At 39.1% G+C, this 71886-nt stretch overlaps 4 protein-coding genes, 1 long non-coding RNA gene and 1 other non-coding gene across 7 annotated transcripts; 4 read left to right on the top strand and 2 right to left on the bottom strand.

Annotated features, from left to right (window-relative positions):
* The first annotated feature begins 6859 nt into the window (after window positions 1-6859).
* On the top strand, window positions 6860-10665 carry LOC131303325 (uncharacterized). The gene is made up of 3 exons (XR_009191946.1): window positions 6860-6987; window positions 8274-8337; window positions 10116-10665. It is a non-coding gene; the product is annotated as an uncharacterized LOC131303325 (long non-coding RNA).
* Window positions 10666-28205: 17540 nt separating this feature from the next.
* On the bottom strand, window positions 28206-28312 carry LOC131305772 (small nucleolar RNA R71). The gene has a single exon (XR_009193331.1). It is a non-coding gene; the product is annotated as a small nucleolar RNA R71 (small nucleolar RNA).
* Window positions 28313-30245: 1933 nt separating this feature from the next.
* LOC131302868 (receptor-like protein EIX2) lies at window positions 30246-34109 on the top strand. The gene is made up of 2 exons (XM_058329661.1): window positions 30246-33161; window positions 33323-34109. The coding sequence occupies exon 1, from the start codon at window positions 30246-30248 to the stop codon at window positions 33150-33152; it is 2907 nt and encodes a 968-aa protein (XP_058185644.1). The 3' UTR covers window positions 33153-33161; window positions 33323-34109.
* LOC131302867 (receptor-like protein EIX2) lies at window positions 33729-42167 on the top strand. The gene is made up of 6 exons (XM_058329660.1): window positions 33729-33895; window positions 36022-36074; window positions 39036-39216; window positions 39266-39692; window positions 41043-41130; window positions 41821-42167. The coding sequence occupies exons 1-6, from the start codon at window positions 33729-33731 to the stop codon at window positions 42165-42167; spliced, it is 1263 nt and encodes a 420-aa protein (XP_058185643.1).
* Window positions 42168-47502: 5335 nt separating this feature from the next.
* LOC131303322 (uncharacterized) lies at window positions 47503-51572 on the top strand. 2 transcript variants are annotated; one of them, XM_058330135.1, is made up of 3 exons: window positions 47503-47639; window positions 48937-49057; window positions 50947-51572. In XM_058330135.1, exons 2-3 carry the CDS (start codon window positions 49005-49007, stop codon window positions 51179-51181), a joined length of 288 nt encoding a protein of 95 aa, XP_058186118.1. In that variant the 5' UTR covers window positions 47503-47639; window positions 48937-49004; the 3' UTR covers window positions 51182-51572. The 2 variants fall into 2 exon arrangements, with proteins under 2 accessions (XP_058186118.1, XP_058186117.1); XM_058330134.1 differs by lacking the exon at window positions 47503-47639 and adding an exon at window positions 48733-48858.
* Window positions 51573-56329: 4757 nt separating this feature from the next.
* Window positions 56330-56949, bottom strand: LOC131302866 (uncharacterized). The gene is made up of 2 exons (XM_058329659.1): window positions 56607-56949; window positions 56330-56512 (listed from the first exon to the last, which is right to left on the bottom strand). Exons 1-2 carry the CDS (start codon window positions 56907-56909, stop codon window positions 56330-56332), a joined length of 486 nt encoding a protein of 161 aa, XP_058185642.1. The 5' UTR covers window positions 56910-56949.
* Between the last annotated feature and the right edge of the window lie 14937 nt (window positions 56950-71886).

The following is a 71886-nucleotide window of genomic DNA, read 5'->3' as shown; positions in this document are numbered from 1 at the left end:
TTGTAAGAGATACAACACCCTCTGCAATAACTAGAACTAAGGTACCATTTGCAGTGGACACATATTTTTGGGCAGATGATTTTAAGGATGGGACCTATAATCAAATGTTATATAGTATGTGACTCCTGAATCAATTATCTATGTATTATTCAAAACAGGTGCTGAAATCACTACTATAATAATCATAAAAGATGATAGTTTAAAAGTGTCATTAAATGTGAAAGATGAAAATTTTAAAATTGTCATTTATAGAGCTGTCATTAAAAGTCTGAATCTTAAAATGACGGTTTGAAACTGTCATTAATGACTATAAAGATGACGCTTTATAAACGTAATTGAAAGTAAAAGATGACGGTTGTGAAATGTCATTAAAGTACTTTAAAGCTATCATCTTTTGTAACGACCCGCTCCTACCCTGTATAATATTGTCCGATTTGAATACCAAACCCTATCAAACCTCCCAACGGTGAGGCTTGTTTGGAATATGTGTATCCTTTGTCATTCAATAGATTTCTTATATGTTGTAATGTCATTAGCATGCTCCATGACCAGGGACGGATTTAAGAATGTTGTTTAGTGGGGGCACCTTGTTAATAATAGTGGCAAAAATTTAGTTTTTAAGTTAACCACAATAAGAACGTATACAATTAAGACATGCACACATTACAAACTACCACTACTACAATAATAGATATGCGTCACGCTAAGGAGATTCACAAAGATCATGGTTTTCAGTGAAAGCGTGATAAAAAGTGGTGCTTAAATTTTTTTTTATCTCAATTTTAGTTCAAAGTTGAGATAAAAAGTGAGTTTTAGCACGAAATAAAAGACCTCGCTCTTGTGGTGAGATAAAAGAAAAACAACCTCACTCTTACAGCGTGATAAAAGATTTTAGGGCGGAAAAAAATGAGAGAAAATATCTCGCTCTTGTGGCGAGATAAAAAAGAAAAGACCTCACCCTTGTGGCGTGATAAAAAAGAGAAAAGATCTCACCCTTGTGGCGTGATAAAAGATTTTAGGATGGAAAAGAATGAGATAAAAGATCTCATTCTTGTGGCGAGATAAAAGAGAAATGACCTCACCCTTGTAGCGTGATAAAAAACTTTAGCGCGAAAAAAAGTGAGATAAATGATCTCACTCTTGCAGTGAGATAAAAAGCCTACCTATTTAGGCGCACAGTCTGAATTTTCACGTGGGCGGGCTAGTACTCATTTAGGCAGACGTTGAAAAGTTATGTGAGAAAACGATGTCATTTAAGAACTTTGAAAAGTTTTTTTTTTACAAAAGGTAATAAGATAAGCCCTAATTACACTCATCCCAAAAAATCTTTACGTTTTATCCATCTTCACGCCCAAAGAGAGATAGAGAGAGAGTGAGAGAGAAGACAAATCCCACAACTAGGTTCCACCAGTGCCTAGTTGTTTCTTCGATGATGGGCAGACTATTCTACTAGTGCCCGATTTTCACCTGGGCGAGCCGTGATCTTTATGGTTTATTGTAATAGTGAAATTTAGTTATTTTGGATGTCTTCCAAGTATACGTTTGACACATTAGGAAAACTTTTTTTTCCCCCCAAGAAAATTATTTGGTGACCAACAATTAATTTTGATTGGCAAAAGATCTGTTATCGTATTTTTAAAATTTTTTAAACAATGTTTGTGTATGTATTTTTATATATTTTAATATCATGTTAATTGCATTTCAAAAAATTCAGCAAATTTTAAGGGGGAAAAAAAAGTTTTCACACTTTAGGAAGTAAGTATAAATATTTTTGTTTTCCTAATGTAACAGAAGTTCTTGGCTAGCTTAGTTGTAAGGGCTTGAGAAATCAACTAAGGGTGCGTGGGTTCGAAACTTGGTAATGACAAGAAAAGATGGTTTAGTAGATACAAAGAAAAGATCACGCGCAATAGTTTTTCATCTCAGTTTATGGTGGTGTGATCATTTTGAACTTTCAATCACGGTTATAAACCGTGATCTAAAGTGACATATAAATCACACCCAGAAAAGAGAAATGATCACGTCCAAGAAAAACAATCACGGTTTATAACCGTGATAAAAGAGAAACGATCACGCCTTTTGGCCGTGATTGTTAAAGAGAAAGAAACGATCACGCCTTTTGGCCGTGATTGTTTCTCTCTTTCAATCACGGTTTATAACCGTGATAAAAGAAAGTGACTTACAATCACACTTAGATCCATCACGGTAGCAGGAGTGTGATGAAAAACTTACAATCACGGCCAATTGCTGTGATCTTTATGGTTTATTGTAGTAGTGTACAAAAATATATAACACATACTTTCGCTTAAATTATATAAAAATGAATACAAAACCTCAGACAAAATTTGAGAGTATGTTTTACATGAACATTGACAAATTTTAGAATGATCGATATAGTGTTATTAATAATATTATTTTAAAATATTGCTCTTAGACGGTTAAAAATACGTATAATTAAGAAAGAATCGATCTAAATAGACAAATAATTCGGAAATCAACAAGTATAAATGCCTCATATGACGAAATTGAAATATAAAATTAATTATATATGTATATTTTTGAGATATATGCAAGTGTATATGTGTAGTAGCACACTTAATTTCATAATTATGATAAATATACGAAAATATAACAAAATTATTTTAGTTTCGAGTGGGGGCACGTGCCCCCCTTTCCCTCCGTCCCTGTCCATGACCACTTTATCACGATGGTGCAATTCACATTAAATTTCGCACAACTCTATAAAATACAGAGTGGGATTTTTCACCTTGTTTGGCCGTAAAGGCCTTTTAATTCATGGAAAATACCTGCAATTCATCGCTTCCATCATAGAAGGCCTTTGACAGGGTGCTCCAAATTTCATGGGCAGTTGGAAAGGCGTAAATAACGCTTCATGATTTCTGGGGCCATGGATATTATTAACAACCATCTCTTTACTTTGTGATTTTCAGCGTACCATGCACTTTTCATACCCAACTTCAGATTTTGTCAGTGGCTTGGTTTTCCCATGAATATAAGAGAGTTTCTCATTCTCAGCAATATGCATCTCCATCAGTTGGGACCAAATATTATAGTTCAATTCGGTAAGAATGATTCCAGCGTTCAACGCCCCTTCAGATTGAAAAAAACAAGGACTGTTTTTTATCCAAATGATTCAACACCGTTTTCGCTTATGATGAAGGGAGAGAATATTAAGAACAGCAATTATTGTGGAAAAATTTCTTCGGCTAATGAATACCATGAAATAAAGAAAAGATCGTTTAATGTACAAAAAAAAAAAGAGAGAAGAAAAGATCGTTTCTTTATTCCATTCATCAACAAGGTATATATACAATCCTAATAGCCTACTTATGAAAAACCTAATTACAACTTACATGAAGCTAAATAAGGTAAGCAGGATTAGGTCCTAATTACATAATTATCGCAACAATTAATTATTACAATCTGATTCAAGATTGTTGACAAACAAAGTTGTTTTTTGGAAAAAATGACCATGTGTCGCTTGTTCTATCCACATAATTTGTGTGGAGATCATATCTCATGACCCAATCAATGGATGCCTTCAAAAATTTCGGCAACAATGTTAGCCACTAAAACAGCTAAGGGTATCTCCAATGGCATAAGCGAATTTGGATAATCAAAACATGTTACCTCATCTTTTAGTTAATTATCTATTTAAGGAGTTGTTAAGCTTAACAATATGAATTTTTGTGGGGTGACACAAATGAGAAAAGGAAACTACGGCTGCGTTCTTATGAACTTAACTTAAATCTGAAAATTGTCCTTATTGGAATTTTTTTCGCATTTGTTAGTTTTGTGCCAAATTTTTGTGGGTTATTAATTCCTCTCGACGAGAGGAATCGAAAAAGTAAATTATTTTTACTTTTACCCAAGTATTTTGCTGGAAAATGGTTTTTTAGAAGTAAAAAAAGTTTACTTTTCCGATTTCTCTTGTCGAGACGAATCAATAACCCACAAAAGTTTGGCGCAAAACTAATAAATGCAAAAAAAAAAAATTCAAATGAGGATAAAATTTTCATATTTAAATTAAGTTCATAAGAACACAGCCTACATTGGGTAAGTGGGAGAAGCTGACAAACCAAAAAGAAAATGGTGGACTGGGCATCAAAAGAGTGTTGGATCATAACATTGCTCTCCTTGCAAAATGGTGGTGGAGGTTCAGTCAAGAGAAGGATGCATTATGGGTAAAGGTAAAGGTAATTACCAAAAAGTATGGAATCTATCCAAACAGCTGGCTTCCTCAAAGACCATTTAATGACACAATTAGGTATCCAAGGTATGGAAAGGAATATATTCAGGGTAAATGATATTAATATTCCAAAAATTGATACAGACACTTCAAAATCAGTGTAATATAGTTTTAGATCACATTTATTTTCATGCTTTTGCTTGTTTGGTTGGTATCTCACCAACTTTTGGGTCCGTAGTGGCAAATGAATGTCGAGGGCTAAGGTGTCAACCTTGTTGGAATGTCAGTTTCACCTCGTAGGGATGCCGAATACTTTGGATCCTTTAATCGTTGTAACTTATTTCAGTAATTAATAAATTTCTTTTGCCAATAAAAAAGACAATATGAAGTCCCAAAATGGTTCATAATCAAAACACATTTTTAGTAGAGAGAGACAGAGAGAGTTGAAAATAAATATAAGTTGGTGGATCCATTGATGATAGTGATAAGAGGAGAGAAAAAAAAAAAAAAAAAGAAGAGTGCGTGGTCTCTATGAAATTTGGTTATCCAAAAAGAAAAGGTTTTCTAATTTTGATTATCCAAAATTCATATTTTATATAAAAAATATTATAAATTACAAAAGATAGCCAATTTTTTTAGAGGTCTCAAATAGTAAACAAGATCAAGAATATAAGACATAGGGAGTATATAACAAAATAATAACTGACGCTTTGCAAAGATTACAAGTATTTTCTAGAGTAATTGGGGTATGAATAATGAATTTAAGCTATGACTATGTTACATTCTAACGCGCCTTTAGGCACTTGGGTACAGTAGGCATTCGCTAGTAATGTACATGTACAGTATACTGTATACGTATTGTTCGGGTCCCAAATACGTTCCTTCCTCAACATTAACATACCATTGTCTCCTCCAAAGCTCTCTCTCTCTCTCTCTCTCTCTCTCTCCCCCCGTGACCAATGGATTCGGAGATTTCTCTTTCTCATCGATTCTCTTCAAAGTGATCGATCAAATTTGCTCTTCAAAGTGGAAAGCAGAAAAATTCTGCAAGAGTTCTCTTGACTTTACGATCTCTCTGTCATTTCTCAAATCACGTGAAATTGTTCCCTCCCTCGATCTGTGTGAATGGATTTGGTTCTCTTTTATCATGTAAAATAATTATTGTTCCTTGTGTTTGTACTCCATTAAAAATCCTTATTAGACATCAAGCCATAGATAGCTGTTTTTTGGGAAACTAAATAGAGTAACAAATTTTGGTCAACTTGTGCTTATCCAAAATTTTTTTTGGTCTACTAATGCAAACCATACGTCATCTACATGCATCATCTTCACTACGTCCAACGTCTTACACTCTTACGTAGATTCAAAGGAGGATAAATTAACATTAACATGATCACTATATTAATATGCAGATAAAATACATGGTTCGAAAATTAGTACTCGTAAAATTTTAAAACTGTTAATTACTCGAATTGTTTTTTTTTTTTCAAAAAACAATTGATGGTTTCTAAAGATTGGTGCCTTTGATCGAAAAATGATTTGGTGGCCTTGGAGCAGTACCACCGCATGATGTCTTAACACACTTTTTTTTTTCCCAGGTCGTTTGAGATGCAAGGTTTATGTTTTTGTTCTTCAAACGTTAACTGAATCTCATTTTTTATAGGCGAATTTGGATCTCCATAATCCTATTAGCATGTCCCAAGATCCTAATTAGTGTTCTTTATTCATGTTACTAAATACTACTAATTTAACTACCTATGCAAAAATCAAAATGACAACATTTCTTTTTTAAAATTTTGCCACCTTCGATCTCACTTTATTTTCATTCTATTGCTCGTTCAGGATCTAATAATGGAGGCCACATACACATTCTTATTTTGATGTCTTCTTGATGAAATTTGTAAATGATAAAAAAGCTTGTTTCTGAGAGAGGAACCATGTATGAGATCTAATGTTGTACAGTACTTCTGTTATGTATGAGAGAGGAACCATGTTTAGTTAGTACTCTCTTCCTATTAATTGGTATTTTGCTTAGGGATAAGGCTGTAAATTTTTGTTATGTGTGGGAGGGGAATCGCTGATGGGTTTGGGAGGCGAGGTCGGCGTTGCTCCCGCCGTGGTTCATGATTGGGTGGCGAGACATTTGCCTAACAACAGGGTTGAGCTTTCGCGGCAAGTCAATTTGTTTACAAAATATAAGGTTATGTACAGTTGAACTCTAAAAAAATAGACTGTCCATCTTACAAACCAAAATTTAGTTTTTGATATATCTACCGATATCTGCTCAAGCTGATTTTTTGGTTGAATATAATACTCTGTCTGTCTTACAAGATACATGGTTTAGATTACCACATTACTTGCATGGTGGGATCTACAAATGGAGGTGGTGGAAACTTGGGGTTTTCCACCTATGGTGGAGGGAATTTAATCTCGTTTTTTTTTTGGTAATTAAAATTTTAACCAAGGCAAACAACACAGGCACACATAAAAAAAAACAACCAGCTATACAAAATATATATTTGATCCAGCTAAGAAAAAAAAGAAGAAGAAGGCGTGCATGATCCATTTGTACATGTACAGCATGACATTTGCAGAATTATATATTCTTCACTCTCTGCCTCTTCTTCTTAACAAATCTCTCTCTCTCTCTCTCTCTCTCTCTCTCTCTCTCTCTCTCTCTCTCTCTCCCTCCCTCCTTATTCTAGCTTTGTTAGCAGAGATGGCTCAAACGTGTCCCAACCCTGCTCAAGAATGTTTCCAAAACCCTACTCAAGGAGGTACACTCCCCAGCCTCCTTTTTTGTTATCAATTTTTATCAAACAGTAACGTGAGTCCCAGTTTTTGGATTTTTACTCTTATAGTCTTGTGCAATTATTCAAGGTTCCAATTTAGTCCCAATTTAACCCCCTAGGAATGAATGATTTATTATTACTGCCTTTTTATTGGCCATTCTCTTTAGAGAAATGATAATTCCAAAGCTTCTTTTTTTTTTTTTTGGGCCAAAATTGGAGTGCAGAAAAGCCTTATACCTTGTGAAACGTACAATGATTTTATGCACTACAAATTTGGCACCAATAAAAACAGTTTTAGCAATAGCAACACCCTTCTCCTTTTTGGGTGCATTTTTTTCCAATTGGGCTATTGAAACTTAATAAATCAAGATTCAACAATTTGATATATATTAATTAATTATTACCATTTATTTCTAATAGAGAATCCTCTTTTGTTTGTTCAGTATATTTTTTAGGGAATTGATTTTGGCGCTCCAGTTTTAGCCACTGACACTTCACTTTGTGTTTTGATCATATAAGAAAACAAAACTAAAAATGAAGTCTCATTGGTTAAAAATGGAGTGCCAAAATCACATCATTTTTTTATCGGCATTTGTTCAGTAATTGTTGCTTACGGGTCTGTGTAATAGACTGAAGTACGCCAGTCTAGGACTCTAGGTATCTTTATATTTTAGCTTTGGTAGATGAGAAAATCTTCTTTACAGAGGTGCAGTATACAAGTGTTTACAGCACTCAATCATGACCGTTTAAAAGTGGTTCAGATGGTTCAAATATTAATGAAACTTTTTTGGGGAAGAATTAATTGTGACCGATCATAATTGAAAAATGAATCTCAGCCATTGATTGAGCGAATAGACGGCTAATATTGCACCACTCCATGAACAATTTTGTTTACGGAGCCTCCTTGAAAAAGACTCTCTTAGTAGATAGCCCAAACAGAAAAATCATTCTCCAGCAGTCTTGGTATACGTCTCTCTATTAGTAGAGTGCCTCAACATTAATTTGTAGTGATCCATGCACTGTGCAAAAGGCATAGAGGAGAAATTACTATTTATTCTCCTCTCTCTCTCTCTCTCTCTCTCTCTCTCTCTCTCTCTCTCTCTATATATATATATATATATATATATATATATATATATATATATATATACATATATTTATTTATTTATTCTTTCTGTTCTTCTCCCCTTCTATTTACTACTACCCCTGTTCTTCTCCCCTTCTATTTACTACTACCACTTTATTCGGCTTTTGATACTCTCTCTGATCAGAATCATGTGACAACCAAGTCCATCACGGAGCAAGGGAGGCTCGCAAAGGTCCCCTTACGGCATGGTAACTTCTCCAACCGATTAAGCTCTTGTCTAGTTGTTTTTGTTGTTGTCATCGTCTTCATAGCTTTTATCTAATCAATCCTTCAGTTTGATCCATGCACTTCTGGGCAGTTTTGGTCCTGTGGAATGTGGATCCATTCCGGACACCCAATATACTGTGATTGAAAGCAATCGCATCTTAAGCTTCGTAGAGAATTATGTCCCCGCAGGCAGGGATGGACCCAAAAAGGGTCACGCGGGGCACGTGCCTCCACTCGAACGCATGCTTCATTCAAAATTAAAATATTTTTTAAATATTTTTGTATAAATTAGCATAATTATAAAAGTGTGCTAATATATAATAGGGCTGTTCCGGCGACACCTAAAATAACACTCCAAAGTTTTTGATCAAATTTTAATGATCTGAACCGTTCAATTTGTTTAAAACGTGTTTTTAAGGGTACTTGAGAGAAATCAGGTAATAGTATGACCGAGAAGTGCTCGATCCAAACAGTTTTCATAAAATAATATATAGACATTTACGAAAAATTGTTTGGATCAAGCACTTTTCGATCATATTTTGAGCTGATTTTTTGTGGGTACCCTTAAAAACATGTTTTAAACACATTGAACGGTTCAGATCATAAAAATTTGATCGGAAACTATGAAATTGAGATTTGTGCCTTTTTTTAGATACTCCCTCCGTCACAATTTACTTGTCTCAGTTCTATTCTAACTGGATAAAAAAACTAGTTATATCTTTAAATTGGTAATGAATTTTACATCCAATATTGATCTTGTTTGATAGATCTCGATTTGTTTTATAATACAATATTTTCAAAATCACATAAAACATTATAAATTATAATATATAATCAATTGAAAAGTACATGGCATGAACTCTCAAAAGTGACAATTAAATTGGTACGGATGTAGTATTTTTTTAGGTGTCCCCGAAATCGCCCCAAATATATAAACATACACACTTTGCATATATCTTGAAAATACACATATAGAATTAGTTTTATACCTGAATTTCATCATATGATACATTTATGCTTGTTGCTTTTCGAGCTGTTTGTCTATTTGGACCTATTTTTTATTGATTCTCTTTATTTGTAACAGTTTGGGAGAAATATTTTAAAATAAAGTCATTAACAAAACTAGCAAAATTTGTCGATGATCATTTAAAACATACTTTAAAATTTTGTGCTCAGTTTTATCTAATTTAACTTAAAGTATGCATTATAAATTTTTGTAGTTAGTAATGTATGTTTTAATTTTTTACGATTTTATTGGTTGACTAAAAAAAATGAACTTTCGCTATTATGATTAATAGGTGCCCCCACTAAGCTATATACATGAATCCGTCCCTGCCCGCAAAATTACCAAAAAAATAAACTATTTGGATGTCAATAGATATACTAATATTTCACGTTTGTGAAAGACAAAAAATGGACCGTAAAGGTTTGAAAATCACATTTGTGTCTTTTTGTTGTCTTCAAATAGTGAATTGTTGATAAAGCTATCATAGCTATAGGAATATGAATAGTTTGCCCACCATGGACTAATAACTGCCCAGAACAAGACATGAAATTATTCAGTAATCCGGGAGCACTACGACTTGGTGGTCCGGATTATTTCACGACCACACATTCTTGTTTGGTCTATGACCAAGTATATGGACCCCACATAAATGAGTGTAGTAATAAAGTGGTCCGGAAGTGCTCCCGGCCAGATTTATGAAACTACTCTCTCTCTCTCTCATTTGGTTGGATTTGATCATGTTTTGTTTTGCAGTTTCGGGACATTGTGTTGCTGTTGCACTTGTTGCACTAAAACTTGCCGCGTACTTAAGTTTTTCTCTTGTATTTGTGGCTTTCCTACTTGTTGCATCTGACGGCAACAGATCCCTTCTTGTTATGGTGGTGCCCCCGTTGCGTGGTCTTTGATTTCTACTTAATTCCATACCTTATTACTCCGTCCGTCACAATTTAAATGTCTCTACAGGAGATCGTATAATTTTGTACCTAAAAAATAAAGTCCTTGCGGAATTAATTTTTAATTTTTTTTCGCACCGTTCAAAGGCTTTCAGTGAGTACTTCCTAATAGTGCAAAAATTTTGGAAAAATATTACCAAAAGTACGATTTTTATGAGGTCAAAGTTACACGATCTTCCATAGTAAACATTTAAATTGGAAGAAATGGAGTATATCCTTATTATATAGACATAATAAAATGTTGATTAGCCGTTCATGTCATGTGGGGGTGCGCTAAAACTGTAATGCTTATTCATGTGTGAGTGTGACCATTTGAATTGGAACAGAGGGAGTATATCCTTTTTCTCCATGTATATGTATGGGCCTATCCAAGACTACACCCATATGTCTCTTTATGATGTTCAAATTTAAGTGATCGAGATGTTTGTGTTTTAAATGACTTCCTATCGTGTGTGTTGGAATCAGAATTTATGATCTGGATTTTCATTTGCCATTCCGGACTCACTGTCTAACTTTATAATTAAGACTTCTAATTACATGCACGACATATGGACGCAAGAATTGAAAGTTAGATTGACAAACATTAAAAAAGAATTTTAACATATGGCGATTTTAATTTTGGTCCTAGCAATTATAAGAATACTTGTAAAAAGAGAACAATATTACATACATACATATACATATCTATAATATTCGGTCATTTTAAGGACCTCCCCATTTCTCTCATTTCCCGTTTGAATTTCGATGATTCGAACCACTCAATGTGTTCGGAACGTGATTTTAAGAGTATCCGCAAGAAATTGGCAAAACAAATGACTGGGAAGGGCTTCATCCGAGCAGTTTTTGTTTGAACCGTTCGATAAAAAACAAACAAAAACTGCTCGGATGAAGCCCTTTCCGATCATTTTTTTGTTGATTTTTTGCGGGTATCCTTAAAATCACTCTCTAAACACATTGAGCTACTTGGATCATCGAAATTACATAAGAAAAGGAAGGTCCGCATTTTATTAAGTTAAGATGGTCTTTAGGAGAAGGGAACTGATATAATATTATATGTATGTGTATAGAGCGTTTTCATATGAGGACCACCAAAATGCGAACTACTTAGCTGCCGTTGGATTGTGTTTTGAATGGTCAAAATTCACGGACAATTTATTTATGCGAATAGATTGTCCACGAATATTAACTATTCAAAACACAATCCAATGGCCAGAACGGTAGTCCTAATTTTAAGCTAAAATGCGGCGGTTCTCATGTGAAACGCTCCGTTTATGTATATATATATATTATATGTATGTATGTATTTTGTTTTTCCAATCAATCTATTGAGTTACTAGGATATCTTAATCGATAATCATAATTATATTCTTATTCTGCATCCTTATGACATGATCTATTTATTGCTACACTAACGTTAGATTCTCAAAAGTTTGGGTTGCGCGGGCAGGTATTCGATTATTCAAAATTATGTTAGGCAGACGATTTTATATGATTTCAAAAATTTTGAAAAAATTTACTAGAACATTAATTCGCCCATTGTTTCGTCCTCAATCACACGTGACATTTGCATGTCCTTCATAATTAAGACTTCTAAGTACGTGACATCTGTTAGGGCATTCGCATTTGAAATCTCTAATAATGTTAAATATATGACAAAAAGTGTGAAAAGTGAAACCGTAAAAACGATTCTGATGTAAACAGAACACCAAAAAAGTTTAAGCAAAATTAACGACAACATTAACGACAACGTCGATTAATTTTTAGTGTCTAAACTGAACAAAAAAGAGATGTACCAAAAATTGATGGTATACCCCGTAGAAGCGTTGAACGAACTCTTGCAAAGTATAAAATGTCGCTTTGAATCCCATCCTGTTGCTCCACCAGCAAATCGTCTCTCTGTCTCGCCTGATTCGTCATCGACCCAGAAAACTCAAATTTCTTTCCGTACCGTTTCGAGACCCGAATAAACAATGGCATCACCATCTTCAAGTCTTTATGAACCCCATCTTCGGAAAATCTCTTCTTGCAGATTCTTTTGCAGGATTCTTCAAGCCAAGGATAGTAAACTGTGGTGGAGAGAGAGAGAGAGAGAGAGAGAGAGAGAGAGGTGTATAGTTTGAATTTTTAATCAGCGGCCGGAGAGGTTTTGGAAAACAAAGCCCTCCATTTACAAAATTCCCAGGGAAGACAATCAGACTACTTAGTATGGCGGCATTTGTGTAATACGGAGTATAAGGGAAAGTTGGGGCACATTATTGAAAGAAGACGAATGAGTCTCAACTCTTAGATCAAAGTAATGTCAACCATCGCAATAACTTACGTGGACCCTGCACTCTTGTATTATTTAGAATTTACAGATTTTTTGAGTCTGACAAAAAGAAAGAAAAAATTGTCAGATTTCTACAAAAATCATATTTTGAATCTTCAGAGTTTTTAGAGTTTGAAAAAAGAAAAAAAAATTAAAAATTCTAAAGTTGGGTTTGGGAAACTTTTGAATTCGATCTTCGATACAAATTCTTAAAGAAAGGAATGAATTTTATTATTACTATTTTTTGGTAATGCAGGGTGCCCTGAGCCAGCTTTCGCACACCTCGGACTAATCCTTACAGTCCCTCTCATAGCTGTTTCATATGCTTAAGCGTAGGGGTGAGGTGGCCCTAAAAGTTGTTAGCAAGGAGAATCGAACTTGATACCTCAGGATGGAGCAAATACCTAAGTCTCAAACCAACGTACACCACTTGGCCAATCCCTTCGGGTTAAAAAATGTTTTCCAACTCCTACTTAGAATTCAGAATTTAAAGTTTGTAGCAGAATGTGAAGGTAAAATTTAAAATCTGTATTCATAGCTGTCAAAAAAAATATCAGCCACCAGGTTTCAAACTTTGGTGCTATAGTAAATGTCCGCATTAGATGTCCCCTGCAAATTCCAATAGAATACCAGTAGAAGTATTCTTCCGTCATTTTGTTAGGAGTGTGTGTGTATATATATATATACTAGTACTAGTGTAATGCCCGTGCTTCGCACGTTTCCGCGTGCTCATTGAATGAACTGGTATCAAAAAGTGTTTTCGGTTTTCGTAATGATGATAGTAGAGAAATAGCAAGAGGTTATTGAAGCATAAATGTGTGAGTTCTTGAAATACAAGGCATTCATTTTTTTGGCACACAAGATCTTCAGATGTTCCAATCCAAGGGATTCATTATTTTAGCACACCTTGTTTTACAACTCGGGTATTCTTATGTAGCTGCATTGAATGTTAAGAGAAATAGCAAGATGTTATTGAAACAGAAAATCAATTATAGATCTTGAAATACAAGAGATTCATTGTTTTGGCACACCTTGTGTAAGATTATATACAAAACTTTTAGATGTTCCAATTCAAGGGATTCATTGTTTTTGTATACCCTATGTGTTTTACAACTCTGCACTAAATGTTAAGAGAAATAGCAATTATTGAAGCAGAAAATCAGTCAAAGATATTGAAATACAAGGGATTCATTGTTTTGGCACATCTTATGTTAAGATTGATGCTCTTATACTACTAAACCCTGTCTGCTCTATCTCCATTTGCACACCATGGTGTTCGGTGTCAACGATTGTGAGCATCGGTGGTACTGATGGCAGAGTCCACCTGTTTTGGACTGGTTTTTGCCTTTACTTTTTGGACAGGCAACTTGAGTGAAATTAGAACTAACTTTAAATGTATGAAAAGCTGGAAGGTCATTAGACATTCAGGTTAAGGCGTACAAGAGTATTATTTTATCCCAAAAAAAAGGCTTCCAACAATTAGGGATATTCCACAAACTGCAAGTAGCCATTTAATTAAGCACAAAAAAAGACACCGAAACAATGAACTGAAGCGCCATGACATCGGTAACCATAATACTGGAAGTTTAGATTAGATAGGTATTACTTCATTGATGATGTAAGGCTGGCAACATAACAAAAGATAGTATGTATGTATCTGCAACATAACAAAAGATAGTATGTATGTATCTGCAACATCCAAGTTGAAATACATCTAGATAATAGATACCAAAAGCCATTGAAGGGATGGAAGAAGTTTAACTGATATTGGGTAATCCTAAAAAAGTAGCACGACAAAAGCGTGAACATATTTCAGTTAACTTTTCAAAAAGGCATGAGAAAGGCCAATATGTAGTGCAGCTAAAAGAGACCTGCAGTCTTTAGTACCAATTATATGTGCTGATGTGCATTCACGTCCAGCTTCATTAAAGATGAAGACACACAATGCAACTCTTCCAACTTCGAGTTCAAGCTCTCCATATCCAACCTATTAGTTACTACCGTAGCTTCCAAATGCTTGATAGTAGTATCTGAGTTCAAGGCAAGGCTGACTTTTATCAATCAAACAAAGATCAGAAGCAGTTTCCTACTATATAAGTGAAAGACTTATTAACTCCTGGACACTAATTCAAACGAAACACGTCTGCAAGCATATAAGTGTTGATTACTTCTGTCTGTGTATCTCTTCCAAATCGGAACGGCACATCATCAGCTTTAAAAAAAAAAAAAAACTCCATGGAAACAGCCAGACCTAGTCTTGAGAAAAAACCATAGTCTGGTGTTCGATCCAAGCCGTAAAAAACCGCCACACTAAGAGGTAAGACATTTCTACTTGTATCTCAAGATTTGGAATGCCATAATATCCTTGTATGTGATGCACCTCCCAAGGAGGGTAACAACATGAGAGTCCAAATATTGTATCAAGTGTAAGCAAAACCATAACCGCAATTAAATTAAAAACTATTCCTACTTAGACACTTTCACTCTTGTTCCCTTTGTAGGACTCATGAGATAAATTTGGCTAGTGATAATTGATTTAATATTATATGACCCCTTAGCAGGACTTGAACTAATAGAGGTGTTCGGAGAATTGCCATGTTTTGACAGGGAATTGATGAGAGATATATTATTCTAATTGTCAGGTCATGACTTATGGGGTGGCCAAAAGTGGAAGAGGAAAGGATTGCCAAACCAAGTCCAAAGTATTTAGAGAAGTAATATATCTGCATGCAATCACCATTGAGAGACAAACTCAAAAAAGAAAATAGAATTGCCAACTGCTCGTCCAAAAGTGAGAGAAAACTGTGCACCCGAATTATATTAATGCCTACTCTTGGGGGAAAAAAAAATCTAGTTTTGCAGTAACAAATCAGTGACAGAGAATATACAAATGCAATGAAATACATCATAACATACTCCTATCCTTCAACACCAAACGAAGAAATCTTTGACGAGCATTAAAGACTCAAAAGGAGCAGCATAAGTATTAAATGCTTTGAAATCCGTCAAATAAGTCATTATGTTAAATGCGTAAAGGGCTCGTATCATTATCTGAGAAAGGTGGCAGCAGCAGGAAACTGATCATACAAACCAACTCAATTCAACTCGGCAGGAAAACAACAGTGCAGTTAGTCTCAAAATTATATTTTGGTCTAATCTCAAGAAATTTCTCAAAAAAGAAAAAGAGGTCACTTGAGGCATGATACAAACCTATAGGTATTTTAACAGGTTTACTTCCTTTTGGACCTTCTGAATGTAATCTGGCAATGGTCTCCTCTTCTTCCTTTATTTTTTTTTTTTTTATCTAAATAAACCTGCTGTAAAGATGGACAAATACCAGTAATAAGTCGATTCGGGCTCCATTGTGAGCTCAACAAGGAATATGTTGTGACCAAATACATAAGAAAGTAACAGCACTACCAGCAAAATTCAATTTTAAACAGGGAAATACCTGAACTGCTAGAGCAAATCAGAATTGCACCAAGTCACCCACTGTCAACCCGTTAAAGGAACCAAGAGCATAAAGCAGCAATGCCAGATTGCAACGTTAGATAAAATATGTGTTGAAGCCCCTTCATCAACAAATGGCAGCAGATTGCAAGAGTTAACCAAGTTTAGAAGAGGCAAAAGGCACATTAGTTATCAAGGTCATCATCGGACGATGTATAGAATTATATCATAGTTAGGTGAAAAGAATAACTAAATAGATTGAATGGCTATTACATATGCTACTGTGTGATACTGATCATTAGCTTTTGCTACTACACTTTAAGACGATAAAATCAAGAAATCCTCACTCTGATATAATAAAACACAAGTGTTAGAGGAACTCTGCTGTACCATAAGATAATTGCAGTCATTCATTACAATAAGCCAGGTCTAAAGGTGTCAGAGAACGCAAAGGATATATAACAGGTAAGATTTTTGCACCCCTTCACTTAGATTAAGGAATAATGGCCCTCCAAAAAGCATAGAAACTATATTGCACATGATCTATTTCATTCAATAAATTTAGAGCTGAGTTTCAAACTGTTACAGATCTTGTGGCTAAACCAGGATTGGTCAATGCTAATCAAGTTTCCAAAAAGTATCCAAGTTGAACTACATCATCTACATATACGTACAAAAGCCAAGTATTGTAAGAAGTTAAACTTGTATTGGCTAATCCTAACCATACACTCAAAAGAAGACGTGTTATCCTTAGTAGTCTTAGCTCCCAATCAAGACTGAAGATCATAGTATCATGGCATGTCAGATCATGTGCATTAACCTAAGAATTCCAACCCTGCCGAACAACAAATCCATTAATGTACTGTATTTCCCAAATCCTCATTGTTCTTATCCAGAAACGGTCAAGGTCAACTTCATTCGAAATTTTTTGAAGTACGCTAGGATTAAATGTATTTATCAAGGGGCAGCTTATAGAAGATGCAAAGTAAATGATTGACAAAATTAGTAACAACGTAAAGATGGAGCTCCAGTTTCAGTTCCATCTTAGAACGGCGCACACAAACAGCTTCTACAAAGTATTGGCAAGTAGATGCCAAACGATCTTGCAAGCTCACAGCCATGTCAAATTAAAGAGACCTTTAGGTACAAATAAAAAATCCCTTAGATAACCAAAATAGGACAAATATGAAGCAACTATCAAGAAATAAGAAAACATCCAATCAACATATTATCCACTCGAGCAAGGTTCTGAATACCGTACCGGCTTAGATACCAGTTTTCCTAGTGTACATTATGGAATAAATTTTGACTTTCTGTTGCTAACATTGAAAATTGAATCATCACATCTGGTCAATTGCAGCCATCTAATGGAACAGAAATAAAGAGAAATATGCAACATGTATAATGGAGGTAGGATTCTTGGGCGAATGGAGCACACATACACGATTGCACCTAAATTCTAACCGCTTCAAATCTGTGGTACCTACATCATGGAATTGGAATTTGAACCTAAAAACTACTCATATACACTGCAATAAAGAGAATCGAAAATTTGTCTTTGGCCTTATTGACATCAGTAAAATGATTGTGGAGGTGAATCAATTCCAATGACTTACAACTGCAAGATCGCTCTAATCGATCGTAAACGCAAATAAACCATTAACTTACCTTTTCTGACGCGTTCTCTTTCGTCGTAGCCGTAATGAACCCAGGAGTGAGGTGAAGGAATAACAAATCTGCCACCTATTTTGAAGACGGCCACAGCCGCAGCAACAGTGTTGTGATGATGAAGTAGAACAGTGTAAACGGCTTAATAAGTACCAAATCTCCATGAAAACTGGGAAAAAGTACCAATCTAGCGAGTAAAACCAGGAGCGCCTTACCAAAACACGACACGAATGAACTGAAACCCTTAAATATCTCAAATATACTCACCAAACGGCGCAAGCAGCAACAACGCGTACAGAAATTCCATGAATTCAGCAAACGAAGAACAGATTTGGAGAGTGAAATCTGGAGAACCGCCCATCGTCGCTCTCGCATCTATTGCGCTCCAGCGCCTGCCTCTCGTTCAAAGACGGCGTCAAGCGTAACAAGTACAAGAATTCGGCAAAATCAGCAAATAGAGGACCAGTTTTAGGTGTGAAAATCGGACGACAACGTTTGCTTGCAAGAATAACGTAAGATACAAAACCTCCCCATACACAAACACCTGCAGGACCAAATGCAAAGGAAAAGCTCAGAGGGCATTAATGTAAATTCGCACAGTGCCTTGGCTTACCAACCCAGGATCTTTTATTACAAGTGTATAGATATGAGTCTCCTTCTCCTAAGGACCACCTTAACTTAATAAAATAAGGACCTTCCTTTCCCGATAGAATTTCGATAATCCAAGCCGCTCAACATGTTCAGAACATGATTTTAAGGGTACCCGCGAGAAATCAGCAAAAAAAAATGACCGAAAAGGCTTCATCCGAGCAGTTTTTGTTTATATTTTATCAAACGGTTTAAATAAAAACTGCTCAGATGAAGCCCTTCCCGGTCATTTTTTTTGTTAATTTCACACAGGTACTCTTAAAATCACGTTCTAAACACATTGAGCGGCTCGGATCATTGAATTTCGAACTGAAAATGGGAGAAATGGAGAGGTCCTTATTTTAGTTAAAATAAGGACCTCCTCATTTGAAAATGACTGTATATATATATATATGTGTGTGTGTGTGTGTGTGTGTGTGTGTGTGTGTGTGTGTGTCTTTGGACTTTTCTCTACAAGACAAAATCCACGCGGATAAAAAAAGACAAAAATCATGGATCAAGTTATTACATTATTATTTTTTTGCATCGTATAAAAAATCTCGATAAGATCTATCAAACAAAATCCATATTGCTAGAAAAATTAAGGGAAATGATTTTGCCACACCATTTTTTTGATAATGTCACACCCTGCAAGTGTATTTTTTCACCAAAAAATATACTTGCAGGGTGTGACATTATCAAAAAAAAGTGTGGCAAAATCACTACCCAAAATTATTTGTGTAAACACATTATTTTTTAGCTTGAAATTGTCTTTTTAAAAAATAAGTACTTATTTTTAGTTTCGGAACGGGGCCTTAAGCTATAGGAGTTCGTTCATTATTCAACTCCAAAAACTTGTTCGGGATTGACTTATTTAGGTCCCGTTTCCGCTAGTCAAAAAATTGTAGACCACAAGTTTTTGGTTTTGTCCTTTTTTTTGACCCACAAAATTTTCCTTAATAATAGTTTTGTCGTTTCAAAAATATATATTAATCATTAAAGGAATATTTACAAAGATTGAAAGGGACTCGAGTTTGAAAAGGCATCACAGCAGAAAAAACGTTACCAAACATCCCAATGAGGTTGGCATCCCAGGCCCCCACATTCACGTACGCACCTCTTGATTCGAGCCCCCGAGATAGAGTTATGCTTCACCACAACATAACCGTTGAAAAATGTTGAATTACCCCAAACATAGAGTTAGGTCGTTGTCAGCATAATAGCCGAAAAGTCTTGGATCGTACCCACAGAGAAATTCTCTATAGCTAATTCGGATTGTAAATTCAAAGGTTTGTGGCGTTTAGACGGCCAACTTTTGGTTTTGCTTTGAAAGGTGAGAAATACCCTTATGAAAAAGACTAGAAAATGAGTTTGAGCTAAGAATTAAAGGCGGCAAGGCGTTGGAGTTTCTAACACCCAAAACTTAAGTCATCTCACCCTTCTCATTGAAAACTCGATTGAATCGCATGACATAGGCTATCAACCGAAAGATCTAGCTATGAAACCAAAAAAAGACTAGAAGAGAGTTTGGAAAACAAGTGAGTTCTTTAGTTCTCTTGGCAAACACGAACCGAGACATCACTCCGGAACCATGAGTGCGAGCACATGATCACCGAAGATTAACATTGGCAAGCTTTGTTACATAAAAGGCAAACCCTCTCATTTTTGCAAACCAAACTTCAAGTTTTGAGTTGAGAAAGGCAAGATTAATCAAAGTCACAAGGTGTAATTCACCCCGATGCCAAGCCTAATCGACTGCTCACACATACTTAAAGAAATAAGCATGGTAAGAAATCTAGGCATAAGATTAAACCGATAAAAACGAAAACTAACTTGATATTATAAAGGATCCCAATAATACTAACAACTTTAGCACTCGAAAAAATAACAAACTAGCAACACTTACTTGAGTTCTTGAAGGATTACACTTAAAAAGCTTCAAAGGCAACAATGGAGTTCTAGGAAAATAAAAGACTTAAAGTTGAAGTGTAACTACGTACATAATTTGTGAGGGAGAGTGCTTTATATACACATGAGCTTCCTCACTCTACAATTGCCAAAATATCCCAAAAACTAACCTATTAAAAGAAACTTTCTATAAATGGATTAATGTTTGATAAAGCAACAAAAATATTTGCAGGAGACAATAGGTATCAATACCCTCTGGCTGAGATTTCCCGTATTTGCATATATCGATACCTATCTAGGGAGGTATCGATACCTTCATGTCTGGACTACTTCTGAACCAAATGCACCAAATGGTATCGATACCCTATCTAAGAGTTATCGATAATAGTGTGAAAAACTGCAGATTTCAGAGGTTGGCTTCCTTCCTTGCCTTTGACACCTCCCGGGCATCCTCTGGGGCATCGTCACTTGACTCTTGGAACTTGGTGGCGTAGCACCGCATGGCTTCGGGTGCTCGGTTATCCTCAAGGGCCATCCTTGGCATCAAACTACGCCTTATTTGCACGTTTCACCTACAAAACTCAACAAAATAACTCAAGTGCAACATCGAGTAAAAATGATAAATTAACCGTAAATACGCTACAAACTAGAGGACTAGAGCATCAAGATTGCACAATATTGGATGCTCATCAAGTTAGCAAGAAGCCAATCGAAATACAGAAAAGAAAAAACAAAAGATCAATGTGTGTGGTGCAGTTGGTCAAAACTTGTGTGTGAAGCCTAGGAGACTTGGGTTTGAAACCCAGCCAAAGCAAGATGAGATTTTTTTCCCATATGAAAACGTCTTTTGTGATGAAATTTTTGTCACCCATTTCTTAAATTGGTGATGAAATTTTTTGTCACCGATCGATGGGTCACCTTTGGCTCTTTTCATCCCAAAAAAAAAAAAAAAAATTGTCATCAAAAGCACAATAGGCGACAAAATAATTTCGTCACCAACTATTCATTTTTGGCGATGAAATATTTCGTCATCAAAAGGCACCATAGTTGACGAAAAATAGATTTCGTCACCAAGTGGGAATAGATGCTTGACCAATTTCTTAGTCCTAAATTAATGGGTTGCCCCAAGCGTAGGACTGAGACCGATGTAGCACAATACCCGGTAAGACCGGAGTCGAATCCACTAAGGACGATGAAGTGTGTGCTGTGGAACCTCAGGTCGTAGAATTAAAATTAGCTCTTAGGTAGCCACCCCTTGTCTTTTAGTTGATTAATTAACTATTACTAACAGATAACTTGCTCAAATGATAAAAAAGAGAAGAACGGTCGTAGGGAATTCAGCGCTTGCTACCCAATCAGAATCTGCTCGTTTTTCAAGGTTCTAAAAAAATAGTTAAATTTAGGGAGAATTGGAAACTTCGAAAGATGCGAATCCTAAGGTTGCCGGTCCCGTACATAGCGGCGAACAGGTTTTGGTCCCCTGTTCCCGCTCACATGAGCCCTGGCAATGCCTCGGATTCGTCCAACGGACGTGTTTTCACCAACTAAATTATTTAATTAAATTAATGTGCAAAAAATTGTGAGACGAATCTTAATTGGGTCGCGGTGCGCTTTTACCCAGCGACCAAACTTCAGAAAAACTACTTACTCATTATTAAAAATAAAATGAATAAAACCCTAGAATTAATCATGTTTTTTTATGTGAGATAAAAAAATAAAAAAATAAAAGATAACAACTAATTGAATACTGACGAACAACTTTAATAAAGAACAGAAATCAATACGAATTACCGAAGTGCGAAGATCTAAACAAAACTTCGAAAACTTGAAGGAAAAACTCTGAAAATAAGAACGTAAGTCTAAAAGCTATTATAATAAAAAACCAACCAAAGAACGGTAGTCCTGTTCTTCGATTTTTCTTCCGTAAAAAGTCACTGTAAAAAAATGTTGCCGAAAACCAAAAATCGTCTGTCACAGCTCCCCCGTATTCCTTCGTCCGTGCAGCTTTCTTTTTTAAAGCTGTTGCTACCGACCTTTTTCATCAGCCCTTGTGAGATATCACTTGTATAAGCCCTTTTGAGATATAAGTCACTTGGGCCTAGCCTTGATCCACCATTTAACTATTAGGCCCAACATATAATAGAATAAATCCAAACCCAATTCTTTATTTACTTTGGGAAAATGACGGCCCAGGACGTGTTTTGATAATTAATACCCGCCAAGGACATGCTGAGAACATTTGAGTACATTTGTTAATGCTGAAAATGTCCTTGGAGGGTATTAATTGTCAAACATGTCCTTAGCCGTCATTTTCCCATTTACTTTCGGTGAACAACCATTCCTTGGCCAATTAGTGCTAAATTGTTAGACTTCATATTGCTAATCAGATTAAACTTGAACAGCCCAATCTTCGAGCACCATTTAATGTTCCAACTTTGCACATTTTGTATTAAAACCTCCAAATAACTACGATACAAAGATCAAGCATTAAAACTCTAAATAAGAATATAAATAGACTTATCAATGGTAAATTAGGAGGCGCGTATATGAACATTTGCGCACCTATCAATAGACGATAACTTTTAGTAGACAAAAAAAAAATCATCATCCAAACTAATTTTTCATCACGTATACCATTAATTTGTGAGGAAAAATCATGTAATCTGTGACGATTTTCATTCATCTCCAAAGACCAAACTTCTTGTAGTGTTTGGTGCAAAACTAATAAACGTGAACAAAATTTGAATATTCACAAAACCAAAAAGTGGTGGCCTACAAATCTTTAGTAAATTTATTGCCGAAGAATTTAAATATTTATTTAAGCTTGGTTCAATTAAAGATTGTTTTAGATCAATGCCCTATAAACATTCAGAACCAACTTGATTGAAACACAACGTTTGAGACAAACTTTTATTTTTTTGGATAGGCAACAAAAGTTTTATTAATAACACTTAACAAATGGTACATCAAGTGGGGGAGAGGGAGAGGGAGAGGGGAATCCAACGAAGAGTTGGATGAAAAAAATAAAATATGATGGGTCAAAGCCCACCAACACCCAAAAGGCCAAGCCCCAAAAGAGAAACATAGAAACCACATGGGCCTGGCCCAAAAAGAGCCAAAACAAACCCTAACCCCAAATCTCTTCCAAACACCATCATGAAACATGCACAGTCGCCGCCGCAATACACACCGCCTCTACCAACCCAAGCCACCACCAACAACCTCCTAAAACCCCAGCCCCTCAAAACACACAGCTGCCTCCATCCACACCAGCCGCCTCCAACCACACCACCACCTACCGAAACCATAACCAGCCAACTCCACCCTCACAACCCACCAAACAGACGACAAGCTAGTAATCCGACGCCGATGCGAAGCCCGCGTACAACTGGAACCCGAGAATAACCGCCGAGGAGCCGGCGATTCTGTCCTCACAAACGATTTGGGAAACCAGAAATTGAGCACTTCCATGCATCAACACCCGAGACCACCGCAGTGCCGAGTCTGCCGACCACCACCTCCCCCAAACTTCCACGACCAACCTCTGGCAGAAAAGACCCACAGAGCCGTTAATTAGGATCCATTCTACCTCAAACCTCCGGCTGCCGTCGGACCCTAGCTGTTAGGACAACCAAACACCCCCAGATGTGGTGATCGGCGGGAACCTGAGCGGCAAGCAGGAGAGTTGAGGTAGGGAAGTCAAAACGGCGGCAAGAAAATCGGTGAGAGAAAGAGAAATTGAGCTTGAGTTTGGGAAGAAAAAAGAAAGGAGAGAGAGAGAGAGAGAGAGAGAGAGAGAGAGAGAGAGAGGGAGGAGGGAGGAGGGCACCTCCCCCTAGGCGGCGGCAGCAGAGTTTAGGTCAGGGGCTCTGGTAATTTTTTAGGGGTTCAGATCCCGTCCAGTATGTTACCCTCCAGTCCTGTCCAGTTCGGCCTTTTGTGGGCTCTTTCCGGGCCCACAATAATGATCAGAACCGTTCACATTTTAGAGCTCGTTGAGACCAACGACCATACCAAAAATCACGTTGATCAAATATCGTTTGGTATCATTTCAAAATGCATTAATGTTGTCTAAAAAAAAGGTGAGAAACACAGGATTACAACCCTTCAACAAATTTTTTCGAAACTTAATACATTTTGAAATGATACCAAACGGTATTAGATCAACGTGATTATTGGTATGATCGTTGGTCTCAACGAGCTCTAAAATGTGAACGGTTCCGATCATTGTTGTGGACCCAAAATGGGCCCACAAAAGGCCGAACTGGACCGGACTGGAGGGTAACCCCATACTGGACAGGATCTGACTCCATTTTTTAGAGAGAGAGAGAGAGAAAGAGAGAGCAGTTTAAGACTTGGAGTCAACTGCTTGAAAAATTATTGCTTAGAGAATTGAGACAAACTTTTATTGATAAACAAGTCAAGTTTTTTTTATTTTTGAGAAATTGACTGAAGGCCATGTTTGGCTTTGTTTTAAGAACACGCCAAGTTTGTATCTACGTATCATGTTCGTGCTTCTATATTTGATCCGGCTAGCTGTGATGAAATTAGTCATTTTGATTGACGTACACAGTGTGTTAAGTTTCAGTTGTGTGTTTGTTTATAATCTCGATACTATCTTAGTTAAATTAGTAAACTGCTAATGTATTGCGCACATATATATGTTCTTCAGTTGAATTTCATACGTTTGTTCGCTGTAAGAGAGACTCGGGGCAAACTATAGTGCCTCAATCTTCTCAATACGAGCTAACATTTGCAATGCCACGTACCAGATTCGGCATGTTCTTTTAAGCCACAGCATGCAAAGTTGGTAATTTTTCCTAATTTGTGCGGTTTTCATTTTCTGGTATTATCGATTGTATCTATATATAGCCAGCGCAAAAAGGTCTGATACACGCCTACACGGTTCCTTGTGACGTCCAACTCATCTTGGGGGTAAGATTTCTTCTTGCATACTCTTTTTCTGTTGTTGTGTGGTACTTCCGCTTTGTGCAACTGTGGTTATTTGTTAAAGCCTCCACGAATGAAACTTCAATTGCCATTTGAATTGACTGCTGGAATAGGCACCGCAAAACTCCTTTAATTATATATATATATATATGGATGATGCTATGGTGTCCCCGGTCATTTTGGGGACACCGTAATTTTTGACATAACTTTACCATTATGAGTATAACTAAAATCCATTATAAGCATAATAGAACCCAAACAAGGCATAACCAAGGAATATCCAAAAAATCAACCAAGGCGTAACCAAACCCAACTAAGGCATAACTAATAAGTTATGCCTTGCTATGGTTTTTGTTATGCTTTGCTATGGTTTTGGTTATGCTTATAATAGATTTTAGTTATGCTCATAGTGGTTTTGTTATGCCAAAAGTTACGGTGTCTCCAAAATGACCAGGGACACCGAAGTCATTCCCATATATATATATATATACTATGAACATAACCAAAATTCATTACAAGCATAACAAAATCATTATGAGCATAACAGAACCATAACAAGGCACAACTTGTTTGTTATGCCTTGGTTAGGTTGGTTATGCCTTGGTTGATTTTTTGAATATTCCTTGGTTATGCCTTATTTGAGTTCTGTTATGCTTGTAATGGGTTTTAGTTATGCTCATAATGGTAAAGTTATACCAAATAAACTCTTGTTTATACGAGCTAACTTTTACTGTTGTTCCAATTGCAAGCAGCTGTAGTGATACTACTAGGATGATGCTATGGTGTCCCCGGTCTTTTTGGAGACACCGTAATTTTTGGCATAATTTCACCATTATAAGCATAACTAAAACTTATTACAAGCATAACAAAATCCAAACAATGTATAACTAAGGAATATCCAAAAAACCGACTAAGGCATAACCAAACCCAACCAAGGCATAACAAATAAGTTATGCCTTGCTGTGGTTCTGTTATGCTCATAATGATTTCGGTTATGTTTATAATGGGATTTGGTTATGCTCATAATAGTTTTGTTATGCCAAAAGTTACGGTGTCCCCAAAATGACTGGAGACACCGAAGTCATTCCCATACTATTATGGTTGTAGTTTGTTACTGATATGTGCTGAAAAGCACCCGTTTATTCCCATTAACTTAGGTTTTGTCGGTTCTATCTAATGTTATTTAACGAGCTTTAATTGGTTTGTGGTGTTTGAGTAACAATCGTGAGTTAAGGATGTTCCGGAGGGATCCGCGGTGAGAAGAGGAGCGAAACAGCAAAAATTGGTCTTGCTGGTCCGGACCAAGACATGGCTGGTCCGGACAACCAAGGCTAGGCAAGATCTGGACAATCTATTTTTCTGGTCCGGACAATGAAACCGCTGGTCCGGACCAACGAGCAGCAGCACATTAATTTTTTGTTACGTTTTTAAGTCTTATTTTTGGGCCGAGACTATAAAAGGAAGCCCTTAGTTCATTCTTTAGGTTACGTTATTATTTCCAACAAACGGGAGAGAGAGGGAGGCAAGAGGAGTTCAAGAAAATTAATCCTTCATGACTTCCTTGTCTTCTTCGATCTCAATCGCATTTTTCTTCTCCATGGCCGGCTAAATCTCTCGTTTAGGAGGAAGATGAAACTTCACACCAAATAACTTTATTTTATGTATGGGTTTTAGGTTTATTATTTGGCTCGATTGTATAACTAAGAACTCCTTCCGTTTCAATTGAATGGAATGATTCTGATGGTTTTAATCTATTGAGTATTTGTATGCATGCTTTCAAATACGAGTTATACAATGGTTTTCATCAATTGTGGTTAGAGTTCTAAGATAGATTATACTCGTAATATGGGCCGTGCCATTAGGCGGCTAAACTGTACTTCTGAGACGGTCCGTGCTATGGGATAATTTATACCTTTTAACAATTCAATTATTTTCTAAATGACTATTGCTAGGGTTTGCAAGCCCTAATAATAATCTATTCTGATTCGAATAATTAATCGTGCCTATGCATGTTGGAGTTACGCGGTCGAGATGGATTTGAACCCTAGATTTTCTCTCCAATCGTTACAAACTTTTCATTTAATTTATTCTCTTAGTTTAATAAATTCTCCAAATTGAAACAACCAAACTTCCTTTGCCCGAATTAATCTAAAAATCAATCGAATTTGTCGTAACTCAGCCATACTGTCTCTATCAGAACGATACTCGGTCTTGACCACTATTCTACGGGAACAGTTTGCACGGTTGCATTAATTTAATTAGTTTTTAGTTTAGTTCATTGTTAATTATTTTTATTTATCTATTAGTTTTGATACTCTTAGCTACAGGTTACGAGGTGACAAAACGAGCAAAGATCACTGTGGAGAAGCGGTGTCATGATATAAAGTGATTTCGTTGACCCACTGTAAGTTTGTTCTTCTTTTTGGTAAATTAGTGTCAGTGTCTGGAGTACCCCATTTTTACACCTATGGGGTATTGAACTTGCATGCTTGGTCGTCAGTCTTTGGAATCCGAACTCGTACCTCTTAATTTGGATTTAGGTAGGAGACGTAGGGTTAACAAAAAGACCAACTTAGTCACAATGGTAGATGATGTTGATGGAGCACTTATGGTACCTGACCCCCTCCCTTTCAACTCCCACTTCACCCCCACGGCTTACACTACACCATCATGTGTACGATTACCCACAATCGCGGCTAATCAGTATGAGATTAAGCCCGGTACACTCCAAATTCTCTCTAAATTTCAAGGGCAATCTCAAGAGGATCCATATCAACAAATCACTAAATTTGAAGCCCTCAGTTCCACGCTTTTAATTCATAATTTTCTGATGGATGCATTGAGATTGATTTTGTTTCAATTCACTTTGATAGGGAACGCCAAACATTGCCTTAGTACTTTGCCAATTAATTCTATAACATCTTGGGCGCAAATGAGTGTGGCATTCCTTAAGAAATTCTTCCCCATAGGAAAACACTCAAACTTCGACAGGAGATTACCACTTTCCAACAAGCTGAGAATGAACAATTCTATGAGGCTTGGGAGAGACATGGGGATCTCATTCGTAAGTGTCCGCACCATGACATACCTAAGTGGCAATTAGTATAGAGTTTTTATTTCGGGCTGCTTCTGTCGCATCGTGTGATGGTTGATGCCTCATGTGGAGGCTCTTTGATGGTTAAGAATGAAGAGGAAGCCTGGCAATTGTTCGAAACTATGAGCAAAGGGTCCCTACAAAATATTTCTTTTGAGAGGAGAGGTAAGTCAGTCACTACTGATTCTGATAAGCCACGAGGTATATATGAGATTAAACCATCTCATGACCTCAATTTCAAAGTTGAAATACTTACTGAAAAGGTTGAAAAGCTCCTTTGTATGGAACCGACCACCTCATAGCCTCCACTTTCTCAAGAGGCATGTTCTTTATGTGCTAGTCCGGCCCATTTCATCATTGATTGTCCTGCGGCTTCACAATTCCCTATTTTTGTGGAGGAGCAAGTTAATGCTGCACAAGGGTACTCTAATGGACGGGGTTTCTCCCAACCTGGTAATGATCCGTATTCTAGTACTTACAACGCGGGTTGGGCTAAGCATCCTAATTTCTCGTGGAGATCGCAAGAGCAAGGTAGTTCCTCTGCCCAGCAGCCTAGGTCTTTTAATACTCCATTTAATCCAGCTACCTATCGCTCACAAAACCGCCAAGCACCCACCCAATCCTTGCGGAATCCATCCTTCGAGGACAAGGTGTTGCAAGCGCTTGACCATTTAAATGACACCCAACAACAAGTGCGTATTAATACCCAATCCATCTCGCGGCTCGAAACCCAAGCTGGTCAAATAGCCAATGCAAGTGAGGTCCAAAAGTGAAGCGGTAAAATCAATTTTCTTTTCCAAAAAGGAAAATTTGGACTAAAATATGACTAATGGGAAAAGTTGGCAAAAAGTAAAGTTTGCGGAGAAAATCATGGTCGACTTTAGTCTTGCACTTCGTCAGTCAATTGTAAACAACGACTCCATTTTTCAAAAAGGAAAATTTGGATCTGCAAATCTGTGTTGCATTGGGATCTTGTGACTCAACGATGCCCATTGACAGGCTTAAATTGGGCAGAGGTGTTTGGCAAAACCATGGAGAATGGGTTCCAACTAGTGGTGGAGCTAGGATTTTAATTTCAGGAGGGCGGTTTAGTAGACATATATTTTTTATCGGAACGTATACTTATTGTATCATAAAGTTTTTCCTTTCCAATGCAATATATTTGTACATTGAAATGATTCTTTAGATTACATCAACTATCACATGCTTTTTTTTTTTTATTCATGAAAGAAATTGAGAAATGAAAATGTAAAATAACAGGTTTTGTATCAAATCGAACCAAAATTATTAACATTATAAGTAGCTATACACGAATAATTATTAATAATATTCAAAATCATATATATACAAAATAAAATTGTTAAAACTGGGGCGCTCGAGGAACGGGGGGACCGGGGGGTGAGGGTTGGGCCCGGCCCCAACATAGCTCCGCCCCTGATTCCAACATAGATAATTAATCACAACACTTTACTAAACGAATTATCCACGCGCAAACCGAAAAACACGAGTTGCGCGATTATCGTGGTCAAAAAGATGAAGCTGCAGGTTGAGTCTGGAAAAAAATGTTCAATTAAAGAGCTAGCGCCCATCTAAAGAGTTCTCGTGACTAACACGTAAGACTGAACTTCATCATCCGCATTGATCAGCATTTTTTTTCACATGATTAATCTTCTGAACATACTGTTTTAAAGAGGGGAAAAGAAACAAAGGAGAGGGAAAAAGAGAGGAGGAAACATCATTGTTGTCTCCTAAGTCTTTCCTCTTGAGCATTTCTTTGGAAAACTTTTGGTGTATAAAATGGTAACAGAACTCATTGATCAACATAACTCAAAAACACAGAATACTGCAAAATCTCATTATCTTGCTTTGTGTTTTTACAGCTTCCTCTTGCATGTTCTTAATTTCCCTTATGGAAGATGATCATCATGGGCAAAAGCTCTCTTCAACTTCTCTGCGTTTTTCTCCTTGTGGCATTACCATACTTGAACCTTGCACTCTCCTCAGGATCAGGAGTTGGAGATGCTGGAATAATCAGGTGCATAGAGAGGGAGAGACAAGCTCTCCTCAAGTTCAAAGAAGCTCTTCTCGACGATGAAGGTCGTCTCTCTTCTTGGGGGAGTACTAAAGACTGTTGCGAATGGAAAGGGGTCCAATGCAGCAACCACAATACTACTACGAGTCACGTCACCATGCTCGGAGTCCACTTTCTGGGGGGTAAGGTTAGCCCTTCAGTGGTTGAACTACATCATTTGAGGTACTTGGACCTAAGTTTCAATTATCTGTCTGGCCCAATTCCTCATCAGTTCAGCAACCTTTCCAACTTGAGGCATCTTGATCTCAGCAACAATAATAGGCTAAATAGCAAAAACCTTGAGTGGCTTTCTCATCTTTCTTTGCTAAGTCACCTCGACCTTTCTGGGGTTGAACTCAGTAAAGCAACTGGTTGGGTTCATTCTATAAGTAATCTCCCTCTCCTCAAAGAGTTGCACTTGTCCAAATGTTCCCTTCCTGATATCACTCATTTTTCCTCGTTCCGTTTTAATTCTTCGGTGTCCTTATCCGTAGTTGATCTTTCAAGCAATGGTCTGTCTTCTTCGATATTTAATTGGTTGTTCAACTTGAGTAGCAGCAACCTTGCTTATATTGACCTAGGAGGTAACGAGTTAAATGGTTCCATTCCAGATGCCTTCGGAGACATGGTTTCCCTCACAAACCTCAGTCTCCATGGCAATCAACTTGAAGGTGGCCTTCCGAAATCCTTTGCGAATTCAAGTCATTTGCAATCTTTGGATCTGTCAGGTAATCACTTAACAGAAGAGCTTCACGAGTTTCTCCAAAAGTTGTCTGGGGCAAAGAAATCATTAGAGAGTTTGGTTTTGTCAGACAACCGGCTTAAAGGTCCATTGCCTGATTTCACAAGATTTTCTCTGTTGAGGAGATTGATTCTCAATAATAATCTATTGAGTGGGCCATTCCCAAAAAATATTGGAAACCTTCCGAGTCTTGTTGATCTGTATTTGTCGGGGAATCAAATTACAGGGTCATTCCCCGATCTTTCAGTTTTTCCATCATTGGAAAGCTTATATCTTCAAAACAATCAGTTGAATGGGACAATAGATAGAAGTATTGGACAACTTCACAAGCTTATATCTTTATATTGCGGTTTCAACTCATTAAAAGGCACAATCTCTGAAGCCCACTTCTCTAATCTCTCCCGTTTGTCAGAGTTGGACTTCTCTTATAATGCACTAACTTTTAACGTCAGTTCTGATTGGGTTCCCCCCTTCCAACTTGATGTTATAAAGTTGTCGTCTTGCAAGTTGGGTCCTCGTTTCCCAGAGTGGCTTCAAATTCAAAACAAATATTCTGTGCTTGATATGTCTAGTAACGGAATTGCAGGAAATGCTCCCAGTTTGTTCGAGAAAATAATCTCAGGATTAAGTTATCTAAATCTCTCTCACAACCAGATTAGCGGCATCTTGCCTGATCTATCTGTGAAGTTTCCGGGAGCTACAGGAATAGATTTAAGTAATAACCTTCTTACAGGTTCAATACCACTTATTCCATCCTATATATTAGTATCCTTGAATCTTTCCAAGAATAAGTTCGGAGGCTCGCTTTCTTTCTTATGCACAATTGATGCAGCAAAGTTTTTAACTTATCTTGACCTCTCAAACAACCGACTATTGGGAGAGCTTCCATATTGTTTGTCCAACTTCAAAGAACTATCCGTCATTAGTTTGGCATACAATAATCTCTATGGCGAAATTCCCAGCTCGATCGGCTCGCTAAGTCAAATTGAAATATTGAACTTGTGCGGTAACAATCTATCCGGGGAAGTGCCTTATTCTCTTAAGAGATGCACAAAGCTGAGTATTATTGACCTCAGAGGAAACAGATTCACAGGAATAGTACCAGCATGGTTGGGGACACACCTGACAAGTTTGCTTGTCCTTATACTTCGATTCAATGAGTTTAAGGGAAGCATACCTCAGCAAATATGTCATCTTAACCGCATTCAAATCTTGGACTTCTCCCATAATCATTTATCAGAAAGTATACCACCATGCTTTTCCAATCTCACTGCTCTGGTGGAAAGTAAGAATTCTAATGCCACCACAAGTTTTGAGTACATTACAAATCTTGGCGCTTATTATGGGACAGGCACCTATCTAGCTAATGCATTTGTGCAATGGAAAGGACAAGATCTGGAGTACGGAAAAAATCTGGGACTGCTAAAGACCATTGATCTTTCTAGCAATAGCTTATCCGGAAATATTCCTGAACAAGTTTGGAGTCTTGCAGGTTTGCATTCCTTGAACCTCTCGAGAAACACTTTGACGGGAAAAATCGTCAAAGAGATCGGGCAGATGGAAATGTTGGAATCTCTTGATTTGTCTACGAACAGACTTTCAGGTGAAATTCCTGGAAGCCTTGCTCATCTAAATTTTTTAAGTGTTTTGAACCTATCAAGTAACAACTTGTCTGGCAAAATCCCATTAAGCACACAACTCCAAAGCTTTAATGATTCTGCATATTCTGGGAATCCTAACCTTTGTGGGCTTCCACTTCCCAACAAGTGCCTTGGAGATCCTCCAATTACTCCCCAACCCAAAGACAAAAGCATTCAAGAAGATGACGATAGGTCCATTACTCAAGGATTTTATGTTAGCGTGGGGCTTGGTTTCTTCTTCGGATTTTGGGGAGTTTTTGGCACTATACTTTTCAATAGTCGGTCTCGACATGTATTTTTCATGTTCCTGAACCACATAACGAATTGGGTCTATGTGACCATTGCATTGAACTGGGCTAGACTACAAAGGAGGCTTTAGATCCTATCGGTGAGTATCATTTTCAAAATTTTGACTTCCCTTAGTTTTTTTGGTTGATCACTGTATAGTCGTGAAAAACTTCTTTTAAATCCTATTTAGGAGTCAATCACAAACATTGCTCATATTTTTGAACTGTATCAGCATATTCTCTAACCACAATATATGTGCAGGTCATGTTGCAGAACAAGACTCTTTGGTCCTGAATTGCTATGGTAACTTATTCTACGACCCTAGTTTTTAACTACAAAACGGCTTGGTATCCCCCATATGTTAGCTGTCATTATTTGATTACAGGATCCCAAAGTTAGCATAAGTTTCAAGATTTGCAATTTAATTGGGTAATTAATGGGATCATATATCCAACTACTACCCTAGTTTTTCCTTTTTCTTTTTGGCAAATCCGTTCATTGATCATATATCCATTTTTTTGTTTTTGCTTTCACTTTTCGCAGAAGCTCCTAGAAACAAGTTTATGTGTCATTGCAATTAAATCATGTGTTTGGGAGCACTTAATCTTCTATTTTGTACTATGTAAATTGTGAATTGTGGATAGTTTTGGCATATCGAAAATACTACATGGCACAGTATGAATTCCACATGCTCGGTTTCTTACTATTTATACAGATAATTGATAAGGATTGCTCTGATTTGCTGCAGATAGATAATGTTTGGTTCTGGCACCTTTCCAAGGAGATATCTAAATTCACTACATTTTATAAGGACCTCTCTGGTTCTCCTGCTATGTTGTTCAGCGAGCCCATGCTTTAGCAGCATAAGCCTTAGTTGATTTTGTTGATTGTCTTAGCAAGGGATAGAAGAGTGGTCGCTACACGCACCACAGATTATTCTTCTTACCCTATTAATGTTTGCTTTTGTTGACGACTCCAGAAACCATAGCCATCTCTAATTATCCTTACTTGGCAGTTCTATATATTATTGGGGGCAGTGTGTTTATTCCTTCGTGATTCAAAGATCTATGATTGAGTTGGTATGGTTTTTACGTTTCTCTCAAGATTAATTGGTTGGTACCGCTTGTGAAGAAGATTGATGTTCTTCAGGAGTGCTCTTTCTTTTTCATATTTCATATCTCTTTTCTGCTTCTTGGTTCGGTCCTCTGTTCCCACGATTCGGTACCATCCTATTGAACTATGTATTGGAACGCACATCCCGACAATGGTACACTAACATTCCAAATACAAAATTCACTGCTGCTTTTCCTACTTATTTTCTTACCATTTTGCCAAAGTTGACCAAAATAAAATATAATCAACTAAAAAAATTAGAGCACTAATGGGGCCACATGTAAAATAAAATCTGTCAAAATGCTTTTAAAATGAATTTTACATCAGAAATCCGAAAAATAACACTCCACTTATTGAATTGTGATCTCTTGTTATATCGTAATCTATAGAAGTCTACCCTCGTCATACCACGATTAAGGGCATGTGGTATAGCTTTGACCGCGTCGTTCCGTGTCAAAAATAAATTTATAAAAGCTGAGAATTAACTACTATTCCGTAGAATAGTGGTCAAGACCGAGTATCGTTCCGACGGAGACAGTATGGCTATGTTACGCTAAATTCAATTAACTTTTAGATTAATTCGGGCAAAAGAAGTTTGGTTGTTTGAATTTGGAGAATTTATTAAACTAAGAGAAATAATTAAATGGAGAATTTGTAACGATTGGAGAGAAAATCTAGGGTTCGAATCCACCTCGACCGCGTAACTCCAACATGCATAGGCGAGATTAATTATTCGAATCAGAAGGGATTATTATTAGGGCTTGCAAACCCTAGCAATAATCATCTAGAAAATAATTGAGTTGTTAAAAGGTATAAATTATCCCATAGCACGGACCGTCTCAGAAGTACGATCTAGCCGCCTAACGGCACGGCCCGTCTTACGAGTATAATCTATCTCAGAACTCCAACCACAATCGATGAAAACCATTATATAACTCATATTTGAAAGCATGCATACAAATACTCAATAGATTAAAACCATCAAAATCATTCCATTCAATTGAAACGGAAAGGGTTCTTAGTTATACAATCGATCCGAATAATAAACCTAAAACCCATACATAAAATAGAGTTACTTGATGCGAAGTTTCATCTTTCCCCTAGACAATGGAGTTAGCCGGCCATGGAAGCTAGAGCCCTCTTTATGCGTAGCCCTGTTCTCTGTTCTTCGACAAAAATCCCCTCTGAAAACCCCGTCCCCCCGTTTATACAATATGACATTTTATAAGCGTTCCGAGAATAGGTAATAGAATTCCTTTCCTTAGTCAATCACTTTCTGTATTAAGAGTTTAGAATTCTTTTCTATCTTAAACTCTCCTATTTTGGCATTTTCCATATTAATCCATGAGTTTAATTCCTCGGCTCGGGATTCCTACTAAATCCAAATTGATGCATTCTAATTAATTAGGATTCCATACACCTGGACCGTCGGCTTGACGTAATTCAATACTCCACTGCAATTTGTGATTTTATTTCAGATGATATTGGTTTCCCGAGACCAAAATTCACACAGATCCATAGACAATCAATTCCCATCTTTGCGGTAAAACTCCGTAAGACTTGCCAAATTGCACCTTTTTTTGCACCCATTGATCTCCGAGGCCTGCATACACCATAAAACACTAAACGCGTTAAGTAACAATGTAAACGGACCGACAAGGCATAAATTAGAAGGATTAAATGGGTGATTTTCAGCACCTATCAAGCTTTCTGAATCATGTTCCTCAAACTAGGGCGATGCGATTTCCAATCAACATATGTGCATATCAATGGGTTAAATTGAAACACCGCATCTCAAGCCGTTATCTTTAGCACAGTTTTCTGCACTTCTTTTTGGATTCATTCAGAGATAGACACTTCCTTTCCTTTCGACAATTAAAGGATGATGTTGAAGCTTCTGGTTAGTTTAGTATCCTAGATTTTTGTGCTCTTGGGAGCTGAGTCTGATTTCAGTTTATTTTTTAAGTTGTGTGCAGGCCAGATTCTGTAGAATGACGGACCAATGGATCATTGTTTCGTTTATTTTGTGAACTCTTTGTATTAATATCCATCTATCAATTGAGACACTTCTGTTTCCCAAACAAAATTGTGGTGTAGAAATGGATATAGTGATAATCAACAAGAAACTTGGGGGTTAATGAGGGAATGGGAATGGTCAATAAGATCAAGTACTCTATTTGGTAATGCTTAGTAAGAAACAATAACTATAAAAAGAGGTTATTGGAATGAGTTCTCTCTTTGTAACTGTACTTCAGTGTGCAGGCTGTTCCTTGCTACTTGCTAGTTAAGTGAGGTACGAAGAACGACGATGTTAGCTTTTAATTTACGTAGGGTGTATGGTTTGCATCTAGCAAACCTATATATCCAGCGGGGGACTAAACTTCGTACTTGTCGCAACTTTGGCATCGTTTTTCATTTCATCGTAATTGATTCTCATTTCGATGATAGAGTTTTCTCGTTTCCATTATATATATGTTGAATGTCATTCGTTTAGTTGATCACAAGTAATGTTCATTCAATGCGATTTATTTAAGCTTTCTTTCTCGAAAAGGGGGAGGCGACGAAGATTGTAACTATAGCATCTTAAAATCACAAGTAATGTTCGTTCCTCAAATTCCTACGGAATTGAACCAACCAATTCGGTGTCCTAGTTAAGAAATAATCAGTTACGCCACAAGATGTGGTCAAGACACCCAGAACTACACCAGTCAATTCGCGAGGTTTTTTTAAACCCACCGGTACACATGAAAAAAAAAGGAAGGACTTTAATCTTGCGCTAAGTCAATTGTAAGCACGACTTTGGTTTTTCCAAAATATTGAAAAAGATGGACTAGAATGTGACTAGTGATGAGACAAGAATATTTCCGTTTGACCAAAAAAAAAAAAAAGAGAAAATTTAATCAATCATAAGGAGTCATTTTCCGCAAGTGAGCGGTGAGATTGGTCCCGAAAATTAGTTGAGGTATTTGTAAGCTGGCCTGGACACCATTTGGTTTCTTCCTCGGATCGGGGTGGCATATGATTGGTGGACAATTTTTTTTTGGGAGGGTGAGTAGACAAAATGAGTGCCATTTGTTGGGTTAACAGAACTACAAACATAACATAAAAAGCTATTTCGTTCACTGCGATTTATTTTAGCTTTCTTTCTCGAATTGGGAGAGGCGACGAATATTGAATTGTAGCATCTTAACAGAAAAAGCTACTCCCTCCGTCCTTTTTTTAGGTCCAATATTCCTTTTTGGGTTGTCCTTTAATAAGTGTCAATTTCGTAAAGTTAGTGGGTAAAAGTTGGTACATTTTCCATTTTGCCCCTAAAAGTAAATTCCATTTTGAAAAGTTAGTGAGTAAAAGTGTAATGATGATGTCTCCATAGAGGGTAAGTAGAAAAAGTGGAGGTAAAAGTTAATGTGAAAGGTGTAATGATGATATTTCTTAATAAGTTGGAGTTACGAAGCGAGATACTTAAAAAGGGACGGAGGGAGCATCTCTTAGAGAGAGTTGTCCTTCCTTAATGAACCAGAGGGTGTCCTGCTTGCGAAGCAAGAGAATGGTGGTTGTGCTTGAAAAAAGTTGGAGGTTTTCAGTGAATTTAAAAGTTATACATAAACTTACCTTTATATTTTCTTGAACAATAAGTGAGCGCATGAGAGCGGTATATAGAAGAATTTGTTTTGGGCAGTAGGTGACCCATGGTTCACGGATTGGTTTGGTTTGTCTATAGGTCTTTGGATCTGGACATGGTCCTCAATTTCTTGAAACCACGAGTAATATTCGTTCCTCAAATTTCTACGGATTTGAACCAACCAATTCGGTGTCCAAGTTAAGGAATAATCAGCTAGCGGCAGTAGCACATGGGATGATCAATTCCAAGATCTCAAGTAATTAATTTTGGGGCTTCTATGCTTAGTTTTTTTTATATAAGTTAAATGAAATTGAATCTTAGTTTTCGGGTTTGGATCCAAATTTACTTAGTGAAAGTCTAATTTTTATTGGATTGAGAATTCTTCTTTAAAATAAATAAAAATCTTGTTGCATTCGGATTTTGTCGGATTCAGACTCAACGGGGCCTATTGACAGGCCAGGCCTAAGGGGGAGAGTTAGGTGTTTGGCAAAACCATGGAGAATGGGTTCCAACCTAGTTTAATTAGTTACAACACTTCAATAAAGGGATTATACACAAACCGAAAAACACCACTTGCGCGACTCTCTCTTGCTGAAAAAGATGAAGTTGCAGATTTTGAGACTGGAAGCGTCAAATATAGGTGTATAATTAACATGTGATGTGGCAAAAATTTCCACTTAAGAGCCCAGTTTAACAATTCTCGTAGTTAATACGTACGTAAGACAAAACATTATCATCCGCATTGATCACCAATTTTTTTCAAATGCTTATGCTTTGTTTGGTTTCCTTTTTGAAAAAAATTCCAACTCAAAAAATACTTATTACCACTACTTTCAATCATTATTCTCATTTCTCCCTCCACTCTTCAATTATTATTCTTATTTCTCTCTCTATCTCTCTACACTCATTACCCCTATCTCCAATCATTACCATATTTCTCTCTCCACTCATTATCTCAAAAACCAAACTCAAAAATTCTACAATCTTTGGATCTGTCACGTATTAATCGAACGGAAGAACTTCACAAGTTTCTGCAAAAGTTGTCTGGGGCAAAGAACTCATTAGTGAGATTGTATTTATCTGACAACTGATTTAGAGGCCCACTGCCGGATTTCACAAGATTTTCTCTCTTAAGGGTATTGCAACTCGATAATAATTCCTTGAGTGGGTCCTTCCCAAAAGACATTGGAAACCTTTCGAGTCTTGTTTTTCTTACTTTGTCGGGGAATCAAATTACAGGGTCATTCCCCGATCTTTCAGTGTTTCCATCATTGCAAACCTTAGATCTGGAAAACAATCAGTTGAATGGGACTATAGACAGAAGTATTGGACAGCTTCACAAGCTTAGGGTTTTCAGCTGTGCTTTCAACTTATTAAATGGCACAAGCTCTGATCGAAGCACACTTCTCCAATCTCTCAAGTTTGTGGTATTTGGACTTCTCTTATAATGCACTAACTTTTAACTTCAGTTCTGATTGGGTTCCCCCTTTTCAACTTGATGTTATAAAGTTTTCGTCTTGCAAGTTGGGTCCTCGTTTCCCAAAGTGGCTTCAAACTCGAAAGAAATTTTATAAGCTTGATATCTCTAGTGCTGGGATTGTAGGTAATATTCCCAGTTGGTTCTGGGATCTATCCCCAGGATTAGATTATCTAAATGTCTCTCACAACCAGCTTAACGGCTTTTTGCCTGATCTATCTTTGAAGTTTCACGGTTCAGGAATAGATTTAAGTAACAATCTTCTTACAGGTCCCATACCACTAGTTCCTTCTAATGTATCATCCTTGAATCTCTCCAAGAATAAGTTTGGAGGCTCACTCGCTTTCTTATGCGCAATTAGTGGAGAGTTTTTCACCTATCTTGACCTCTCAAATAACCATCGGGAGAGCTTCCATATTGTTTGTCAAACTTCAAAGAACTATCCATCATTAGTTTGGCATACAATAATCTCTATGGGGAAATTCCCAGCTCGATCGGCTGGCTAATTCAAATTGAACTATTGAACTTGCGCGGTAACAATATATCTGGGGAAGTGCCTTATTCTCTTGATAGATGCACAAAGCTGAGTATTATTGACTTCAGGGCTTGTTTGGATGCGGAATTAGGTTTGGAGGTGTTATATAAGAAGGGGGGATTGGATAGTATGGGGTATTGGTTAATAAGAAATGGCCCACATTGATGTGATATTTATGGAGGGGGTATTAAATAGTACTTGGTTTGGATGGAGGATTAATTGGAGATATAGAGAAGGGGGATTGATGTAAAAAAAACTGTTAAATGACTTTTTTGCCCTTATGCAGTGTTTTATGACAAAATTTGTTAGTTTCATTATAATTAGAATAAATACGTGTTTTTTGAGTTGCAATGGACATAAAAAGAAAAAAAATGCAAAGCTTGATTTGAGGGAAAGCTGAGAAAAAAAATTAAGTATTTCAAATATCAATCCGTTTGAATAGGTGAGAAGATTTTATTTTTCTGATCCTTTAATTCTAAAAGGTCAAAATTAAATTTTGACTCTAGAACTTTCGTTGATTAGCCCTATGAAAGTCGTACAACCAAATATCTTAGGGCTAACCAACGAGAGTCCTAAAGCCAAAATTTAATTATGACCCTTTTGGATAAAATGATCAGATGAATAGGATCTTTGTACCGGTTCAAACGGATTGAAAATTAGAACACTTAATTTTTTAATATATAAAGTGTAGGTTGAAAAATTAAGTATTCCAAATTTTAATCTTTTTGAATGGGTGGGAAGATTTTATTTTTCTGATCATTTAATTCTAAATGGTCATAATTAAATTTTGACTGTAGGACTCTCGTTGGTTAGCAATAAGATATTTGGTTGTACAACTTTCTTAGGGCTAATCAAGAGAATCCTAGAATCAAAATTTAATTGACCCTTTAGAATTAAATGATTAGAAAAATAAAATCTTTTCACTCATTCAAACGGATTGAAATTTGGAACACTTAATTTTTCAATCTATAGTTTATATATTAAAAAATTAAGTGCTCTAATTTTCAATCCGTTTGAACCGGTACGAAGATTCTATTTCTTTGATCATTTTATCCTAAACGGTCATAATTAATTTTTGATTTTAGGGCTCTCGTTGGTTAACCCTAAGATATTTGGTTGTACCTCGGAGTGGAAAAGAGAGATTACGAGGGGTACAATCGTCCGAAATGGAGGCGGATTAGGAGGGATTCCACAATAACAGGTCCAACCCTACCCATCTCTAATACCCCCTCAGCCGGTCTTAGCTGGTGCTGTGGAAGAGGGCCAAAGACAAAACCCTCTCAATTTGAACTTGCCAAACGGCGTGTTGGGCTGGGGCCCAGGTACTATATGGGAGTATATCACAATACCCCTTCCCAATACCCCAACCAAACAGGCCATCAGAGGCAACAGAACAGATTCATCGGAATAGTGCCGGCATGGTTAGGGACATACTTGACAAGTTTGATTGTCCTTATTCTTCGATCCTATGAGTTCAATGAAAGCACAGCTCGGCAGATATGTCATCTTAGCCGCATTCAAATCCTGGACTTATCCCAGAATCAATTGTCGGGAAATATACCACTGTGCATTTCCAATTTTACTTCTCTGGTGGAAAGTAGGAATTCTGATGCAGCCATAACTTTTTATTTCAGACCATATGCTGGCAGTTCACTTGGGCCACTTGGCATCGGCACATATGTAGCTAATGCACTTGTGCAATGGAAAGGACATGACCTAGTACGGTAAAAATCTGAGACTACTAAAGATCATTGATCTTTCTAGCAATAGATTATCCGGAAAAATTCCTAAAAAAATTGCGAGGTTAGTAGGGTTGCATTCCTTGAACCTATCGAGAAACACTTTGACTGGAAAAATCATCCAAGAGATAGGTCAAATGAAAATGTTGGAATCTCTTGAATTGTCTGCAAACAGATTTTTTGGTGAAATTCCTAGAGGCATCGCTGATCTAAATTTTTTGAGAGTGTTTTGAACCTGTCAAGAAACAATTTGTCTGGCAAAATTCCATTAAGCACACAACTCCAAAGCTTTGATGCTTCTGCATATTCTGGAAATTCTGAACTTAATTTGTGGGGTTCCACTTACCAAAAAGTGCCCAGGAGAAGAAAAACCAGCAGAATCTCCCAATGCTGCTCATCCCAAAGACAAAAGCATTCAAGAGGATGCGGATAGGTCTATTACTCAAGGATTTTATGCTAGCATGGGGCTTGGTTTCTTCTTCGGATTTTGGGGAGTTTCTGGCACTACCCTTTTCAATAGTCAGTCTAGACATGCCTATTTTAAGTTCTTGAACCACATAATAGATTGGATCTATGTGACCACATCATTGAACTGGGCTGGATTACAAAGGAGGCTTTAGATCTTATCGGTAAGTATTGATTTCAAAATTTTGACTTCCTTTAAATTTTTTGTTTGGTCATTGTATACCAATTAAATACTTCTTTCAAATCCTTATCTAGGATTTAATGACAAACATTGCTCGTGTTCTCTGCCTATTTTGCCAAGTCTCTAACCACAGTGTTTCTCTGCCTATTTTGCCAAGTCTCTAACCACAGTGTTGGAACTGTGGCTCATATGTCAAGTATGAGAGGTACCGAGGAGTTCCAAGAATAGACGTGTTGGACGTCGCCGAGAGAAGTCGACAAAAGGACTGCTAGTGAATGCGGTAGGGCTACGGGGTATTTCTGTAGCCCTACAGATGGGACTAGCTGTTGGCCAGGGACGCACGTAGCTCTACAGCCCTACAGATGTAGGGCTACAATAGTAAGTAACGGGTTAGGGTTGGAATAGGTCGAGTATAAAGGCTCTCTATAGTAAAACCCTAATAACATATATTGTGATAATAAAGAACAGCAGCCGCTCTCGCTCCTGTGGACGTACCCAGTTTTTGGGGAACCACGTATATCTCTGTGTTGATTATTTACTATTTATACTCGTAAATCGTGTGCGTGTGTGTGTGTGTCGATCCTAACAAGTGGTATCAAAGCTACAGGCTGTTTTAGATCACACAGAAGAACGATGTCATCGAGTTCGTCTATTTCGAAGATCGATGTGATGAAGTTCGATGGAACTTCGAATTTCGGATTGTGGCAACAGCGGGTAAAGGATTTGTTGGTGCAGCAGGGCTTGTACAAGGGATTGAAGGCGAAGCCAGAAGCCATGTCTAACGACGATTGGGAAGAACTCCAGATGAAGGCGGTGAGTACGATTCATCTGTGTCTTGCAGACGAAGTTATGTATCACATGTTGGGTGATGAATCGCCAGCTAGGGTCTGGACTAAACTGGAGAGCAGATATATGTCAAAATCGTTGACGAACAAACAGTTTCTGCTTTAGAAAGACACCTCAGCAGAATGGGGTGGCAGAAAGGATGAACAGAACCATAGCAGAAAGGGCACAGTGTATCAGGTTGAATGCAAGGCTTCCAAAGGTTTTTTGGGCAGAGGCAGTGAGTATGGCATGTTTCATTATCAATAGGTCGCCGAGTACTGCTCGTACTGCTCTGGGTGGAAAGGTAGCAGAAGAGGTGTGGACAGAAAAGGAGGTAAACTATTCAGTCCTGAAGATCTTTGGGTGTCCAGCCTATGTTCATTTCCCAGTGATGAAGGTCAAAGCTTGATGCAAAGTCCAAACAATGTATCTTTCTTGGATATGAGAAAGGGGTTAAGGGATACAAGCTTTGGGATCCAGAATCAGAAAAAGTAGTGTTCAGTAGGGATGTGGTATTTGACAAGGCTTCTATGGTCAAGGCACATCAGGATGTTCAGAAAACTAAGACAGAGGAAAACAGCAGCAAGCAGCAGAGCATATAGATTGAGCTGAAGAGTGTTGACACAGGCTTGCAGCCAGTGGAACATCTTGATCAGCAGCAGCAGGAAAGTATAGCCACAGGGAGACCCAGGCGAACTATCAAACCACCGGTAAGGTATGGGTTTGAGGAAATGGTTTTTTATGCATTATCGACCACCAGTGGGGATCCGTCTACTTTTTAGGATGCTATCACTAGTCCTAAAAGGGATAGATGGATAGAAGCCATGGTGGAGGAGATGGAGTCATTGCAGAAGAACAAGACTTGGAAGTTGAAAGAACTGCCCGAGAGAAAAAAGACAGTGGGTTGCAAGTGGGTATACAGGAAGAAAGAGGCTGTATCAGAAAAGGAAAGGGAGAGGTTCAAAGCTCGATTGGTAGCAAAAGGATACTCGCAGAGGAAGGGAATCGATTATGATGAAGTCTTTTTTCTCCAGTGGTGAGGCATACTTCAATCAGGATAATTTTAGCATTGGTGGCTAGCTATGATCTGGAGTTAGAGCAGCTGGATGTGAAAACAACATTTCTCCATGGTGATTTGGAGGAAGTTATTTACATGGAGCAGCCTGAAGGGTTCAAGCAGCCAGGGACTGAGTACCTTGTTTGTAGGTTATATAAGTCGCTTTATGGACTTAAGTAGTCCTCAAGACAATGGTACAAGAGGTTTGACTCATTCATGATCTAGATTGGGTTCACACGCTGTGAGTATGATTGTTGTGTTTATGTTCAAAGTCTTGATGATGGTTCCTATATTTTTCTGTTACTTTATGTAGATGATATGCTTATTGCTGCGAAGAGCATAGTTGAAATCAACAGGTTGAAGGTTTTGTTGGGTAAGGAGTTTGACATGAAGGATTTAGGTGCTACTAGGAAAATACTTGGGATGGAGATACGCAAGGATAGGTCAGTTGGAAAACTGTGGTTGTCCCAAAAGGGCTATGTTATGAAAGTTTTGGAGAGGTTCAGTATGGCTAACGCTAAACCGGTGAGCACTCCTTTGGCTAGTCATTTCAGGTTGTCTACAGCACAGTGTCCAAAGTCTGCTGAGGAAATTCAAGACATGTCAAACGTGCCTTATGCGAGTGCAGTTGGTTGCTTGATGTATGCGATGGTGTGTACGAGACCCGATTTGGCACATGCAGTCAGCACAATGAATAAGTACATGGCAAATCCAGGCAGAGAGTATTGGAAGGTGATCAAGTGGATTTTTAGATACTTGAGAGGTACTTCAGACCATGGGATTTTGTTTGCTAGGCAATAGGGTCAGATTTCAGTTGTGGGGTATGTGGATGCGGATTATGCTGGAGGAGTGGATGACAAGAGGTCTACGACAGGGTATGTGTTTACATTGGCAGGTGGGTCGATTTGTTGGAGATCCATGGTACAACCTCTAGTGGCGTTATCTACTACTGAGTCTGAATACATGGCAGTGACTAAGGCTGGTAAGGAAGCATTATGGTTGAAGGGGTTTGTGAAAGAGCTCGGCATCGATCAAGGTGGAGTTCAATTGTATTGTGATAGTCAGAATGCCATTTATTTGGCAAAGCACCAGGTGTATCATGCAAGGACCAAGCATATTGACACGAGATTTCACAAAGTGAGAGAGTTGATTGCTATGGGTGATGTGATATTGGAAAAGATGCATACTTCTAAGAATGCAGCTGATATGTTAACAACGATTGTGACTATGGACAAGTTCAAGTATTGCTTGGACTTGATTAATGTCTCCAGGTGCTAGGCAATCGGAGACGCCCCCCACAGGTTGACTGTATGGGAGTGGGGGGGGTTATCTCTTAAAGGGGCGAGTGTGTATTCGCCAAGGTGGAGATTGTTGGAACTGTGGCTCATATGTCAAGTATGAAAGGTACCGAGGAGTTCCAAGAATAGACGCGTTGGATGTTGCCGAGAAAAGTCGACAAAAGGACTGCTAGTGAATGCGGTAGGGCTACGGGGTATTTCTGTAGCCCTACAGATGGGACTAGCTGTTGGCCAGGGACGCGCGTAGCTCTACAGCCCTACAAATGTAGAGCTACAACAGTAAGTAACGGGTTAGGGTTGGAATAGGTCGAGTATAAAGGCTCTCTGTAGTAAAACCCTAATAACATATACTGTGATAATAAAGAACAGCAGTCGCTCTTGCTCCCATGGACGTACCCGATTTTTGGGAAACCACGTATATCTCTGTGTTGATTCTTTACTGTTTATACTCGTAAATTGTGTGCGTGTGTGTGTGTCGATCCTAACACAGCATATGTGCAGGTCCTGTTGCACAAGCGCTGGACTCACTTGGTCATGAAATTGCTACTATAACTTCTATTACTACCCTAGTTTTAACCACAAAATGGCTTGATATCTCCCATACGTTAATTGTCATTGTTTGATTACAGGATCATAAAATTAGCATAATAAGTTGGAAATTGATTTTCGCACTCCCCTTTTGTCCACGTGCACTCCATTTTTTGTCTTCATTCATGTAGATTTACAAAACTACCCTTCATACATTTTGCCAAGCTACCCTTCATACATTTTGCCCTTTACACATGAACAGGGTAATCATGTAATTTCACATCACCACAAAACAGAAAAAAAGGAGTGCACTTGGATAAAAGGGGAGTGTGAAAATCAATTTCCAATAAGTTTTTAGATTTGGAATTTAATTGGATAATTAGTAGGCTTATATATTATCACTCCCTTTGTTTTTTCATTTCTTTTTTTGGCAAAGCCAAGCCATCCATTGTTAGAGTGATTGATGGCTAACCTTTGGTTTTCGCTATATCAAATGGCCACATAGGTTGTACCATTTTTCTGTTTTTGCTTCATTTTTTCAAGAAGCTCCTAAAAATGTGTTTACAGTAGAGGATGCAGAGCTTATATATGCTACTTCTTGTTACTAGACCTTCTACGTATTTTCCAGAGAAGTTGATAAATAGTTTTAGGTACCAGTGCAATCAACGCGTGTTCGGGGAGGACTTCATCTTCCCTTTCTTACAATCCTTATTGGGAACTGTGGAAAGCTATAACGAAAAGTTGTCTATTCTCATCCATCTCAAAATGTTTTCTAGTAGTCCTGGAAGACAGCATGCATGGTTCTAATCTTTCAAAACTGTTTATTTTTGCTTGTAACTCCAGAAATCGCAGGATCTCTAATTTTCCTTGCTTTGAAGTTCTGAATATTTACTTGGGCTATGTGCTTATTCCAAATTCAATGATGTTGGAGTTGATATGGTATTTAAGACTAATTCATGCAATATTAAGTTGTACTTCTTTCAAGAAGATTCATGTTCAGAAGGAGTGCTCTTTCATTGAAACACATGTCAAAGACAATATGACAAAATGCTTCGAGTATGTATTTTGCATCAAGAATTTGAAAAACAATTCTACTCATTGGCTATTGATCTCTTAGAATAGTCTTACATCATAACCTATAGAAGTCTACCCTCAGAATACCACAATATTTGGTGAAATTATACAATATTTGAGGGCATGTGGTATAGAATTCTCAATTCCCATTCCTCGTACTGGAAAAATCCGCATCACAATTCACATAGGTTCAATCCCTTCACTTTTACATATATCAGTAGGGAATCACAGCAAATCTCAAGTTGGTTTTCTGCGTTTCCCAGAATTCATATAGAGGTGGACAAATCTTTTCCGTTTGATACTGGATGGGGTTGAAGCTCTATGGCAATTTGCAATTTCTGTGCCCTTGGCTATTCTTTACTTTGAAAGGTGGGTAGTTTTGGCATACTGAGAATACTATCCAATACAGTCTGAATAGCACACAGTCGAGTTCTTACAATGTTTACAGATTACTTATAATGATTGCTCTCATTTGTTGCAGATAATGTTCGACTGCGGCACCTTTGCCAGGTGATATCTAAATTTGCAGGATCTCACCGGTTCACCCGCTAGGTGTTTCAGCTAGCCCACGTTGTAGCAGCAAAAGCTGTGGTTGATTTTATTCCCAATCTAGTTAGAGGAGGAGGCAGTCAAGCTTTCGGCAATTTTCCTTTTGGTTTGATTGGTAATCGCCCATCATATTTAATTAATTATGACTAAGTGAGAATTCCAAAAGTTTTAAAACCAGACACAATTCACGGAATGGGAGATGCTCTGCTTGGCAGCTGTGCCGGGCAACTCATCCGACCGCTTATTTAGGCATGGACGTCTTGGATCCAATCTGAGTGCATAAAATTATGGATTGTCCATTGCTCAAATTAAGATCCGAACCAACCAAATGGGCCACTCGACACCACTGCCAAGCAGGATGCTGCCGGGTCAACTTCACACACACTCTGTCATTTTATACTTTTCTGATTTTTCTCGTCGAAACAAAAATGTAATAAAATTTGACTTGAATCCTACAAAAATTATAATAAAAAAAAACCCAAAAAGACCGTGTCCAAAAAATCCAGAAAATTATGTTGAAACTCACCCAAGATAAAATTTTGTCAACTAATCTAAAATCTTACAACTGTATTACTGCCACACATAAATGCACACACTCACATGCCCGTTTAGTGAATGTGGACTAAAATTGAAAAAGATTTATATAAGATGAGAATTCAGAAAAGTATAATATCATAGACCAAAGTAAAAAAAAAAATCACATAATACGATAAATCCTCAAAACAAAAAATATGGTGTAAAAATTTGATCCAAAATCTTACAGTAAAAGATAACGAAAAAACAACTAAAAAGGATTGTTGTTCTTTGTTTTTGTGGTTTTTTATTATTATTTTAGTTGTAATCTGTTTTACTATTAATATTAGTACAAAAAATTTCGAGTACAAGTGATAAGAGCATCTCCAGCCTTGACCCATTTTAAGACTCAAATTTAAAAATGGGGCAAAAACCACAAAAATCTCTCTCCAATCTTTGACTCAAACCTTTTCCCATTATGGGTTTTACCCATTTTTTTGCCCAAATCTGAGACAACTTTTGCCTTAACCCATTTCTCCAACGGCTAGTTAGAGAGAGAGAAAGAGGGAGATGTAGAAAATTTGGGTTTGATGGTTGGAGATGTGTCTACCCAAAATGGATTTTTATCCAAAATTTAACTCAAATTTGAGAAAAAATATGGGTGAAGGCTGGAGATGCTCTAAGGGGAGTAAATTTGTGACACATGTGGCCGAGTTTAGGGTTTTCCGTATGATTTGTCGTGTGATATATCCAACTTCTACTCGATCTGGGGTTTTTCTGTGAAATCAAATCACCAATAGCCCAAGTCAAAAATCGAACAGGTACCCTCTCTCTCTCTCTCTCTCTCTCTCTCTCTCTCATCGTCTCTAACACAGGACTGATGAATGAATTTAACGCAGATGTGCTGACTACGAAAGGAAGGCTGTATAGTGTGAATCAAGAAAGCAAGTAGCTGAAAAAGAAAGGGATGGCAGCAGGCCAAGAGAATGTGAAACACCTTGAAGACTGCTCAGTTTCCAAGTCAGTTGATTTTACCCTTTGTATTCATCTTTTCCGTAAATATATGATGTATGTTCATCATGCTTTAGTAAACTGTAGGGTTATGCCTCGCCATCTAGAGATTATGGACAAGTAATTTTTTTATGTGGAAGGGAAGTGAAATGCACAATGGACGTTTGATTATTAGATTCATGTGAAGCTGTGTCGGGTTTCATGAAGTTTTTGAAGGTTTAATTTCGAATTAATACATAAATTGGGGGCAGGGTGTGGAGCCGGATGCTTCTAGGGCTGCAAACGAATGGAGCTGCTCGCAAGCATCTCGAGGCTCGGCTTGACTCATTTAGTAATTGAGCTCGAGCTTTAGGCTCATGTAGAAAACAAGCCGAGCTCACCACCTTAAAGCTCGGCTTAGCTTGAAAAGCTCAGCTTTTTTGTATAGGCTCAGCTCGTTTACAGTTTTAGGTTTGTTGAGTAAACGAACGAGGTCCGCAGCTCAACACTACAAAGCTCAGCTCAGCCAGTTTGCACACTGGTCTAGAAGGTTTTGTATGATTTAGTAGCTCAATAACTCTAAGAGAGGAAAACCGACGCTAAAAACCAAAATACTAGGATTCAGTTTATTCTATGGGCAATATCAAAGCCTTTTGGGCATGAGTTTCTCTTGGTACACTACAACCTCTGGCGTCTTGTAGACATGTGTTACTTCGAAATGAGGGTCTCCTTATGTATTGTTCTTTTTTTCTTTTTCTTTTTTGCCAAGTGTGATGGTTGGAGGTGGTGGGTGAATTTGAAAAGGAGGGTAACCGAATAATGGCAGTGTAAGGATCGAGATTCTATTAATAGTGGGGACGAGTGAAGGATGTGGAAGTTTGGTGATTGCAGAGAATAAGTGTAAATTTCATATTGCAGGGATTAATCTTGAGTCAGGTCAATCCAGAGATTGATGGGGATTTAGGTTTCCCATTGAGCATTTTTTTTTTAAATTTAGGGCTTACGTTGGAAATAATCCCAGGGCTGAAAATTACTAGAAGGTTTGAAGGATGGAAGATAGCTTTGTTTTCAAGGGGAGGAAGATGTACCTTGGTTCAACTTGTTTTGTGTAGCATTTTAAGTTATTGTTTGTCCCTGTGGAAGGTTATAGGTGTGATTGTGAATTCATTTGAGAAAATGATGAGAGCTTTTTAATGGGAAGGACGGGGTGAACCGGTGAAGTGAATAAATATCTTTTGATTTGCAGCCTGTTAGAAGTGAAGTAGAAGTGTTATGGGCTTTTGGGATCCGTTCAGACTTAAAGAAGTAAAGACAAGTTTGCACGGAGTAAATAAAGTTTAAGAATATAGTTTCCATTTTGTTTAATAGAAATTGACCATCACTACTCACAAATCACACTACAACGGCTCAGGTGCTAACTGTGTGATCACTGATGAGCTATTCTTACCTCCCATACACAATACTGGACTAAGGGGTATATTGAAATTGCGAACACCTTAATAGTGTCCAATATCCCTACGTGCATCTTAGATCTTACTATTTGTAAGTTTGGCATGAAGAATAGGTGTATAAGCTTCAAAATAGGTAGTCAATAGTATTATATGCTTAGTTCATGGTTCAAAATGGGTAGTCAATAGTATTATATGCTTAGTTCATGGAATTGTTTCCGCTTAGTAATGGTTAGTTGCATAAGTTATGATGGGATTGTAAGTTATTGGACATAACTTAAACTGAGCGTACTTACCTCTAGGTTTTGGTTTTGAGTGTGAGTTGGAGGGCAACTACTTTGTGCATTTTATGTGAATGGTTAGGTCGTGCTTGTACCCAATATACCCCTCCCAAACACCTATTAATGGATACTAATTCGGTGTACTTATTTCCCCACATATTTTCTCTAATTAGATGTGGAATATCTGCAGTGCTCTGGGCACATGGGTATTTTCCGTAGCCGGTGCTTTGCTGGCAATACCGGTGGGAATAAAGAGGAAATCATTGGCGCCGCTTGTGTTCTTTGGAACAACTGGTACGATGCTTGACATAATCATAGGAATTAGCCAATGCGAAAGGGAACATGCAGAGCGCCAGCTGAAGCTTCTAGAAGAAAAAGATGCCGCAGTTGCCGATGCTTTGACGGAGACAGGAGATGAGTCTTGATATGAACTTTTTGTGAAGTTTCTCAACTAGTCAATAGGCAAAATATTGGTGAAATGACCTATGTTGCTCTTTATTGCAACTAATTTGTGTATGTTTCTGTCTTAGGGTGAGAATATAAAGAAGAAAATAAATCAGAGAGGCTGAGTGAGCTTCCATTTCTCTTATTCAGTTCTTTCCAATTTTCCCCTACCCTGATTTTGCAAATGTCTTCTATCGTGGACAAGTTCCTCTGGTTGTGAAGTGCACTTGACGAGAGAACATTGTTTTTTTCGTGACTAGTGTATTGGAGGCTTTTGCCCGCATAGTTATCGCGTTCGTGTAGTTCTCAATTCCACACATACCGGTAATTATCAAGCATGTATCTCCTCTTGAATTGGATCTGCTTCCAAATCCTTATGTTGTGTATGGTACTTCTCTACTTTGTTTACATAATTGCTGGCTACAAGGGAATTTTAAGCAACAATGGCGCTTGTGCAGGTGTTCTGGTTTGGGTATTTTATCCCTTGATCAGTTCTGACCATGTTCCTCTGCCCAGGCTTTTGGAGATTGAAATAGAACGAGGAAGTTTTGAAAGATGCACCATCGGGTGCCACACAACAATCTGAGTGAATCTTTTTTATAAATTTTGTTTGTAAGTGTTTTTTTTTTTTTTTGTTTTTTAAGAAATTAAATGCGATGAGTTCGCAGAGATTAGTGATTTGTATGTTTTTTTCTTGCATCAAATAGTCACAGAGCAAAGGTAATTAATTTCACTCTTCTTTTTTAATTTCACTCCTTGTTTTGTCATTTTGTGATCTGCATTTACGATATTACCCTTTCAAGTGTAAGAAAATTCACTCATGAAAGGTTAATCATGTAAATTTACATATAAGAAGGCAAAAAAAAAAAAAAACCAAGAGTGGGATTATAGAGAACGGGGAGTGTGATCACTCTCCTTGAGCGAAACACAAGTCAAAGTGGTAACTGATTATTTCTCTCTGTGTTTCTTGTGTGGAAATAGAAGCACCATCTTAGGAATACTAGCACGGAGCACATACAAGTAAGAGAAGAAATTCTTACAGTAATTTTTATTTGGAAAATAGTTTTTGTGCTCCACTTTTTTAGAAAGGGGTACTTAAATATCGGTCATCGCTCACCATGTGACTTATGTTTCATCCCGGCCACTTTTTCAGGTTATGTTTTCATCCTTTAATTTAATAAACCCCATCTCACCCTTGTTGGACTATATTAATGGGATTTATTTGTTTCTTTAGGAGCCTATATAGCCAATGTTTTTTTGGCACTGAAAAATAACGTTAGAGGTCCCGTGCCATAATTTTTGGATATCTACACCCACCGAATCCCTAAACTCACGCTTTCCATATCAGTTTCAAATCTTCTAAACGATCTACCGTGGAATGAAACCCCTCTCTATTTTCTTGGAAATGAATCGTCACCCCAAGTCGACGGCCGCCACTCATCTCGACGCCCAACCGTCATCCTCACACCACCTAGTCGGCCACTCATACTGTATTCTATGCCATCTCTGCCATCGGCCTCCATTGCCGATGCTAATCACATGCGTTTACCTTCGTTGCCTCATCACCGTTGGAATGGTGAATATGGTTTTTCACAAGATTGGCTCAAGAGTATGTTCATGAGCAAAAAGGCGCGATTCGCATACCCTGCGACGTTTTCAAACGGATACTCGAAGCCTTGCAAGTTGGAGATAAGTCGGTTTGTGATCTTCTCAACGCCTTGTAACGGTCCATCTCTTGGCTTTCGGACTATTTCTTCGTTTTTTTTTTTCCAGCTATTGAAATGAGATTGGAGCAAATCTTGGATTGTTTTTCTTTGTATATCTATATAGTACGTCTGGATGTTGAAGTGAAATAAGCCATGTTCGTTTTCCAACAGCCATAGGAATGGTGTAGGGGTAAGGAATTGGATTTGGATTGATCACTCTAGTTTTCTGATTTTGGTTTTGGGTAAGTTTTGATGGGTACGTGAATTTTTTTTGTTTGTGGGTCCAATCTTGTGACCCGATTCATGGCTTCCGCAAATCAAGGGATTTAGAGGGTAGCGCCACGCCCAATGATGATGACTGATTTTTTGGTCGCCGATGAGGTAGATGACAAGTGGCAGTGTGGAGGTTTGTGCTTTTGATCATCTAAAGTCGTCATAATGCCATCTGTTCTAAAAGATTACAACTATGGTCAACTTAACATGAAATATATTTACCATATTACACATTGGGTGTATTTGATTCGATTCCTTTGACATGTTCATGATATATACACTTATTCATGGTATATTTTTTACACAAGTATGGAAATCGGATCTGGAATATTAATTGTCCATGGCATACTTTCCAATTTGTACAAGTGTATGTTCATGATATGTTTTGTAAATTGGTCATTATGAGTGGGCTTAATTGCAAAAACACCTCCTAAACTATTACTTTTTGGCAACTTCACCTCCTTAAGTTTAAATTCGAGCAACTTCATCCCCCCTAACTATCAAATTCGAGCAACTTTACCCCTTTCCCCATTTTCCGTCCAATTCTGTAGGGATTTGGATGGAAAAGTAATTTAACATACCAAAATGCCCTTATACACTTATTATAACCACCGCCCCCCCCCCCCTCTCGCTCTCTCTCTCCTCCCTCTACACCAAGTGGGTACACACACACTCACTCACTCACTCTCTCTCTCTCCTTTACAATACACGGTCACTTTCCTCCCTCTATCCCACACCAAAAAACCCTAAGCCTACCTCTCACCACCTCCACGGTTTCTCTCCTCCCTCTACCCCACCAGAAAACCCTAAACCTACCTCTCACCACCTCCTCCACGAGATCTCCACCCCCACTTCCTCCTCATTCCTCCCCTCACCACCAGTACACCCCCTCCTCCTATCTCTCCTCCATATTTCCTCTACACCAAACCAGATAGTTACCCAAAAAAAAAAAAAAAAACAACCAAATTATCCCTTTTTAAAAGCCCCTTTTAAATCCCCAACCCAAAAAATCCAAAAATGAGTAGCAGCTCTAGTTACACTAACAACTACTTGCAGCACAATGAAGATGAAAGATGCGATTGTGAACGAAAAGCAGTGATGAGACCCTCATTAATTGTGAAAAATCCAGGTAGAAGGTTCATTGGTTGTGTAAACTACAAGGTAATTTAGCTGAATGTTATGTTGTCTATATAATTTTTTGTTTCCTAATAAAAAGCCTAAATGCTATTGTTTTGTATGTTTACTGACAAGTTCGAATTATTTAGAAAAACAATAGCTGCAATTTCTTCGTATGGGTAGATCCACCAACATGCGAAAGAGGGTTGGAATACGCTAAGATCATGCAAGCGAAAAATGAAGAACTCGAGAGACAAATTGAAGACTTGAAGATGATGAATAAATAGTTAGGAAGAGGAAAACAAAAATTGGAAGAAGAAAATGATGCATTGTTCGTGAAGATAGCAGAGTTGACTGAGATTAATGTCAAGTTAGCAGGACAGACTGGGCTAAGGAAGACAACAAATATGACAACACTTGTAGTAGTAGTAGTCGTCATTGTGTTTGTGGTTTGTGTGCTAGTATCAAGTGTAAAGCACACCCATGGTAAAAAAAACTTTGTATTTGGTCTGAAGCTATGTTATGAAATGCATGAGAGTACTAGCAGATAGCCATTGTAATAACTTTTCCTACCTATTCAACTATTTTTCGTCGATATACCTTGCTAACTTCAATTATAGCCGTTTAGAATAGTAGTTTTGGACCACCAAAACCAGCATTTGGTAACCACAAAATTCATTAGTTTCTACGCTCCAAAACGTTCTCTTTTAACTATCACAACCAGGATTAAATAACCACAAAACTACAGTTTTAAAGCTCAAAAAAATGTCCAAAAATTGCAGTTTTGAACCACAAAACCCTGTAGTTTCTAAGCTCCAAAAATTGCACTTCTTATAGTCCCACAACCTGGATTTGGTAAACCACAAAAATTGCAGTTTTTAGGCTAAAAGAATTGTTCAAAAACTGCAGTTTGGAAGCTTAAAAAACTGTCCAAAAACTGCAATTGTGAACCACAAAACCCTGTAGTTTGTAAGCACAAAAATTGCAATTTGTAAGCAAAAAAAAAAACTGCACTTTTGAAGGTCCGAAAAACAGCACATTTGAAGCTTAAAAAACTGTCCAAAAATTGCACTTTTGAAGTTCCTAAAACTCAGAATTTTCTCACTCTCTCTGCCCCCTCCTTGTAAACCCATATTCTCCCTCATTCTCCCTAAACCCAGAAATTTGAAATCCCCTTTGAACCCAGATTCTCCCTCCTTTTCTCCCTAATTTCCTCCTCATTCCTCTCTAATTTCCTCCTCATGCGCCCATAGACCCACCATGAGCAATAGCTCCTCGAGTTACACCAAGAATTACTCACATAACAATGGGGATGAAAAATGCAAATGTGGAAGGAGAGACTGAAAAATCTAGGACGAAGGAAATTGTCTATAAAATGCAACTATTTATGATAGTTAATGAATGAAAAAGCAAGCTCGACATGCACTGACTTTAGCAACACTAATATGAAGTGAACAAACTGTCCAAAAAATAGCATAATACCAGATTTTGTAACCACAAAAACCTGCAATTTGTAACCCCAAAAATCACAGTTTTGAACCACATTACCCTGTAGTTTTTAAACACAAATACCTACACTTTGTAACCCCAAAAAATTGCAATTTGTAACCACATTGGCATACTATTTTGAAGCACAAAGAACACCAGTTTTTGAACATGAACCCCTGGTCTTTGTAACCACCAAGCACTGCTGTTTTGAAGTTCCAAAACCTGCAGATTACACAAATGCATTTCCAGATTTCACATTCGGTCCATAATTCACAATTCCATAAGGCACCCCATAAATAATGAAGGACGTAGTTCCATTGATTTCAAAATGTAGCAGATTGTCAACAAAAGAAGAATACACAATGCCCAGATTGTCAACAAAAGATCAATACACGGTGCCCAGATTACACACAGTCATTTGCAGATACCAACATGGTACTTTGAAATAAGTCAACATAAGGTTGCAAATACTACTGTCAAACTAAGACAAGTTCCAAAAGACAGATTACAAGTAAATAAGTATCCCAAAAGTACTAAATTTGGTCTTTAAGTGTTAGATTTTTGGGTACTGCCTTGGGTTGATGCTTCTTCTTGGGCTAATTGTCTATGACCAATGCTTGGCATTGTTGCGCTAGCAGTGGTACTACCACTCCCACAAAATGCTGCAAATGACCCTGCTGGTTGACTCCAAAAAAGGACATTCCCTATCCTTGTAGATCTCCTCCATCCCTACATTTACACCCATTCAGTTAAGCACTTTTACAAATTTTCATTCATACATAATACTTGTAACAAATTTGTAAACTATTCCACCCATTCATACCAGTGGTAATGGCAAACCAACCCTTGGGGCTATAGATGTTATCACTGGTTGACTCTGACCTGTACCTTCAAACTTTACGATTGGTTGTTTCCCTTTTGTTTTATCAATAACTACTTCTTTACCCTTTCCATTGGTTACAGGTCTTTGTCCTCCACCATTGTCTTGATTATTTGCATCTCTTTCTCTAATGACTATACCAGGAAGTGCAGAAATGCTTCCACCTCTTCCTCTTCCTATACCTCGAACATTAGGATTGTCATGCTTTGAGGTAGGGTCACCACCTCTTCTTGTGCATCCCACCATTTTTGTTTTACCACCCCTTGCTTTACTTGTGTATGGTGTAACACCTTTTCCACCTCTACCACTCTTTCCCCCTCTACCATTCTTCCCTCCTCAACCACGTCCACTTCCATTCCCTCTATCACCAACCACTTCCATTGCCACTTTCATATCCTATAGGGAAGACATAATTATCATTTCACATATGCTTCAAAGAATAAAGTAGGATAATGGTTTTTAAAAAATGTAAACTCCTTACTTGCTCAATTGTAGTGTTTGTTGACTTTTGAGCACATGTCCTTGCATTGTGTCCAAGCTATTTGCATATTCTACATTTAATGGTTGTGTAATGCCTCCGCATTCCTCCTCTCTTTTTTAGTTCCTCGTCATGCTCTATTCTCATTTCCTTTCTTGGTCTCCCATTCATTGCCCTAAAAGGAGGATGAATGAGAGGATCAAGGTCCATACGAACCCACATATAAGAATCTGGAATTAGTTTAATCATGTGCTTATATGTCTTTGCAAAAGTTGCCACATGGAAACATTCATGAACAAAATTTTCAGGATTACTTTTGTCGGTTATAATTGCAGCCATTCCACGTGAACAGGATATGCCACACACATCCCACTTGCCACAGGTGCATGTTCTCTATCCTATGTCCACAACATAATCCCTAAGTACAATCAAGATTTCAAAAGTTGTGCCACCACAATAAATGAATTCACAATCCTCCATGTTATCACATGTTTTTTTGACCTTTTTCGCAATCCTTGGACATAGCTTACCATTCCACCCCTTGCACAGGCCACATCTATAATGTAACCTTATCATTATGTACCTCCTAATACTTTTGCCCATGGTAAGGATTGGTTGGTCTCTTGCATCTTTGATAGCTCGATTGAAATCTTTACTTGTGTTATTATCCATTCTGTTGCACTTAGCCCTTCCACTGTACATGCACCTAGCTCATGTTCTTGGCTCTTCATTCATCAACTGATCATAGGCAGTCTCATCAAGCTCTTTAATTTGTTTTATCTTCTCCTCAAACTCCTGGATTGTGTAAACTGATGCAGCCTGCCACATGAGGTCTTTCCACTCCTTCCCCTTATACAACTTGTTGAAGTTTGGATACATGTGCTTAATGCAGTACCTACTGTAGGGAGGTATTCCCGAACATATATATTTAGTTGCCGAACACGTGGTGTATGAGAGCACGTGGAAGATTGGACAAGACTTATCGTCGGGCAGTGCGTTGAAACGGTGATAAGGGCCAATAACATAAGGAGTCATTGGATCAGGAAATCTGTTCAGCATGTTTACACAAAAGACAGGAGAAGTCATTTGTCATAAAGAAACTTGTGACATGTGAGGCCACTAGTCTAGATGGAATGTTCGGCAAAAAGATAGCCGAACAGGGAAAGAAGTAGTCCTAAATCGTGAGGCGGCAAGAACGCTCTAGAAGGTTCCAGTACAGTAAATATTCTGTAAAAAGATGAGATCCCGAGTATGAAGGATCTTGGAAAGACACCCAACATGAATGGGATGTTCGGCCAGCTAAGGAAAAGAGTCCTAAAAAAGACTAAGGTGATGAATTGATAAGGGAACGAGAATCCAAGAGATCCTGGGTTCCTATACGAGTTAGGAATCCTAGGGCAATAGGGATGCTTGGGCAGCAAGCATACATATGTCTATAAATACGAAGTAAAACGAGAGGAAAAAGGTACGCAATTTATTACGATCTAATCTCATTCCTACTGATAATTAGGATTTCTCTAATACGTGATACTAACTTTAGCATCGGAGGGCCTTTGCCACGAGAGGCAGAGGTGCGCTCACCCCTTGTCTGTTTTGCAGATTAGGGTTCCGATGACGAATTAGGGTTCCGGTGGAGAGGCACGAGTAAGCTACTGCACTTTGGTGTCGTTCAGAACATCAATTGTTTTCATCCCCCTACAATTGGCGCCATCTGTGGGAATCGAACCAATTTTTCTAAAAAATAATCATGATGGAAGATGATCCAGTCACGCCGTTTAATCCAAAAGACCATTTAGGTGGGGGAAGAGATAAATCCCCACCAGGTGCTCCAAGAAAGCCCATTGGTAGACATGACAGAGATAACTCCAAAGAAAAAAGAGACAAAACTGCCACCGGCTCCACGAGAAGGAGTAAGTCTCATCGAAGAGACGAATCAGTCACCCATTCAAGGAGTATACACAATGACAACGATGTCCTCGATAAAAAGAGAAGGGAAATCGAGGAGTACGCTCGTTTAATTAGAAAACGAGAGTACGAGATACAAGAATTACAATGGGTACGAGAGCACCCAGAAGATTTCAGACTTTCTCGAAGGAATTCCCAGAAAGACAGACGGACTCTGGTAGTCCATAAGCAGGCTCATTCACGAGGGAGAAGGAGCAGGAGTCCTATCATAGGGCGATACGAAGCTTCTCCACGAAAGAGGAGAAATAGAAGTAAAAGCCGAACACCGAAAAGACAAAGGGCTTCTTCACGAAAAAGGAGGAGCAGAGACCAAAGTTCCACCCCAGAAGAGAAGGAAACAAGGAAGCATCACCGGGACAGGTACGAGAGGCCTGATGCTGATTGGGTCAAGGCTACGGCTCACAAATCGAAGGAATTCGAGGATGGGACAGTAACTGCACGAGAAGCAGCACGGAAGGCCCTGAGTAATTTGCAGCCTCCCCCTTTGCAAGGAGGCTAGGTTGCCGAGCAGAGTGAAGCACGGTACGTTTGTACTTTACGAGACAAATGCGAACCCCGTGGCTCACATACAGCACTATCAACAAGCTATGTTCATGCACGAAGGGAATGATGTCATCTTGTGCAAGATGTTCCCATCAAGTCTTGGCAAGGTGGCCTTGTCTTGGTTTCATAAACTGGCCCCACGATCCATACGAGGATGGAGGCAATTGGCTGAAGAATTCACTGCTCGGTTCTTGACAAGCAGAAAAGCCCCAAAAACGTTTGAAAGTCTTTCCACCTTGAAGCAGACAGACAACGAACCAATCAGGGATTATGCAAAGAAGTACTGGGAATCTTTCAACGAGATTGAAAGTTGCAGTGAGGAGTATGCTATTGCAACCTTCAAAATTGGTTTGCCTGTTCGGGGAGAGCTATGTCGTTCATTGAATAAACATCCGGTAGCAACGTTGGCTAAACTGATGGAACGGATAGAGCAACACGCCAGAATGGAGGATGACATACTCCAGGAGGATGGCAGGGTTGTTGCCGAACAGACAAAGGCACCTGTTAAGAAAGTGGATAAGCCAGAACCCAAGACTTACAGAGAGAGAAAGGAGTACGGGCAGGCTAAGAAAGAGCCATATAAGGATAAACAAGCTCCTGACCCTAAATCTTTCTTTTCTATCACTACGGTTTGGAAAGAACCAATTTATAGGATTCTTTATCGAATAAAGAATCAGCCATACTTCAAATGGCCCCCAAGTCTAGGCGGGGATAAGGACGCAAAACGTGCTACGAATCAGCACTGCAGCTACCATAAAAGATTGGGGCCATATGACTAAAGATTGTGAGATGTACAAAAGACACCTTGATGATTTGGTCTCTCAGAGCTATCTCAAGGAATTTATCCAAGAAGATCCCAAGGACAAAGGGAAAGCCATGGAGCTGGATTATGAGCAGAATCCTAAAGGAGTAATCCACATGATACATGGGTTGGCCACACCTTATACGAGAAATGAGGTCAGGCTATTACAAAGGCAAGTCAGGCACAATCAACACGTGATGCGATTGGGTAACAAGAGGGGGCGAGAGAGTTATGTGTGCAATGAAAGCATAGCATTCACAGATGATGATCTGGGAGAGGTCCAAATACCCCACAACGATGCTTTGGTCATAACCCTACGAGTTGGGGAATATGACATCGAGAGGATTCTAGTGGACTCAGGAAGTTATATAGAGGTAATGTACTATGATACGTTCAAGAAGCTGGGGCTGGCCCAAACAGACTTAGAACAATCTACAACACCCTTGATTGGGTTCGGTGCAGGAGCAGTTTGGCCTCTTGGAAAAATAACGTTACCTGTTCGGGCTGGATCAGTGGTGTTGAAAACAGATTTCTTAGTTGTCGATGTTCCTTCTTCCTATAACGCGATTATAAGGAGGACATGGCTGCACAAGATGAGAGCGGTCTCCTCGACTTACCACCAGATGGTGAAATTCCCAAGATCGAATGGGGTTGAAGTAATTAGAGGCAATCAAAAAGTGGCCCAACAATGTCTAATTTCCATCATTAAAAGAGTCCCAAAGGCCCACCACATTCATACATTAGAAGTACCAGATCAACCAACTATCGAGGATGTTGGAAGAAGCTGCAGAAGATCCAGATCAACGAGACTGATCCCGAAAGATATTTCTTAATCGGAGAATCATTGCCAGCAGACGAAAAGGCTGAATCGATAAGATTTCTGAAGGAATATGTTGATGTATTTGCATGGGTGCCAGAAGAAATGCCCGGAATAGATGCAGGTGTGATTTGTCACCATCTAAATGTTGATCCTCAGCATAAGCCGATCATTCAGAAAAACGAAGGGCAGCCGTGCAGCATGTGGATGCTGTAATTGAAGAGGTTGATCGTTTGCTGGAGGCAAAAATGATACGTAAAGTTTACTACCCAGAGTGGTTATCCAACACCGTGGTGGTAAAGAAAAAGAATGGGAAGTGGCGTGTCTGCGTAGACTTCACAACCTAAACAAGGCGTGTCCAAAAGATAGTTTTCCTCTTCCAAGGATAGACCAATTGGTTGACGCAACTGCTGGTTACGAGCGAATGAGTTTCCTCGACGCATATCGAGGATATCATCAGATTGCTATGTTTGGGCCTGATCAAGAGAAGACTTCGTTCATTACACCACGAGGGTTGTACTGCTATAGCGTCATGCCATTTGGGCTAAAAAATGCTGGGGCAACATACCAAAGACTTGCAACCATCATGTTCAAAAAGCTCCTTGGCAAGACTATGGAGGTTTACATAGATGATATGGTGGTGAAAAGTCAAGATAAACAGGGACACATAGTGGATTTAAAAGAAGCTTTCGAGATCCTGAGGGAGTACAAACTGAAACTCAACGCCTCGAAATGTGCGTTTGGAGTCGGTTCAGGAAAGTTCCTGGGCCATTTGGTGACCATGAAAGGGATTGAGGCTAACCCTGATCAAATTACAGCCCTACAAATGTTACAAAGTCCCAAAACCACTAAGGAAGTCCAGAGGTTGACTGGAATGGCTGCAGCACTTAATAGATTTATCAGCAGGTCAAGTGACAAGTGCAGACCCTTTTTTCAATTATTGAAAAAGAGGGAAGGATTCGAATGGGGAGCAGAGTGCGAACAGGCCTTTTAGGACCTGAAGAAGTATTTGGCCAAGCCCCCACTTTTGTAAACTCCACAGCCAGGTGAGTCTTTAGTTTTGTACTTAGCTGTTTTTGAGCATGCAGTTAGTGCAGTCCTGTTAAGGGATTTGGGAATCGAACAAATCCCTATTTACTATGTTAGCAAGACACTACTGGATGCAGAGACGAGATATCTGCCCTTAGAGAAACTTGTCCTGGCACTTAGGACAGCCACAAGGAAATTGCCACACTACTTCCAAATCCACAAGATTCTGGTTTATACTGAGTTTCCATTGAAATCACTGCTACGAAAAGCAGACTTCTCGGGAAGGATCTCGACATGTTCCATCGAGTTAAGCCAGTACGATATCGATTATCAGCCGCGTACGGCAATTAAAGGCCAAGTGTTGGCTGATTTTGTGGCAGAGTTTTCTCCTACAGTAGCTCCCCTGCCTCCTACGAGAAAGGAATATGAGACTAAGACATCACCCACGAGGAAACAAGTCTCAGCCGAACAGGACCCCACGGAATGGAAGCTATTTGTTGACGGATCAACATGTAATACTGGATCAGGAATTGGGGTAGTCCTTTTTCCTCTTGAAGGAGTAATGATCGAACTATCTGTTCGGCTTGGTTTCAGTGCGTCAAACAATGTGGTGGAATATGAGGCACTCTTAGCTGGATTGAGGAGTGCGAAGACTTTGAAAGTAAAACGAGTCAGGGTGTACTGTGATTCACAGCTCGTGGTTAATCAATTGTCCGGGGAATACCAAGTCCGGAATGAGAAGATGGAAGCATATGTGGAAGCAGCCAAAGATTTACTTGATAACTTCGAAAGGGTTCACATTGAATAGATAAGTTCGGGACAGAATGCTCATGCCGATTCTCTGGCTTGGTTAGCCACAGCTGTCCCAACTGAACTCAAGCGAAAGGTAATAGTTGAGTATTTGACAGAGCCGAGCATTGGGAGGAGCGTAGAGCTAGTCTTGGACGTGAACCAAGGTCCAAGTTGGATGGACCCAATTGTGGGGTTTTTACGAGATGAAACGCTCCCTACTGATAAAAAGGAAGCTCATAAGATTAAAACCAAGTCAGCAAGGTTTTGGCTGTTCCCAGAGGGTAAGTTATACAGAAAATCCTTCACGGGCCCATATTTGCTGTGCATACACCCCGAGATGGTGCAAAGATTTCTTCACGAAATCCATGAGGGAACATGTGGGAGTCATGCTAGAGGCAGATCCATCGCCCACCGAGCAATTACACAAGGCTACTGGTGGCCACACATGCAGGAAGATGTAAAGGCGTGTGAAAATTTGTGAGAAATGTCAGAAATTCTCACCAATGATTCGAACACCAGCAGAAGACTTAGTGTCATTGACGAGTCCATGGCCGTTTGCTCAATGGGGGATGGACATTGTGGGTCCACTACACAAAGCAACTGGGAATCGAAAATTTCTGCTAGTGGCAACGGACTAATTTACTAAGTGGATTGAGGCAGACCCACTGGCCAAAATCACTGAACCTATGATAGAAAGGTTCGTGTGGAAGAGTATCATCACTCGCTTTGGGGTCCCGTATTCATTAATTACTGACAATGGGTCACAGTTCCAGAAAAAGTTCAAAGCTTTTTGTGCCCAGTATGGGATACGCAATTATTACTCAACTCCAGCCTACCCTCAAAGTAATGGACAGGCAGAAGCGTCCAATAAAACCATCCTTGACGGGATCAAGAAGAGGTTGGACAAGGCTAAGGGGAAGTGGCCCGATGAATTGCCACTTGTTCTATGGGCACATAGGACAACACCTAGGAGGTCTCCGGGAGAGACTCCCTATTCGTTGGCATATGGCACAGAGGCAGTCATACCTCTAGAAGTAGGCCTTCCTACCAACAGGACTATATTGGTTGAAAGTGGGGGCAATGACAGAGCCCTCGAAATTGAGCTTGATCTCGCCGAGGAAAGGAGGGAAAGGGCCCTGGTGCATTTGGCTTCTTACCAGGAACAGCTGATGAAGAGCTATAACAAGCACGTTCACCCTCAAGAATTTGGTATTGGGGACCTTGTACTACGAAAGGTGTTCGGCAACACCAAGGTAGCCAACGAAGGCAAGCTGGGGGCCAACTGGGAAGGCCCGTATCGAGTAACCGAGATTGTGGGCATATGGGCCTATGGATTGGTTGATCTGGATGGTAATACAATTCCGAGGCCCTGGAATGTCCATAATCTGAAGAAATTCTTTGTTTAGAAGAATTGAGTTTTTATTTTAGATGCACTACGTGATTGTGTGAGAATTACGAATAAAATTCCCTCGTTTTAGTTTTTGATTTTATTCCGTTTTAGTTGCATGGGGTACGAATAATGCCCCATTGAGGGATCCCTTACCAGTCTACTGTGCGGACCTTCCATTTCCCGATCGAATTGCGACGATCCAAGCCGCTCAATGTGTTCAGAACGTGATTTTAAGAGTACCCGTGAGGATTCAGCAAAAAAAATGATCAGGAAGGGCTTGATCCGAGCAGTTTTTACTGAACCGTTCAATAAAAAACTGCTCGGATCAAGACCTTTCCGATCATTTTTTTTGCTGATTTCTTGCGGGTGCCCTTAAAATCACGTTCTGATCACTTTGAGCGGCTCGGATCGTCCCAATTCGATCGGGAAATGGGAGTCCCGCACGGTAAGCCCGTGCGGGATCCCTTAAGGGAACCGGACTCTATATATATATATGAAATATGGAGTTTGGTATTATTTTCATTTTTCATATTGGGGAGTATGGGATTGGCATGAATGCCATGTACGAATACTCTTATCCTTACCAAAAATAAACAAATAGCTTGATAACAGCACACGAATAAATGCTACAAAGAAGTATGAGATACTAAAAGTATGAGAGGCTTAGATCTGTACGAGAGACTCAGATCCGTTCTTTAAGTATGAGATACTTAAGTACGAGAAACTTACAAAAATCTAAGTACGAACATACTTAGTAGAATCTGAATACGAACAAATTATGGGGATGCATACGAAAACATGCAGAAATCAAGTACGAAAAACTTGGGCAACAAACATAACGAGATATATCTAAGATACTTTTTGACTAAGTACGAAAGACTTAGTACGGAAGACTTAGACATGAAACACTTGTTTGCTGAATACTTAGATGTACGAGGATATGCATGAAAACTGTCACTTGGATAAATGAGATGTTCAAAGTGAACAGTTTGAGGGCAGCATACAAAACAACGTTAATCTAAGTATGAGATACTTAAGTACGAGAAACTTACAAAAATCTAAGTACGAACATACTTAGTAGAATCTGAAAGTACGAACAAACTTCAGAGATGCATTTGAAAATATGCATCAGACAAGTACGAGCATATGCACTACGAAATATCAGGTCATGCAAAGCCGAGCAAAACGAAATAGCCACGAATGGCCACCCGAAAACCAAATGTTATGCCACAAGGGGCCGAATACCTGTATCCTCAAAGGTAAAGAATGTACTGATGCCTCGCAGGGCTACAAAGTTATGGTCACGCAGGACCTACAAATCGTTCTAAGGAGTTAAGTGGAAATGATCATACTTACCAAAGCTAGTCCAAGTCTTGGATCTCTAGGGGAGACTCATTTGAGGCTCTGGCAGCGACTTCAATACTGGGACCACCACTAGTGGTATTTTCTTCTAGGATGATGGGATCGTTGGTCTCCACCCGAACAGGTGACCGTTCGGCCGTGGACTCGTTAACTATGTTCTCTTCAGCATCAGCAAAGTTCTCGATCTGTTGCTCGATATCTTCCTTTGGCTGCTCCACTGGTTCGTGCACATTTGTCGGATGGGTGCTCGGTAGATCGTTGTCTTCCCAAAGAGGAGAATCCTCAGCAACCCCCACCTTGACCAAACATGCCTCCCAGCAGGCAGCCAAGATTTGATCTTGCAAAGCCGGCATTTGCTCCACATAGCTGGCCGTGGTAGCGTCAAACCCCTTCTGATAACCTTCTTCATAAGTAGCTTGTTTGGTCATGTCCATTTCTGCCAAAGCCTGATTGAGGCTATCTTCAGCTGTTTCGAGTTTTCCTTTCGCCTCTTCAAAATTAGCCTTGGCTTTATCTCTTTCTCTTTCTAATCTGGAGATTGTGCAGAGCAGCCTAGTGTTGTCGTTTAACAACCTGATCCTCTCAGCATCTTCTTGGAACTTCTCTCCCAGTGTAACCATTTTTTGAATGAATTGAAAGATATCCAAAAATTGTGACAACATTGTAATAGTAAACAAGGGCAACATAGAGCATGCATAAAGTAATGATAATACTTTACCTTTATCCCACTAACAAGACCAGTGGAGATGAGCCGATCAGGTGGAGATCCAGACTCCTTCTGCATATCGATAGGCAGCAGAAGGCCTTGGGCAAGAGCTAGTGCAGTTTCAGAAGAACTTGCACTATCCCCAACATGAACGGACCGATCACCCCTGGTGAATTGAGGGGCCCTTTGAGGCTCCTGCAGCGACTTCAGTACTGGGAGCACCACCAGTGGTATTTTCTTCTAGGATGATGGGATCGTTGGTCTCCACCCGAACAGGTGACCGTTCGGCCGTGGACTCGTTAACTATGTTCTCTTCAGCATCAGCAAAGTTCTCGATCTGTTGCTCGATATCTTCCTTTGGCTGCTCCACTGGTTCGTGCACATTTGTCGGACGGGGTGCTCGGTAGATCGTTGTCTTCCCAAAGAGGAAAATCCTCAGCAACCCCCACCTTGACCAAACATGCCTCCCACCAGGCAGCCCAGATTTGATCTTGCACAGCCGGCATTTGCTCCACATAGCTGGCCGTGGTAGCGTCAAACCCCTTCAGATAACCTTCTTCATAAGTAGCTTGTTTGGTCCTGTCCATTTCGGCCAAAGCCTGATTGAGGCTATCGTCAGCTGTTCCGAGTTTTCCTTTTGCCTCTTCAAAATCAGCCTTGGCTTTATCTCTTTCTCTCTCTAATCTGGAAATTGTGCGGAGCAGCCTAGTGTTGTCGTTTAACAACCTGATCCTCTCAGCATCTTCTTGGAACTTCTCTCCCAGTGTAACCATTTTTTGAATGAACTGAAAGATATCCAAAAATTGTGACAACACTGTAATAGTAAACAAGGGGAACATAGAGCATGCAAAAAGTAATAATAATACTTTACCTTTATCCCACTAACAAGACCAGTGAAGATGAGCCGATCAGGTGGAGATCCAGACTCCTTCTGCATATCGACAGGCAGTAGAAGGCTTTGGGCAAGTGCTAGTACAGTTTCAGAAGAACATGCACTATCCCCAACATGAACGGACCGATCACCCCTGGTGAATTGAGGGGCCCTTTGAGGCTCCTGCAGCGACTTCAGTACTGGGACCACCACCAGTGGTATTTTCTTCTAGGATGATGGGATTGTTGGTCTCCACCCGAACAGGTGACCGTTCGGCCGTGGACTCGTTAACTATGTTCTCTTCAGCATCAGCAAAGTTCTCGATCTGTTGCTCGATATCTTCCTTTGGCTGCTCCACTGGTTCGTGCACATTTGTCGGACGGGGTGCTCGGTAGATCGTTGTCTTCCCAAAGAGGAGAATCCTCAGCAACCCCCACCTTGACCAAACATGCCTCCCAGCAGGCAGCCAAGATTTGATCTTGCACAGCCGGCATTTGCTCCACATAGCTGGCCGTGGTAGCGTCAAACCCCTTCTGATAACCTTCTTCATAAGTAGCTTGTTTGGTCCTGTCCATTTCTGCCAAAGCCTGATTGAGGCTATCTTCAGCTGTTCCGAGTTTTCCTTTCGCCTCTTCAAAATCAGCCTTGGCTTTATCTCTTTCTCTCTCTAATCTTGAGATTGTGCGAAGCAGCCTAGTGTTGTCGTTTAACAACCTGATCCTCTCAGCATCTTCTTGGAACTTCTCTCCCAGTGTAACCATTTTTTGAATGAACTGAAAGATATCCAAAAATTGTGACAACACTGTAATAGTAAACAAGGGCAACATAGAGCATGCATAAAGTAATGATAATACTTTACCTTTATACCACTAATAAGACCAGTGGAGATGAGCCGATTAGGTGGAGATCCAGACTCCTTCTGCATATCGACAGGCAGCAGAAGGCCTTGGGCAAGTGCTAGTGCAGTTTCAGAAGAACTTGCACTCTCCCCAACATGAATGGACCGATCACCCCTGGTGAATTGAGGGTCCCATGTTTGAGGTAATGCTTGGGTACTCGGCAATAGGGGGTGGAATTGAAACTGTGGCTTGTCCGGCGGCATCACCGGAGTCTTCTACTCTAGGACGTTTGTCCCGATGAGCATCACCAGCTTCATGAACAGTATCGGACCCTCGAGGAGAAGAGGAAGATTGGGAAGAGCCACCCCTGGTATGATGGGGTGGGGGAGGAGCATGCCCGGTTGACGCTGCCCTCCCAGAGCCCCGTCCTCGGGCAGAAACAGTTAGGAGAGAGCTAAGGTTTATGGGTTGATGAGACATTGTACCTGAATTTGGCGGAGATGGGGAATAACCGGATGACGATGATTGGCTGGTATCAAGGTCAACGACTGGTTGTTCGGTTTGTCGTTGAAGGACAACTTGACGTTGTGAGGATCTTCTAAGGATTAAGCGAGGCAATGGGATGCCCTCGGAGACGGGAACTTCACCTGGTTGTCTGGCAACAGTAACTCCAGCACGGGATCTCGAACTCCGTGGTTGGGGAGCGGTCGAAGTCGAGGCAGCACTAGTACTTGGGATGGCAAGTCTCCTGTCTATAACGCCCCTGTAGGTAGGTTCATATCCAAGCAGTACATCAGTGTTGCGATCCCGACCAGTTGTTCGGGTACCAGGCTCCCCTGTGTATTTTAGGATTCTATTTATATCCTCTGTTCGGACGTAACTTGGTTCTCGTCTAGGACGCTTGTTAGCGTTATCCGCTGCAAGATCAAAATTCAAAGTGTAAACTAAAAACATCGAAAAGCTACGAGAAGGCGTTAAACAAAGAATTTCAAGTCAAAATCGAGAGCATACGTGGATAACCCCATATGTGGGGGCAATGGAGCCCCACCACTTGGCCATCTTCCCCTATTGGCTCGAATGCTCCTGTTACGTAGAGGAAATCAATCTCATGGTCACGAGCAGAATCTGGCAGATTTAGCACGAGACGTTTGTCTGCCCTCCTAACCTTGAAGTAATACGTGTTGTACTCAAGGTTTAGTACTATACTATACCACCACTGGATATCCCAGATTCCCAATTGGGTCCCCAGAATCCTATTTAGAGCTATAATCCCCATCACCAGCCTAAAAACATTTGCGAAACTTACATGGGGGTGAGGCGGTACCAGTTCAGAACCTGGCGTAGTAGTGGGTGAAGGGGAAAACGAACTCCACCCTCGACAATCGCTACAATGGGAATGCACATTCTGTCCCACAAGCCGCCATCCCTTTCCGCCCACAAAGGGGCGAGTTCAAGCCCCACATTGTCAGGGATGTTGTATTCATTCCTAAAGGATGCCATGGCTGTTGGGTTATCACAGAGTTTTCTAAACTTACTGGGTTTGGGAGTATTTTCGTTTTCATCCACCATGGATGACTGTTGGAACTCAGAAATGAAAGGAGATTTTAAGAAAGAGAAACAGATGAAACTGCCAGAGGGAAAGCTAAGGTTGAAATCCCAGAAACTGAAATGGATTAGAATGAGAAGTGGAACGCTTACGGAATCAAAAGGGCAGTTTCCTGGGGCACGAACGAGTTGCAGACGGCGGCGATGGCGGAGAAGTGTGAGGTTCTTCGTCTGGATTATAGAAAGGATAAAAGCCCTAACAAGCATCCCTTAGAAGATTATAAGGGAGGGAGACGGAGACGAAATGATAGGTCTCACGCTGTTACAAGTTAAAGTAACGGAAAGCGAGTGCTGTTCTGACGCCGTTTGATAAAACGTCAATTCAAAATTAATGAAAGGCATACAAAACATGCCACGTGGAGTCACTACCCCGAAATGGTATAATGACAAGGGCGCCAAAAAGCATCAATGAGTATTAATACTATGACTGCCCGGGATCAGAGGAGTTCGGTCTAACGTTTGTCTCTAAGCTTTACCCATTGCCCCCGAACAGTGGCAAATAAGTAAAGCTGGGGAGCAATTGTAGGGAGGTATTCCCAAACAGATATATTTAGTTGCCGAACACGTGGTGTATGAGAGCATGTGGAAGATTGGACAAGACTTATCGCCGGGCAGTGCGTTGAAACGGCGATAAGGGCCAATAACATGAGGAGTCATTGGACCAGGAAGTCTGTTCGGCATGTTTACACAAAAGACAGGAGAAGTCATTTGTCATAAAGAAACCTGTGACATGTGAGGCCACTAGTCTAGATGGAATGTTCGGCAAAAAGATAGCCGAACAGGGAAAGAAGTAGTCCTAAATCGTGAGGCGGCAAGAACGCTCTAGAAGGTTCCAGTACAGTAAATATTCTGTAAAAGGATGAGATCCCGAGTATGAAGGATCTTGGAAAGACACCCAACATGAATGGGATGTTCGACCAGCTAAGGAAAAGAGTCCTAAAAAAGTCTAAGGTGATGAATTAATAAGGGAACGAGAATCCAAAAGATCCTGGGTTCCTACACGAGTTAGGAATCCTAGGGCAATAGGGATGCTTGGGCAGCAAGCATACATATGTCTATAAATACGAAGTAAAACGAGAGGAAAAAGGTACGCAGTTTATTACGATCTAATCTCATTCCTACTGATAATTAGGATTTCTCTAGTACGTGATACTAACTTTAGCATCGGAGGGCCTTTGCCACGAGAGGCAGAGGTGCGCTCACCCCTTGTCTGTTTTGCAGATTAGGGTTCCAACGATGAATTAGGGTTTCGGTGGAGAGGCACGAGTAAGCTACTGCACTTTGGTGTCGTTCAGAACATCAATTGTTTTCATCCCCCTACACCTATGTTCTGCAGTAGGGTACTTTGCTGCAAATGTTTGTGTTAACCCCTATAAAAAAAAATCATGAAGTTTATTTAAATGACAAACATTTACGTAAAGCAACAAGTATCGACAGTTATGGAATTGAACAACGTAATTAATAATATCTTTTGCCTGTCAGACATGAAGCACCAACCTATTTCCTCTGGATTCCTAATTAAGTCCTCCAATAATCCCATGAAACAAGTCCAGGCATCTTTGGTTTTTGCCTCCATGACAACAAAGGCCAAAGGGAAGCTTTAATTGTTGCCATCTCTTGCCATTGCATGCATAAGTTGAACTCCAAAAGGACCTTTCAGAAACAAGCATCCAACCCAATGATTGGTCTGCAACCTGCTAGGAAACCCTTCACCTGTGCATCATAACTTATGAACATCCTCTGAAAAAATGGAACTTGTCCATCCCAAGGTCTATCCACCTTAATTTTAGCCATGCTACCTGGGTTCCGCCTTGTCACCGTTTGACAATAGTCCCACAACCTTTTGTATTGTTTAGTATGATCTCCCCGAATCTTTTCAAGTGCATTTCTCTTTGCCCTATACACCTTGTACTCTGAAACATTAATGAGCCACTCCCTGCTCACAATATTCTTCATTGATTTTACCTTAGTCTCCGGTGCGTCATTTAGTTTGGCAAAGTACTTATTGGAAAGCCAAGAGGCGG

This window comes from Rhododendron vialii, chromosome 10a (genome assembly GCF_030253575.1).
Source record: "Rhododendron vialii isolate Sample 1 chromosome 10a, ASM3025357v1".
NCBI classification, from domain to species: Eukaryota; Viridiplantae; Streptophyta; class Magnoliopsida; order Ericales; family Ericaceae; genus Rhododendron; species Rhododendron vialii.
This window is presented reverse-complemented; position numbering and strand designations above follow the sequence as displayed.

What these genes read in the sequence shown, in the direction of transcription:
- LOC131302868 (XM_058329661.1), top strand. Translation starts at nt 30,246, where the DNA reads ATGGGCAAAAGCTCTCTTCAACTTCTCTGCGTTTTTCTCCTTGTGGCA.
- LOC131302867 (XM_058329660.1), top strand. Translation starts at nt 33,729, where the DNA reads ATGGCACAGTATGAATTCCACATGCTCGGTTTCTTACTATTTATACAG. An exon ending in ACACTTCTCCAATCTCTCAA is followed by an intron (nt 39,217 to 39,265) that starts GTTTGTGGTATT and finishes TTTTAACTTCAG; the next exon opens with TTCTGATTGGGTTCCCCCTT. An exon ending in CGTGTTGGGCTGGGGCCCAG is followed by an intron (nt 41,131 to 41,820) that starts GTACTATATGGG and finishes AATTCCATTAAG; the next exon opens with CACACAACTCCAAAGCTTTG.
- LOC131302866 (XM_058329659.1), bottom strand. Translation starts at nt 56,909, where the DNA reads ATGGTGGGATGCACAAGAAGAGGTGGTGACCCTACCTCAAAGCATGAC. An exon ending in TTGGTTTGCCATTACCACTG is followed by an intron (nt 56,513 to 56,606) that starts GTATGAATGGGT and finishes GTGTAAATGTAG; the next exon opens with GGATGGAGGAGATCTACAAG.
- LOC131303322 (XM_058330135.1), top strand. Translation starts at nt 49,005, where the DNA reads ATGGCAGCAGGCCAAGAGAATGTGAAACACCTTGAAGACTGCTCAGTT. An exon ending in GAAGACTGCTCAGTTTCCAA is followed by an intron (nt 49,058 to 50,946) that starts GTCAGTTGATTT and finishes GAATATCTGCAG; the next exon opens with TGCTCTGGGCACATGGGTAT.